This window comes from Podarcis pityusensis, assembly GCF_964106645.2.
Source record: "Podarcis pityusensis genome assembly, chromosome: 3".
Taxonomy (NCBI): Eukaryota; Metazoa; Chordata; class Lepidosauria; order Squamata; family Lacertidae; genus Podarcis; species Podarcis pityusensis.
Genome location: NC_138026.1, coordinates 13,538,988 through 13,611,076, shown reverse-complemented (window position 1 = coordinate 13,611,076; position 72,089 = coordinate 13,538,988). Strand labels below are relative to the sequence as shown.

The following is a 72,089-nucleotide window of genomic DNA, read 5'->3' as shown; positions in this document are numbered from 1 at the left end:
GTAAGAATGAATGAGGTCAATGAATCACCCCAAAGGAATTCTTGGCCCTTTATATGATGGCTCACAACTTTCTTCTTACACCTCCTTAAATGCTAAGATTTCTTTGTCATTTGTTTTGGACAATACTACCTCATAAAAAAAAAAAAACTTCAGCTTGAAAGCCTGCACGTATAAAACAACCCATTCATCACCTCAATAACCCGGTTCATACATTGCTTTTAGAATGGATAGCTCAGTTGGTTAGAACATGGGGATGCCAAGGTTGCAGGTTTGATCTCTGTATGGGACAGCTGAATATTCCTGCATTGCAGGAGTTTGGACTAGATGATCCTCAGGGTCCCTTCCAGCTCTACAGTTCTATAATTCTATGATTCTACAAACATTGCCTTTGATAATGTATTCTTTACGAAATATATGAGAGGTGTATGCTTGGTAAAGCTTTGCCTGCGATAGCTTCTTTCTGCAACTAACTAGCATCCAGCTAGGATAGCAGCATTTCTCCCCAATCCTAATTTAATTTGTTTTTTGTTGGACACAGACCTGAAGAGCCACATTATGTATGCCACATCCGCCTGCTGCTAATAAGTAGTTCCTTGCAAAAATGACCCGAGACTTAAGAGAACAGGCACCCAAGAGTTAAATAATAAACCTTCAAGCTAATGGGCAGATTTTGCCAGGATTAAAATGAAGGAACCACATATTCATTCTTTTCCCTGAAGATGAAACAATAAATCATAATATTGCTACAGGGATGGCAGAGTGGGAAATTAAGAAACAAGAAAGCTAGGTTTGCAGGTCCCAATCTGCCTTCTTGTGCTTGTGGGAACCAAATTTTGCTTCCTGGCCAATAGCTGGCTGAGATGGCAGTACATCCAGTGTGATTTTTGCGCTTTCAAGAAGGAACAAGAGGGGGAACAAAGGCGATCATTGTCATTGTTTTCATTTGCTCCAAAAGCACACCGCAAGATGAATATGTGTCTGATAACCTGCAAGTTATGGCAAAGAGGTGACAGCAGTTGTAAACAAAGAGTGAAGTGGCCAATCCCATGACAAGATCCAATGAGACGAGCAGTGGATCGCTGGCTCAATTGGCTGATTCTGGGATCAGCCAGGTTCAGCCAGATCCCCAACCCCAGCTCAACTGAACATTTGCTGGCGTAACCTCTCATCCCACAGCAAATCCCCCAAACGGGGCATTCTGAGGTTGTGGTGGACATAAAACAATAGAAGCAGGAACTGAATTCTAAGTCCATTTAGCCTGGTCATTTGACCTGGCAACCTGAAACAGGACACTATCTTAGAGGCTTGTTTTTCTCTCTGTCATGCTTAGGCAGAGCAGCAACAGTAGCCCCGCTGCCAAATGGGGTTTAGAGCTGGTTAACTTTATGCCAGCTTAACTCACGGTGGCTTGCTTCATGCCAGTTTCTTGTGCGTAGGCTTACACAGTTTTATTCTTGGGATGAGCCATGGCACGTTAATAGAATTAGGGATGGATAAGAAATTCAGTTCACATTTAATTGGGAACCAACCAATCAAATTTCCTTTTTCTCATATAACATGAGAACCAAAATACAGCCGTCCTTCGCACTTATTCAGATTTTGGGGTGCAGTTCTCCAGCCAAATAATGTTTATGGAAATGTATACACACAGGTTTTGCTATCTACCTGCTCACTATGCAAAAATCCACTTCTCTGAATTCAAAGAATTACAGTCGTACCTTGGTTTTCGAACAGAATGCATTCCGGGAGTCCGTTCGACTCCCAAAACCATTCGAAAACCAAGGTGCGGCTTCCAGTTGGCTGTCCTGCAGCCAATTGGAAGCCTTGGAAGAGGCACTGGATGTTGGGCTTCTGAAAATTGTTTGAAAACCGGAACACTCACTTCTGGGTTTGATTGTTTGGGAGCCGATTTGTTCAAGAGCCAAGGCATTTGAGATCCAAGTTATGACTGTATGCCCAAATTATTGGGGGGGGGGAGGGCAGAGGAGACTGTACTCAGTTAACTGAGGTTCTGCCCCCCTCCAGCAATCTCCTAAAACAACTTTCTACCCCCCTAACAAAAATCCTGGCTATGCCCATGGCCCAAACTTCACTATAAATGCCTCAGACCCAGGTATCCAAACATCCAGAGTTTGCTAATTTCTTTACTTCCTTGCTTGTTTGTGCTTTGCTGGCTGGCAGCAGGTATGGAGGGAGCAAGCAGGATAGGACAAACCAGTTTTCCCATTGTCTCTCTTTTGCTGGTTGTCTGCATCAATTTCAGGAAGAAACCCTGGGGAGGGGTGGGGAGAGATCAGACAAATCCCTAATTAGAAATGTTCCCATAGTAGCAATCAGTGGACATTGCGGACTCATTGTGCAAATGCTCACCTAGCGAACGATTTCCAAGGAGCGCTTTGTGTTCAGTGAGTGGGACCTGTGTATATATTTGGGGAAAGTGTGCAGAAAAAAATTATCAACCTGTGAGTTGATGTACAAAAATGCATTACTTTAGAGAAATCGCTTGAAAAACTGTGCACACTGCATGCAAAAATGTGTCAAATGTGTCAAAACTGCATGCAAAAATGTGTTTATTAGGAGAAAATCATACCAAAGTGCTGTTAAATTTGTGTGAGGATGAAAAAAAAGAAAGAAAGTGCATATCACTGCAGAAATGTGGAGAACTGAATTTAAGATTGCTGAAACAAGAAACTGAGAAAAGTGTAACTGACAGATCCTTCCAGAATCTTGGAATGTATGCTATCAGTCATCATAGACAATATTGAGCTATAGGGTCTGAATCCATTATAAGGTGGGCCAACAGTGTTTTTTTTAAAAAAACCCTTTCCTAGATCTGCTCAAAAACCCATCTCTTAGATGTTTTCCAACACACAGGTGTTGGTGTCCCTGAATTGGGAATGAAAGGAGGTTGGCAAAGTGAAGGGAACAAAAGAAAGGAAAGGTTTAAGCAGCTTCTCCACCCTCCTAAAGAACCAGTCCGCTCCTCAAACTGAAACCGCCTCCAACGGCTTGTTATAAAGAAAAGCAATAATGGGAGTGCGTGTAATGTGTAGTTTGGTCCTTGGGATCAAAAGGCTTACAGCTGGTCTGTACTAATGGATGCCCTGGTTGTGACATGAGTTTTTCACCCTTCACCCCATGCCCTTGGCACATCAATGTTATGATGCTACATCACATCGTGATTAGTATGTGCGTGTTCTAGTGCCAAAGTAGAAACTTGCCACGAAGAAAGTGAGAAGAGGCAGAGATGGCATCACCATGCGAAAACCAGCCCACAAAAGTTATTAATTTGGTCTAAACCAGGCTTCCTCAAACTCGGCCCTCCAGAAGTTTTGAGACTACAATTCCCATAATCCCTTACCACTGGTCCTGCTAGCTAGGGATCATGGGAATTGTAGGCCAAAAACATCTGGAGGGCCGAGTCTGAGGAAGCCTGGTCTAAATCTTACACTGACACTCAGAGATGAAAAAGGAAGAAAGAAATGCATTTGGACTGGTTGCCTGCCACAGCCTTCCAGTTGATTGCAAGCAAGTTGTTTTGATATACAGTGGTACCTCAGTTTATGAACCAAATCCAAGTCCGTTCTTAAACCAAAGCCTTTCTTAAACCGAGGAGCGCTTTCCCTAATGAGGCCTCCTGCCGCCAGTGCCCTTCCATAGTTCAACTTCCGTTCATAGACTGAGGTAAAGTTCTCTAACTGGAACACTACTTCCGGTTTTGCGGCGTTCTTATACTGAATAGTTCGTAAAACAGGGCTGTTCCTAAGGTACAGGTACCACTGTACAACTTTAGTGATCTCAATGTTTTCACTGGCATAATTATTCTGAGCGTAAGTGACCAGTGCCGATAGACTGTAAGTAAATATGCGGGGGGGGGGGGAAAGAAAAAGAAAAACTTCTTTGCAAGTTTTGCCTGGTGGGAATACAATCTCCTCCAGATTCACCTAATCTCCTGAATAATTAAGAAACAATTTCATTAAGTGATCCTATTATTGTAGTTAATAAAAAAGCATTTATGTGGAGCCAAGAATTTAGGCGGCGCTCGTACTGCATCCACAGAGGAAGGGCACTTCCCACTTCGGTTATGCCTTCAGGGAGGAATGTTTAATCAAATATGTGCACTTATTCAAAGTGAACTTTCTTTAAAAAAAATTAAAAATCTTGGAAAAGTCTTTCTTTTTTCTTTTTTAATCAGCAAGTAGGTAAAGTGCACATTAAGTAATGCTGCCTAAAAGGTAAAGGTAAAGGTACCCCTGACAGTTAAGTCCAGTTGCAGATGACTCTGGGATTGCGGTGCTAATCTCGCTTTACAGGCCCAGGGAGCTGGCGTACAGCTTCCGGGTCATGTGGTCAGCATGACTAAGCCGCTTCTGGCACAACAGAACACCGAAACCAGAGCAGTGCACAGAAATGCTGTTTACCTTCCCGCCGCAGCGGTACCTATTTATCTACTTGCACTGGCGTGCTTTCGAACTGCTAGGTTGGCAGGAGCTGGGACCAAGCAACAGGAGCTCACCCCGCACGGGGATTTGAACTGCCAACCTTCTGATCGGCAAGCCCAAGAGGCTCGGTGGTTTAGACCACAGCGCCACCCACATCCCTTTGAAATGCTGCCTAGTGGGCAATAAAAGCATCCTCATCCAGCGGATATGCACATTTTTGCAATTTGAGCCATGTACAGCAAGGGTTCTGATTCACCCCACCCTTCTGCCACAGCCTCATAGGCTTCTTATTCCACCCTTGGGCACCCAAGTCCCAGTCTCCTCCTCACGGTGGCAGTGTGGGATGTAAGCATCCAAAATGCATAGGTAAAAGGGTTAATTGCAAGGGCTGTAGAACACAATGGTGTCATGCACTCTGTGGCAGTTCTGGCGGTTGGTACAGTTATGGCAGGTGAATTGTCTTAACAGGTAGAGTAGCAGGAATGTTATGTTGTGCTTCTGTCCTCCTCATAGTTAGTTAGCCTGTAGCAGTTTAATCAAAGTAAGTGGTTTTAGCAACTTAAGTATCTGTATTGTATATTTTAATCTGAAAGTGCAAGTACAGTGATACCTTGGTTTTAGAACATAGTCCATTCTGGAAGACCGTTCGAGTTCTGAAACCTTAGAAAACCAAGGCACGAAGGGCAGCCTGTAAATTTGATAGAATTGCGAAAACCTCAGCGGAAGCCATTCAACTTCCGAGGCGTGTTTGAAAATGGAACCATTTACTTCCAGGTTTTTGGCATTCGGGTTCCAAAATGTTCGTCAATGGAAACGTTCAAAACCTGAGGCACCACTGTACACTAAGTTAAAGTTATGTGTTATTTAAACTAGGGCTGTCACACTTCCGGAAATTCCCGGACATAGTTGGGATTCAGCTGTCGGAAACAGTGCCCAGGCAAAAATTGTTTAAATGTCCGGGAAAATCTGGACGTATGGCAACCCATGTCAGAAGTGTAGATTTTGGTGAATGTCTTTAAAAATAGCTCAAAAACTTCTCTCTTTTTTGAGATTTTGCAACAACTTAGCCCCAAAAACTTTTCACTTTTTGAAATATGGCAACCCTAATTTAATCTTTAAAAGAGAGTGTGTAGTTTTTATAGGAGGAAAAAACAACAACCAATGAAAGGGTCAAATGACCTAGGGCTGTCTTTCGCATACTCTGCAAATGGGATATGGAGTCTAATTCCCACAGAAAGAGCACCAGAGATTCACCTTTTCAACAGTGGCTTTCCATGTCTCCCATCCCAGTTGTCCTTGTCTAACACAGGATCACCTTAGACTAGGCATGGCCAAACTTGGCTCTCCAGCTGTTTTTGGACTACAACTCCCATCACCCCTAGCTAACAGGACCAGTGGTCAGGGATGATGGGAATTGTAGTCCCAAAACAGCTGGAGGGCCAAGTTTGGCCATGCTTGCCTTAGACAGACAGGGTCTATAATTCTCCCTTGCCTCAACTTCCTCAAAAGCCCTCCTCCAGCCTTTGAAAACTTTTTGCAAGGCACTTTGTGTGTGCGCACATGTGTCTCAACTGGCCAGGCCCACCAGTAACTAGTCTCCAGTACAGGAAGTCAGAAAGACTAGGTCTTGGGGTGCACTTCCAGCTGCAAGAGAATCAGTTGACTTTCCAAGCCAGTCAGGACCCACCAAACTCCCTAAGACCCTTTGCAGCCCAGAAACTCCCCTCCTTTCTTTCCTCTGGCCTTGAATGGTTGGCCTGGAAAGCAGATGTGTGATTCAATTTGTGTGTCAAGAAGCAAAAACATTGTTTTGAAATGTCAGGTGTTTCATGGGTAAAGTAAGCACTTGGGTTCCAGCCTTTGACTACCTGCAGAGAGTTGCTACTAGTAAAGACACTGAGAAGCGAAAGTAGGTTTTGCCTTTAAGGAGGAAACATCTTGTCTTCGTTGCAGAGACTCCATCAAAGATAGAAGAATGGGAAAAGCCCCAGAGGAGAAATTTTATCACGGCCCCAAATCTTTGCAGCGTCAGCAACTCTTCATTGCGAACCTCAGGGAACTTGTTGATCATCTCAGAGACCCAGCGTGTGAAAAGAGCTTCGTATTTCATCCCAAGAAAAATCCAGCATTACTTAACAGTCTTCCGATTCACCAAGAAAGAGGGCATATTTTGTCAATGTGCTCCTCTGGACTTGATAAAGGTTAAAGCCTTCCCTGACCACAGAAATCACTGGGGGAAATCTTGGGCAAGTTGTGGGGGTTTAGGGCCTTGGTTTCACCTCTAGGAAATAAAGTTGATGCAATAAAATAAAATAAAATAAAATGCATTATTGCAAAGAAGATTTTGTTCATTCTTTGTTATGACCAAGCACAGAATTGAAGAGTTGTACAGGTTTCCAAAGGCCATCTATTCCTGCCAATGCAGGAAATCCAGGACCAGAGAATATGCCTGAATAAGTGGCCAATCAGCCTCTTTTTAAAACAGAAGTAAACCTTGAAAATTTATATGCAGGCTTTCCAAAATGTTGCTGGAGACACCGTGTGTGTGTGTGTGTGTGTGTGTGTGTGTGTGTGAGAGAGAGAGAGAGAGAGAGAGAGAGAGAGAGAGATTATAGTTGAATTTTGGCTTTTAAAAAAATCATAGATGATAATTCTCCACCGAAATTTCCCTAAGTCCCATTTGTGTTCTTTGTCACTAGATGTCACTGCACGCACAAGTGTGTTGCTGAAACCTGCGGAAAAAGAGAAAAAAAGTTGGGTGATCATTTGACAGTATTCCAGAAGAGTGGTCCTGTTAGTTGGATGTTATCAAAAATGACAAAGAGTGCCTTGGTACTTTAAAGACTAGCTATTTTAAAGATTTTGATTGGCAGCAAAATGCTCATCTAAACAAATACCCTGGATGTCATTTTAGAACAGGGATTACTAATTTACGACCTTCTAGATGTTGTTGGATCATAGCTCCCATCATCTTTGATCGTTCTCCATGCAGACTGGGATCAAAGGATATTACTGGGTCACATTCAGACCATACATACGAAGCACTATTATACCACTCTAACCGTCATCCCAAAGAATTCTGGGAACTGTCCTTTTTTAGGGTGCTTCAAGGAACCCGGGTTTCTTTGGGGGAAGCTGTGACTGCTAAAGTGGAAGGGTGCTTGAAGAGGATGGTGTGGATCATTTCCCAGTACGGGGTAATGATATACAATGAAATGAAAAGGATGATTAAAATAATGTTTGTAAAAAAAACTCTGGGTGACTGTCAGAGGGACAAGTACAGGTGAGCATTGCTACTCCTGTCCAAATTACCGTATTTTTCGCTCTATAACACGCACCCGACCATAACACGCACATAGTTTTTAGAGGAGGAAAATCCGTAGGCATGCCACCCGTAGGCATTCCCTCCATAACACGCACAGACATTTCCCCTTACTTTCTAGGAGGAAAAAAGTGAGTGTTATGGTGCAAAAAAATACGGTACCTTCTCTCTTCCTCTCCAAGTGCTTGGTGCTTCCTCCTATTCTTCCTCTCTTCTTCTGTAGTCTCCTCTCAGCTGTTCTACTGCTGCTTTGCCCATCAGTTGCTGCCTAGTCCAACTCTTCTCTCTACTCTGCCCTCATCCTGTGACGGCTACTGGACTATGAAGGCTCATCATTGAATTTGGGGTGCCAGGCTATACTTGCATCTACCATCTGCACACACAGCCTGCTGTGATCTGGTTTTTCCCTCTCCTCTCCTGGCCACTGTGATCTCATGAGGTTGCTGCCTCCCTGAAGGAGAGAGAGAGATTGGCCATTGTGACCTCATGTTGATAGTGGTCAATGAAGGAGAGAGACTGGTCTTTGTGTCCTCTTGCTGATGTTGTCCACTTGAAGGAGAGAGATTGGCCATTATGATCTCATTCTGGTGCTAATAACAATGTGAACGATGAATAATAATACAGGGGCATCATTTGGGAATTTTAGGGACAGAACTACCCAAACTGTACAGAAACTTATTCATATATGTGACTACAGTGGCAAGAATGTTAAGGTAAAGGTAAAGGGACCCCTGACCATTAGGTCCAGTCGTGACCGACTCTGGGGTTGCGGCGCTCATCTCGCTTTATTGGCCGAAGGAGCCGGCGTACAGCTTCCAGGTCATGTGGCCAGCATGACTAAGCCACTTCTGGCGAACCAGAGCAGCGCATGGAAACACCATTTACCTTCCTGCCGGAGTGGTACCTATTTATCTACTTGCACTTTGACGTGCTTTCGAACTGCTAGGTTGGCAGGAGCAGGGACCGAGCAACGGGAGCTCACCCCGTCATGGGGATTCAAACCGCTGACCTTCTGATCTGCAAGTCCTAGGCTCTGTGGTTTAACCCACAGCGCCACCCGCATCCCTCCCCAAAAAGAAAGAAGCAGAAGTCCTAGCAAAGGAAGAATGGATGCAAAAACTTATGGAATATGCACAATTTTGGCAAGATCTCACCTGAATTGGGTGCTGATGCTGATGCTGCTTTTCCACTGATGGTGGAGTTGGCAGGGCAGGTAAAGCATCCCTGGGGGCACGACTGCATGGCTGTGCTGGCACCTGGTTCAGGTGAACCAAAAAGCTTTGTACCAGGTACACATGCATAAGTCTTCTCTTTTTTTAATGGTAGCCTCTTAGACTTAATGAAAGTCCCATTGCCTGGTCAGGCCATCCAATAAATAATTCTGATTATTAAACCTAGTCAGTAACTTCTGTCCTGACTCAGGGGTGGGGAAGTCCCGGTTCCTCCAGATGTTGTTGGACTCCTACTCCAATATTATTATTATTAATAATAATAATAATAATAATAATAATAATAATAATAATAATTTATTATTTATACCCCGCCCATTTGGCTGGGCTTCCCCAGCCACTCTGGGCGGCTTCCCAAAAAATATTTAAATACTGTAATACATCAAACATTAAAAGCTTCCCTAAACAGGGCTGCCTTCAGATGTCTTCTAAAAGTCTGGTAGTTGTTGTTCTCTTTGACATCTGGTGGGAGGGCGTTCCACAGGGAGGGCGCCACCACCGAGAAGGCCCTCTGCCTGGTTCCCTGTAACTTGGCCTCTCGCCGTGAGGGAACTGCCAGAAGGCCCTCGGTGCTGGACCTCAGTGTCTGAGGCCGTTTAGGGCTTTAAAGGTCAGCACCAACACTTTGAATTGTGCTCGGAAACGTACTGGGAGCCATCAGCCCCAGCTTGCATGGCCGATTGTAAGGGACAATGGGAGTTGTAGATAGGCAATATTTAGAGGCTCGCAGGTTCATCCCACCCTAATTGGCTGCATATATGCATTCTGTAGTGGCCAAATCCTGTGAGTCCAATAAATGGTTGGAATAGAAGGAGAATAGGGATGGCAGACCTGTATGTTACTCTTGTGTGTATTTGGTGAGGACATCACCAGCTGTATTGGTGCAAACCTATGTATTTGACACAGGACAGCAGATGCCATTGATGTAATTAAGAGTACATAAACAACATTTGTTTGAGGCACATTTATTTCCTTGGGGGGAAATGGTGATGGAAGACCAAAGCTGGTGCTTGGGATGGATTAATCTGACAATTTATCACACCCAAACCTGCCAGTTTGCTGTGTTCCTAATCAAATTGTAATTTTATTTGTAAAAGTCAGCATGAAAAACTGCCTGCATTTTCAAGCACGTTTCTCCTAATGCACATTTGTGCCCTCGGTTTTGTCTCAAATAAGCACTTTTTGGAAGCAATTTATCCTAATACAGTGGTGCCCCGCAAGACGAATGCCTCGCAAGACGGAAAACTCGCTAGACGAAAGGGTTTTCCGTTTTTTGAGCTGCTTCGCAAGACAAATTTCCCTATGGGCTTGCTTCGCAAGACGAAAGACGAAAACGTCTTGCAAGTTTGTTTCCTTTTTCTTAACACCGTTAATACAGTTGCGACTTGACTTCGAGGAGCAACTCATAGAACGCGGTGTGGTAGCCTTTTTTGAGGTTTTTGAAGACTTTGGTGATTTTTGAAGCTTTTCCAAAACTTCTTTTAAACTTTTAAAACTTTTTGGGGGGGGTTTGGATTTTGGGTTGGGGTGTTTGGAATTCAAGGACTTGGTGTTGGGGAGGGGTTTGCAAGAATCTGGAAGCTTGTGTGGTTTTTTTCTGCATTTTTATGATTTTCTGTGACCATTGGGCCACTCTGCTGTTTTTTTAAAAAAATTCTGGATTTGAATTTCTGTGTGGTGGGTGGCTGGGGGAACAGTTGAGGAGGGGGTTCTTCAGCAAGAAGCAAAGAGTGGAAGAGGAACCTTCTTCGAGTTGTCCCCCAGAGTCTTAGAAAATGTACTGTACACTTTGTTGATTTTTAAATGTTTTTCTGTCATGTTTAGAAACTTAATTTATTGTTCCTTCAATTTTTGAAATGCTCTTTACAGTATGTGTGACTTTAAAGAGCACTTAATAAACTCTTGTTGTACCAAATTTGGCTTTGTTTGGACTTTTTTTGACCATAGGAACGCATTAATTGGATTTCAATGCATTCCTATGGGATTTCGTGCTTCGCAAGACGAAAAATTCGCTAGACGAAAAAACTCACGGAACGAATTAATTTCGTCTTGCGAGGCACCACTGTAGAATGCATTTAGTATACCCTTGTAACTAATGTGTGCATTGTGTACACATTTTCTCGTTATCCTAATACAGTGGTACCTCTACTTACATACACCTCTTGTTACGTATCCTTCAGGATGCGCACGCGGCAAACCCAGAAGTATATTTCCAGGTTTCACTGCATGCGCAGAAGTGCTCTACTGTGCCCTGTGCATGCACAGAAGCGCTCTATTGCATGTGTGCACAGAACAGGCACCTCCAGTTGTGGAAACCTTGGGATCCAACTGGAGCTCCGGAACGGATCCTGTCCGCAACTGGAGGTACCACTGTATATTCTAATACACATATTATTATTGTAGCTAATATTAATAATTTATTAGTCGCCTTTCACCCTAATACCCAAGGGCAGGTTACAGCAATGTAAAATACAACATTAAAAACCAATTAAAAACCTACAATTATATAAAATGCTTTGTGTGAGCGGGGAGGTACTGAATAACTTCATTACAAAATTCAAGGAAGTACAAATTCAAAGAATAACTGTTTTGGTTCACATATTTGTTTGGGAAGTTGTAATTAGGTAGATTCCTGAATAAATTTCTCCCCCATCACCGTGCTGATTTTGCTTAGACGCTTCCTCAATATGCAATGGCACACAGGCTGTGTTTTAGTACATGAGAATAACTGCCGAAGCGCCAGTGATACAACTTAACAGAAGGAGAAAAATGGAGCAAAAAGAAAAGAAAGGTGAACGCTCCAACAGTTTGATTTCTTCTGGTGTTAAACGGGAACTCTATCACAGTTACGTAAGGGAGGGGGTGACCCACTGTTGCTGGGAGCATTTCCCGAGCCTGTAAGTACACTGAAGAGCCCTGTTGGAGCCTTCACACAATAAGCCACAAGGACTTCAAAGGGCTGCCGTATTCTTTCCTGAGAACAATAAGCGCACAAAGCAACCTTGTTTATCCAAAGAGCTCAGGTAACACCCAAAAACCTTCTGATAAATAGAGTCCAGGATGAAGGAGCAAACTGACCACCTGGCTTTGAAAAGGCTGCCCTTGGAGGATTGCTAAGTCTTTTCACTTGTTGAAATCCCAAAGGGCATCACTTTTAAAGTCCTGTTACCAGCTGTCTTTCTCTCTTTCTCTCTGACTTTTGAATAGATGCATTCTCAACCCCTTCTGTGCTTCAAGGAATGTGCCATTACAGCTTGCAGGGCTGTCATGTCCTCCAGTCCATTCTCAAAGATGTTTCCACCAGCGAAACAACGTTACACAGGGTGGATATTTTTTAGTCACACTCTACAGTACTTAATATAACAGTTGCATATCCTCACTTGTAATAAAATCACAGTTTGCTTCTGGTAATGTCCCTTTCATTTACACCATATCGATTTAGGTCAACAAAAACAAAACACCGCCTGAATACATCTTATCTGAGCCGAAAACTTCTCCTTTGATTATTTGTTGGCTGGGTATGAAATGAAAGCCTCCTGAAAAAATCATGGAAGAAAAGGAATTTCTTTGAGTTTTTCAAGAAGGGATTAATACTTGCATTACACGGTGTTGTAATGAGCTTCCCGTATTTTCTTGATTTTTAAAAAACTTTTTTGCTCTTACACATAGCATTGAAAGGCTCTCTTTGCAGAGTCTTGATGGCTGCACAGTTGGATTTGTGGGGCTCCCATCTTGAGGGACAGGGTGCTAGAAAGGAAGGACCATGGCTTACTGATAGAGCACACACTTTGCAGACAGATGGTCCTATGTTCAACCCCTGATGTCTCCAGGTAGGGCTGGGGAAAATCACATCTGAAATCCTGGAGAATATGTAAGTCAGTGCAGACAATACCAAGCTAGATGAGCGAATGGTCTTACTTGTTATACAGAAGCTTCCTACATTCCCAATAAACTGCTGCTGTGTTTTGATGATGCTCTCTTGAGCATGAGTTCAGGAGGAATTAATCCTATCCTGTTCCTCTTAAGGCAGTACTTATAAACACCATCTCCAACTATGTGGCATTTGCCCTCCTAGGTGACATCATGCTGGGTCCTAAGGAAAGGGTTAAATGAGTGTGAAGTGATTGGCCAGTGGGAACCCAAGGGGAGGAGTTAGAGTTAGAGTTAGAGTTAGTGTTGTTAAGGTGTCAGTGGGGTGTTAGAGAAGAGAGAGGGAGGATAAGTCTGTGGGTTGGGATAGTTTGATGTGAGAGAGTGAGAGAATCTGTTAAGAGGAGTCAGATAGACAGTTGGTATAATCAGTTAGAAGTTATTAGGAAGGTATAGGACGGTAAAGAAACTAAGATTAAGAAACTGACAAGAAAAATTATCTGAAACCGTAAACTTGTTAATGCTTATAAAATAAACTTGTTTATTTGGATTAATGTTAACAATTGTCTGGACTCCGTGTGTATCTGAGAGAAACGGGTTCGTGGCAGCGGGGAAGCAATCACAGTGGTGGCACAGGGATCAATAGACCATCAAACGTCCGGGGACCCTGTGTGATCGCCACAAACTCCTCGAAAGATTCCATCTACGGTGTCTCCGAAAAAATTAATGCATCACTTGGGAAGACAGGCGAACTGATGCCAGTGTACTGGAAGAAGCAAATATTACCAGTGTCGAAGCAATGATTCTTCAACATCAGCTTCGTTGGCCTGGTCATGTTGTGCGGATGCCTGATTATCTTCCAAAGAAACTACTCTATTCCGAACTTAAAAATGGAAAGTGTAATGCTGGTGGTCAACAAAAGAGGTTTAAAGGCTAATCTAAAAAAAAAATGTGGCATTAACACCAACAACTGGGAAACACTGAACTGCGAGCGCTCCAATTGGAGAACAGCCTTTACCAAAGGTGTCATGGGCTTTGAAGACGCTCGAACTCAGGACGAAAGGGAGAAACGTGCTAGGAGAAAGGCACGCTTGGCAAGCCCTCACTGTGATCAACTCCTGCCCGGAAACCAATGTCCCCACTGAGGAAGGACGTATGGACCCATAATTGGCCTCCACGGTCCCTTGTGGACCCACTGTTAAAACCGTGTTCATGTAAGGCAATTGTACTCAGCTACGAGTGATTGCCAAAGAGAAGAGAGACTGATATTAGTTTCTCCATAGCACAGATATTTGTATGCCAACAACTTTCTGCTCATGACTCCATGCAAGCCCCGTTGGGGAGGAACTTCATGTGTAATAGTCCCATGTTTAATCCCTGGCATTGCCAGTTAAAAAAGGAACAGGATGAAGGTGATATGAAACATATCTGATTGGAGATCCCAGAAAATCACTGCCTCTCAGAGATATTGGGCAAGATGGGCCAATAATTTAATCCAATATAAAGCAGCTCTTATGCTCCTCTTTCTGCATACTCACCTGTGGAACACATGATTTTGTCCAGGAAGAAAAGCATAAAAATAGTGTAGATTTACTTAGGCAGGCTGAACTCAAAAAGTTTCAGCAATGCTGCATTAAGAAGGATGGACTGGGGGCAATAACATCAGCCTCTGCGATATTTCTTTACTACTCCCTGCTCAGTTTCTGTTTGGGGTTGGCAAAACTGTGGGCTTTAAACATGATGCAGCCTCTTCACTTCACACATCAAGATATTGCGTGTGGGGCATGGTGCCCTGAACTTGTCCAACCCAGCAAGAATCTGCAGGAAAAATTAGCTCATCCTTGACTGCATACCATCACATCGACTTAACAAGGCATGGCAGCAGGAGGAGAAAACTGCAAACGTCCAACAGTTTCCTCATGCATCTTTCCTCATGTATATTCCCACGGCAACAATCTAAACAGTGAATAAACCTTCTTTTTGTAAAAAAGCAAAAATAGGAAGCAACCTGTGAGTTAGTGAAACAGAGGCCATGCAACAGAGGGGGCAACACATTGTTGTACAATCAAAGAGAGCTGAGCTCTTCTGGCCTCTTTTCTTCTTTGGCGATAACTCGTAGCCGAGTAAGATTATCTTCCATAAACATGGTTTTAACAGTGAATCTGTAAGTGATTGTGGTGGCCAATTCTGGATCCACGTGTCCTTCCACAGTGGGAACATAAGTTTCTGGGTGGGAGTTGATCATGGTGATGGTTTGCCAAGCGTGCCTTCCTCTTAGCACATTTCTCCCTTTCACCCTGAGTTCGAGGGTCTTCAAAACCCATGAAATCTTTGCAAAGGCTGTTCTCCAATTGGAGCACTCACAGGCCAGTTTTTCCCAGTTGTCAGTGTTTATGCTACATTTTTTTATATTTGCCATGAGAGAGTCTTTAAACCTCTTTTGTTGACCGCCAGCGTTATGCTTACCATTCTTAAGTACAGAATAGAGTATTTGATTTGGCAGACGATAATCAGGCATCTGCACAACATGACCAGTCCAACGAAATTGATGTTGAAGAATCATTGCTTTCACACTGGTGATCTTTTCTTCCAGTACACTGGCATTCGCTCACAAGGGTCATAGGAACGTGCAAGCCCACTCACAACGACAAGGTGAAGATCCATTGAGTGAGCTGGCCTCTTTTACCAGATCATCAGCAAAGGAACTCTGTACCACAGAGTTGGTATATATCAGGGTTGCCTAATCTGTGACCTTTTAGATGTTATTGGACTACACCTCCCATCCAGGACAGCCAGTGGGGAGGGATGCTCCTCTGTCTCTGGCCTCCCATCAGCCACGTCACTGTGCTTACCAAGAGGAGCAAGAGGAGCAAGGCAGTGAGCAGACTGCTGCGGTGCAATCACAGTGGCAGGATTGCTGGATTTGCTCTGCTGCAGCACTTGCACTGTGCTGACCTCCCAGCTGCCTTGCTCTCTCTTTCCCAGAAAGCACAGCAACACAACTGATGGGAGACCAGGTGCGTGGTAGCCTCTCTCCCTTGCCAGTCAGCCATGCTCCCACTATCCTTCTTAATTGGCCATGCTGGCTGAGACTGATGGGAGCTGTAGTCCAGCAATGTCTAGAGGGCACCAGATTCCATCCTGTTGCTTTAAATCCACATGACCCCCAAATATATGTGGGGTGGGGGGGTGGGGGAAGGAGAAGGAGAAGGAGAAGGAGAAGGAGAAGGAGAAGGAGAAGGAGAAGGAGAAGGAGAAGGAGAAGGAGAAGGAGAAGGAGAAGGAGAAGGTAGGGGGAGATAATATTTAACTGAGCATCAAGCATAAGCAACAGCAAAGACCTATGCCTATATTTATTTTAGGATTCCATGGGAATAGGCAAGATATTAGAATCTGAGCAGATTACAGCCACTCTCGTGTCATGACACCAGGACATGACATCATTAAACATTTTAGTTAGTTTTGACTGAAAGGGACTAGAAAGCAAGCATATTATCCCATGGTGCTTTTTAAAAGTATACTGTATCTCTTGTCTTTATCTCAGCCTGGTGCACTATGGGAATCTCCTAATACAGGATGATATCACAGTTTACATAAGAAAGCACCGGAAAGTGAAATTCCAAGAATCAGGGAGTCCCACTCTTAACTGTGGAAGTTGCTCCTCCTGTGGCTTCGAGTCAGCCTCTTAGTGTTAATGTAACCTATTTTTTTGTGGTTTAATAAATCACATACTTCTGCTTATGTAATGACTCAGAGTGAGTGATTGTGTTCTCTGTTGGCTCAGAGGTGGTGTGATCACATCCCGGCACAGCGCAGCAATGGAAAGCAATGGTTGCAACTGGAACCCTTTCAGACAGGCCGGGGCGTGCAGAGGTGGCAAGGGCCTGGTTTGGCTCGGAAAAGTTTAGTAGTTCCAGATGGATTTGTTTACAAAATATAAAACTTTCTTTTCTTTTTAAAATCAGCTTATGGCAACCTTTCCCTTTCCTCCCCCGCACCCCACAACAGAGGTACGAGGACCCATCTGCAGATTTCTGACGACCGAACCTGAGTAATAAAGCCATGTTTTCTCCTTCTTAATAAACTTTTCCAAGGACAATTACCTGCCGGAATTCTAATATCCATTAAAACTCAGCGCTGAATCGTGAAGTCACTCACTGCCGGGTGCCAAAGTTTATTCCCTTACACTAGTAGTGAAATCTGAAGCGGCTGGCTACAGTGTACACCCCCTTCAATTAAACAGCTTACCCATTGCAGTAAAAGTCCCTCCAGTCCGTTTCTGTTGGCGGCACCCAGCCTGACAGAATAATTTTTTAAAAATTCACTGTGTTGTAAGCTGCGTAATTATCTGTGGTGCTACCCACCCCCCAGCATATTCATGCTGTTCTCTCCCATGCTGCTCTCAGAAGTAGGAGCTGAGGAAAGCCTAAATTCCCACTGCTAGGATCAAGTGAAATCTGGAGACAGTCCTGGATTACCTCAACTTGTAACGTGGACAAGGCCTATGAAATTCAGATGTGGGCCAGAACACAAGGAGCATATCGTGGGCAAGTTTCCAGAAGGCGAACTATAGGAAACAAGAGATGTTTTAAAGGCTGGACACATGCGACGTATTATTCTGTGCCAACCAGTGGCATTTTAGCCTAGCTCTTCATCACACATGTGAACAGAAGGGCGGTTTTCTCTGTAACAGGGGCAGCTAAACCTTGTTGGCCTGGAGGCAACATCCATACTTGGCTGTCATACCCACCACACACATGAAATGATCACCGGGGGGGCGGTTATTTGCATTGTTAAAAAATAACAATACAAAAACTTGTTGCCGACAACCTGCTTGCAATATCTCAGTGACCCTTTGGCAAATTCAATCCCCGCCTGGAAGCAAACCGTATTTCTAGGACTAGGACTCAAAATTAGTGTAGGGCAACAACTTTTCCTTTAGCAAATGTCCAGAGTTCATTGATTGCTCGTAAACCTGATTAATGAAAAAAGGTGACCACATTTCCTGCATCAGTGGGACCATAAAACAGCCTGCAGTGACAATAGAGTTTTGACCCATTTACACAACGAGTAACGGAAATGGATAAGATCTATACATCACATGCCTGGACATTCTGTTTATATTTTGAGGGCATTTTTACTAGCAGGAGGCAAAGGGGGGGGGGGAGAGAAAGATTTGTTTCCATACAGTCTTCCCACTGTGACCCACAGAAAAGAAAATTATATCCTTGGGATATAGGTGGGGCAAGGAAGTCTATTGTGTAGGGAATAGAATGTCTCCCCTGCTCATGCAATGAAATTATCCTCCATCAAAAATCACTTTGATGGTGTTGCATTCAGAATGTTTACCAAACATTTTTCAAAAGGGCTCCTGAGGGGTTTTTCCCAGTTATGGAAAAGTTGGTTTTCTTCTTCAGCAAGCTACCGACCAGTGCAGGCTAGTTTATTAGGACAACTGGGGCATGGCCTTCTCCTTAACAGGGTGTCCTAAGGAATAGTGGGACATTCTGGGGTCAAATCAGAAACTGGGACACCTTCTCTAAATCTGGAATGCCCCTGGAAAATAGGGACACTTGGAGGGTCTGCAGTCCCAAGCTGCACCCACTTTCCACGCCCCTTTCCTTGCACATGAGTAGCCACAGCTTCTCAGGAAACTGTCAAGACACCCCCATCTCTTTTGTAATAAGGCCATATGAACCTACCCGGACCCTGAAATCATCTTCTGAGGCCCTTCTTCGTGTGCCTCCTCCTCAAGAGGTCCTGAGGGTGGCAACATGAGAATGGGCCTTCTCTGCAGTGGCTCCCCGTCTGTAGAATGCTCTCCCCAGGGAAGTTCACCTGGCACCTTCATTATATACCTTTAGGCACCTTTATGTTGATCTTTTCTGTGAACTGCCCTGAGACCTCCAGGTATAGGGTGGTAAAGTAAAGGTAAAGGTACCCCTGACCATTAGGTCCAGTTGTGACCGACTCTGGGGTTACGGCGTTCATCTCGCTTTATCGGCCGAGGGAGCCGGCGTACAGCTTCCGGGCCATGTGGCCAGCATGACTAAGCTGCTTCTGGCGAACCAGAGCAGCACATGGAAACGCCGTTTACCTTCTCGCCGGAGCGGTACCTATTTATCTACTTGCACTTTGACGTGCTTTCAAACTGCTAGGTTGGCAGGAGCAGGGACCAAGCAACGGGAGCTCACTCCGTCACGGGGATTCGAATCGCCGACCTTCTAATCAGCAAGTCCCAGGCTCTGTGGTTTAAACCACCGCGCCACCCACATCCTATAGGGTGCTATATAAGTGCAATAAAGAAGAAGAAGAAGAAGAAGAAAAGAAGAAGAAGAAGAAGAAGAAGAGGAAGAAGAAGACCGCCTCCTGCCATTTAACTCTGCTTGCTTGTGTGAGTAGTACAGACATTTGCCTTCTGTCAGCCTATTAGTTCCTGTCATTTTCCCAGCTTGATTGTCTTCAGAGCATCAGTGCTACCACAGAGAAGTCCCTGCAGTTCCAAACATAAAGTCCCCTTTTTGGGGAGCGGCACATCTGGAATGTTGAGAAAATGCACAAGCTTAGAGAAAACAATGGTTGCCATGTGGAGGTGTGCTCATTCACAAAATGGCTGCTGTGATGGGAGTGGCCAAGCATGAAACACCCTTTTCACAGAAGGATGAGGGTTAAATAATATTTCCTAAGAACCTGAGTGCACATCCAAGATGGCCGAGTCTCTCAAAAACAGCGCCAAAGACCTGCAAATTGCCCCCTGCAATGTTTGGTGGTGGAAACTCTGCATTTCCAGGTAGGCAAAAAATGAGCCCTCCCACTGAAGTTAGTGGGACATGTTTCTGTGTAGACCTAAACAGGATTGTTCTGTCTGTCTTATTTTTGCTCACTCGCATCTACACATCCTCTCACTATTCTTCAGGGACAGCAAAACCAGCTCACTCAAGGATACACTTTTAAGGGATTCCCAGGTTGAATAATGCATGTGCTGCAAATCTTACATTCTAGGAAAGTATCAGTCAATCTTTCGGAACATTGGTAGATTAACGAAGACTTTGAAATGAATATTTCAAATGAATATTTCAAAGTGAGCACAATACTCTTTCCCCTTATTTGAAAAGTGAAATGTAATTGAAAGATTCAATTAAAAGGAAGTTATTTTTTTTAATTTTTATTATGCCAGGGGTGTGTGAGTGAGAAATTGTATATAAATGTGTGTGTGAGAGAGAGAATGGAAGAGATACGAGCAGTGTTACTAAATTGCCTCTTCTCCTATGTCCTGATTCTAATGAACATTTTGATACTGTCTTATTAATTCTTTTGCGATCAAATTGCAGTAAGGAGATGATCCAAGAAGACCCACAATAACAAAATGCAGAAAGATTTATAAATTATGAGTCCTGGCACTTCACATGGAGGCCTGTCGAAAATGCAATTAGGCTTGAATTGAGAATCAAAAGTATTTTCACATGTTAACACAGCTGTGAAGACTGTTTGCAGTGAAACAGCTGGTTTCAAGTTTCATCCTGATCTTGAAACAACCCTCTTTTCTTCATATTGAGAGCAGGAGTTTCAGTATCTTGGATTGATGGATTTGTATTTGTTAAACCAGACTAATTTCTTTTGACAATGATACTCATCACCCAAGTTGTGTGTGGGTGTTTTCTAAACACACTTACTTCAGTCTTACCCAAGTTATGTGTGGGTGTTTTTTAAACACACTTACCACTTTACCACCTTCTCTCTTATGTGATGCATCCCACTGATTCATGTTGATAACTAGGCTTATGATAATAGCTTTTATTGTACTTTACAGTTAATCCAATTTCCTGATCCAATTCACTAACCCTTCCCCAACCTGGTGCCCTACAGACGATGTTGGATAACAATTCCCTTTATTCCTGACCATTGACCATACTGGCTGGGGCTGATGGGAACCTCTAACAGGACCCAGAGTGTACCCAGTTGGAGGAAACTGAGTAATCAGAATAGCAGAAGCCTGCGGAAGTGGCACTCCAGATTTACCCTAAAATTCCAAACTTCAGAAAGAACCATCTGCCAACTACAGATAATACAAATCTAATAAATACATAATAAATAAATACATAAATACATAAATACATAAATTAGGAATGCCTATTGAATTCTTCCCACCCTAATTCCTTCCAGGATTTTGAAGTATGGAAGCCTTGTTTCCAGAACCACAGTGCTGCAATACTGAGTCATTAGGCGCTCAGTTTAATTTCCTAGACTTCATTCAAACTACCATGCTCATTCAGCATGAAAAAGATCACTTTGCACCTTTTTGTTTCTTATAGGAGGCCAAATGTATGCCAGCACAGGATATCAGGGACTGGCTGGACACTGAAGAGAAGGCAGGTTGGAGACTGAAATGCATGCCTCTTCCTAACTTGTAAATGTACTACTTTTGACAATAAAGTATGTTTCCAAGCACAATTCCAAGTATTTGTGCTGATCTTAAAGCCCTAAACGGCCTCGGTCCAGTATACCTGAAGGAGCATCTCCACCCCCATCATTCAGCCCGGACACTTCAAGGGCCTTCTGGTGGTTCTCTCACTGCAAGAAGTGAGGTTGCAGGGAACCAGGCAGAGGGCCTTCTGGGTAGTGGCGCCCACCCTGTGGAACCCCCTCCAATCAGATGTCAAGGAAATAAACAACAATCTGTCTTTTAGAAGACATCTGAAGGCAGCCCTGTTTAGGGAAGTTTTTAATGACTGATGTTTTAATGTATTTTTAATCTCCTGTTGGAAGCCACCCAGAGTAGCTGAGGAAACTCTGTCAGATGGGTGGGGTATAATAAATTGTTGTTGTTGTTGTTGTTGTTGTTGTTGTTGTTGTTGTTGTTATAAAGTAGGGTTGCCATTTGTCTAGACATAGCCAGGATTCGTTTGTTGAAAAAAGCTTAACAACTTTGGCCCAAAGGAAAGGAATCTTAATGTGGTTGCATGATGGCACAAATATTCCTTTGGTGCAGAACTAATAATAAAATAATTTTATTTTTTATACCCTGCCCATCTGGCTGGGTCTCCCCAGCCACTCTACATAGAACTACTCCAGACTTAAGGCCTCAGACCTTACTCCCAGATAAGTGGCTAGAGGACTACAGCCTTAATCAAAATGCACATGTGCTGGACATGCACTGGCAGCCCATTCAAAGATCAAGAAGCAAACTGAAAACCAGGGATGGAGCATCCGTTTTGTTGCTTGAGCAAAATGGGAATGTGCCACCCTGCTACTGGCAACACCCCAGTCCCCTTGCATTGCATGGCAGTGCCCATGAAACATGGGCAGTGGTGCCATCTTCCAGTGAGAGCCTGCAAAATTTTGATGAAAACTGGTGCTGTTGCCACCACGGCTTCTCCAGATGCAGCAGGGTGGGCGAGATGCTTGAGGTGGTCGCCTTACCTAGCCTCATGGGCAGGCCAGACCTGCTGAAAACTGTGGCACACTCACATGTGCCAATTCCAAAATTCAAGGCAGGGACATCTGGAAGTCCAAGCCCACAGAGTAATGGGAATGGAATGAAGAAAACCCCTGCACTCCTATATTGGCATTCCTACTCCCCCATCTTACTCCAGTCATTGTTTCATGCTAAATAACAACAACATATCCTCCAACATTTCCCTGATGAAAATAGGGACATCCTATTCCACAACAACAACAACAACAATTTTATTTATACTCTGCCCATCTGACTGGGTTGCTCCAGGCACTCTGGGTGGCTTACAACATATATAAAAACATAATAAAACATTAAATTTTTTAAAAAAACTTCCCTAAAAAAGGTTGCCTTCAGATGTCTTCTAAAGGTTGTATAGTTACAAATCTCCTTGGCTTGGGAGTTGCATAACTCCATACCCTCTCTGATGAAAATAGGGATGTCCTAAAGAAAAGTGGGGCATTCTGGGATAAAATCAGAAACTGGGACGGCTTCTGTAAATCTTGGACTGTCCCTGGAAAGTAGGGACACTTGGAGGGTTTGTTGTTGTTGTTGTTGTTGTTGTTGTTGTTGTATTTGTACCCTGCCTATCTGACTGGGTTGCCCCAGCTACTCTGGGTGGATTCCAACAGATATAAAAACATAATAAAATGTCACACATTAAAACTTTCCCTATACAGGGCTGCCTTCAGATGTCTTGTATAGTTGTTGTCTAGTTGCTTATCTCTATGACATCTGATGGGAAGGTATTCCACAGGGTGGGCACCACTACCAAGAAAGCCCTCTGCCTGGTTCCCTGTAACCTCACTACTTGCGATGTGGAAACTGCCTGAGGCCCTCAGAGCTGGATCTCAGTGTCCAGGCTGAACAGCAGGGGTGGAGACACTCCTTCAGGTATGCAAGGCCGAGGCTGTTTAGGGCTCTAAAGGTCAGCACCAACACTTTGAATTGTGCTTGGAAACGTATATAACATGTCGGTATCCCCGATCCCCAGCCTGCCTCCAGCTATTGCTTCATGCTACAGATGCAGAAAGGAAGTGTTAATCTGATCCATCACAGTTAGCAGCCCTAAAAATGCACCTCTCCTGAAAGCCATGCTAATCTCAGAGGAACATTAGATGTTTCTGTTACAGTCCGACACTGAAAAGGGCCTGTTTTTCTCCTTTCAAAGGACTCAGAGCGACAGTAGGTTTGTTGTGTCCTGCAATGCACAGGAGAATAGATATGAATTACCAGGAATCCAGGAGGGCAACTTCTTGCGCACAGTGATTTATTTACTTATTTGTGCAGTGGATTTCCATCAGTCCACAAAACTAAAAGATATATCCCCAGCATTTCAGGGGCCAGTGGAAACAATAGCGGCCATAAAAATCTTCGGTGACTTCCCCTCGCTCGCTCGCTCATTCAACCCTTTCTTTTGGAAGAAGTTGCCCCCCACGTAAGCAGAAGCGAGAGAAGGGAAATTCACAAGAGAAAGCGGCAAGTGACAGCTTACGCAAAAGAACTGAAAATGAGCAGAAGGGGAGATAAAAGGGACGGCGAGAGAATGAGATTGCACAATGACATATTCTCCTATAAAACCACCTAATTCTCCTATTTGGTATTCATCACTGTCAGGAGCCATTGTGGGACCTGAATGAGGGCTTTATATTTAGCCTCATTATCAGCTCAATGATAGAGGGCAGACCATGCAAATGAAGTTCAGGACCATAGATATGTTGTTAAAATGATGCAATTTGTCAGCATTTAGATAAACAAATGAGGGGCAAGCTGTGTCTGTGAAATGACCCATGGAGCACTCGTGGAATATTTTCTTTCCACTTGTTCACCAAAATATCTTCAGGGCTTCTGGCTTCTTAGGGATGTTTTTGTTTGGGCAAGTAAAACAACAACAGGAACACCTTTCTCCTTAAAAGAAAAACACCAAACTCCAAAACTAGCATTTTAAATTATGTTCGTGGGTGGGATCCAGAGCACCACTGGTGGTGTATTGCCTGTGCATTTGAATTTTTCAATTATCCCTTCCGGGGGCAGCCCCCTAAAGCTTCCCAGATCCTATACATAGTTGGAGCCATTTAGAACTTCATCCCACAAGATGTGAGGGTCTATCACGGGAAATGAATATTGCCCCTCCTGCTTTCTACTTGTGTGTGGGAGAATCTGGGTGCCACCTCCCTCAAACAAGATGGCGGCAGCTCTCACTTTCTCTCTCCATTATTTTGTTGTAATTGAGCTTCATATGAGAAGTTCTTCTCTCCAGGTTCTTATGGGGTTCCTCCCTCCAATACTTATCCCATATTCCAGACCTTTGTAGGTTCTGAGAAGACCTTTTTAGGTTCTAAGAAGAAGTCTGATTTCAGAATCCTGATTCTCGGTTGAGCAAATTTCATTGCACCATAAGGACTGTATTCCTTTTTCTGCCTCCCAATACCTCCATGTTGTTGTGGTGGTGCTGGTTGTCATCTCCTTCTCAAAGCTATTTTTCCAGTAATTTTTGTTTTATGGCTTACATTCACCTGATCTCTTTAACATACCCTCCAACTGTATTGTCTAACTGACACATTATGTATTTATTCCATTACTTGTGCTATTTGTATGAATTGGTATATATCTTCTGCATTCACCAGTAGAAAAACGTCTTAGCTAAGTCCTACTGAAATTAATGGGCTATGGCTTAGCATCTCAGTGATCTTCCATCCAGATTTCCAAACAGTTCTATACTGACTCAAGCACCAGTAATTCTGCAATGTTTGGTGTGTCAGGCCACTGACTGTATCCTACTTGTAAGCAAGGTTTCCTCAATTGTGCAAAAAATACTTTTAAATAATATTACCAATAACAACAATAATATGTTTTATATGTATGGATTTGACTGGTACTATTTTGATATTAGATCTAAACATGTGCTAATCTGAAATTCAGACAACGGTAGCACTGGGGAGCTAGATTTGGAAAATGTAAAAAAGAGGAGGGGGGCAGAGCAAATTGCCCTTTGGGTGTTAGAGAAAAATGGATTTTGAAGTTATAGATTCCTAAACTTGTCTTGGGAACTGCCCCAGGCCACCGGACCCCCCAGAAGTGACAAGCTCACGATGTCTGTCTATCTTTCCATAAGGATCTATTGTTTTGTTACAAGGAAAAATAAATGTACCTATCTTTATCTGGCAAATTTTGGAAGGTCTGCTATTAACGTCTCCAGCTCCTTTGCCTCACGCACAGCTGAAGTGACTTGAACATGCTTAAAGACATGAACAAAGACCATTGAGTCAATTCTCTAGTTTCTTAAAGGGCTTTTAATGATGCCTTGAAAACCCGAACACCTTAGAAATCTAACTGAATGAATTGTAACACTCTCTGAAAAGCAAGATTAGGCTACAATAGGGTCTCAGTCAACTCTAGAAGCAGGCCTGCCTGAAAGCAGGCCTTCCTAGGATTATAAACAGCTGTTGAGCTACCTAATTCTTTCACAGCTCCCCCCCGCGTAGCTGGAAACTATGGCGGCATGGGATGGCCATCCATCTCAATCATTTTGTACAAAGCAGAGTCACTAAAGTCTCATTTGCAAGCCCTTTCTGTTTCTTGGCCAGCGTGCAGTCTTTTCTGCTCATTTGAGGAGAATTATGTGGGCTTAATTAAGTGTAGTAGCTTATTGGTAGCACAGCACCCGATCAAAGAGAGGTGCAGATGCGGGTGTCAAATGATGGGGCATCGCTGCTGTGAGGGAGACAAACCCGGGTGAGAAAACTATTCTGCGTCACCCAAAAGGAGTTATTTGGGACTCAATTATCCCATTCATTGTGACTGTGGAGCACCAGATGGTTACAATGCAAAAGAGCTTTCCATGACCATAACATTACTCCGAACACTTTTTCTTCTTCTCCAGTTCACCATACAACAATTAGTTCCTTATTGGGTGTTTTGTTGAAATGAAGAAGCGGGGGCAAGGGAGGGGTAGGTTTGGGCTTCATGAACAGATTTAGTGCATCTAGGGACAAAAAAAAGGAAGGCAGGGCGACGAATCAAAAGAAGAGATTGCAGCATGCCTCTGTTGTTTCGAAGGGGCCTTGGAGTAAGTGGCCTCACAGCTTATCTGGAATCAGACCCCCTCCACAATGTGGGAGATGCAAAGTGTTTCTAATCTGACCGGCTGCTGTGCCGTCTGCCAAGACGTTTCCACCCAGCTGAGCAAGGTTCCTTCCCCCTATTTAATTCATTGAGTTGTCCTCAATAAAAATTAATTCCTTCTCATCAGCAGCATTCAAGCACACAGTGGGAACAAAACCAAATGAGCTCGTGAATATAGTGCTGGTCATTAAGCGGAGGCACCCAACTCCATCATGTTTTTTTGTTCTTCTTGTCCCCCTTGGGACTTGCGAAGACCTCACCATCCAACGAAAAGGGAAAATGCTCATTGATATCCACAAGAAGGGCAGAGTTTCAACGGGGAAAAATGAGCAGCAGGTTTTTTTAAATAAAAAAAATATGAATGGGAGTAAATCCTTCTATACAGATCCTGTCCACAAAGTACAAGCTGTGAACTCCTGCCATGCTTGTGACCTGGGGCCTCCGGCTTATCCCATCCTGTCCGAAGCGTTCTGTGAAGCTTAAGACTAGTTTGCGCTCATCCGCCAAAGTTATCCCCATTTGGAGTATATTCTAAACATTTTGTTACTTCAGCCTCTGGTGTATTCCCAATTGGTGTTTGCACTTATGCATTTCTTTTGGAAGCCAGAAACAATCTGTTTGCTTTAAGATTCCCACATTGTGCCCATATGGCACCCCATTTTCATATTTGTATCATCCTTCCCTCACCTCTTTTCTTTTCTCTTCTCTTCTCTTCTCTTCTCTTCTCTTCTCTTCTCTTCTCTTCTCTTCTTTTTATACCATATTCAGCTGAACTGATGAGAAATGCCCATGATATGAGACTCAGGACAACTACTTTATCAATTCTGTCCTGTGTTGTGCTGTCCTCTCACAGCCAAAGGTAAAGTTATATGCTATCACTTTATAACTGATCAATTCATCTTGTGACTCCTACGATGCAATGGCCAGCTATATTAATAGTCCTAAAGTTAGAAATGGAAGCATTTCTAATTCTAGTTTCACTGGGTCCAAAACCAAAGCCAGAATGGAAATACAGTGGTACCTCGGGTTACATACATTTCAGGTTACATATGTTTCAGGTTACAGACTCCGCTAACCCAGAAATAGTACCTCAGGTTAAGAACTTTGCTTCAGGATGAGAACAGAAATTATGCTCTGGCGGCGCGGTGGCAGCAGGAGGCCCCATTAGCTAAAGTGGTGCTTCAGGTTAAGAACAGTTTCAGGTTAAGAATGGACCTCCGGAACGAATTAAGTACTTAACCTGAGGTACCACTGTATGGGGAACCGCCCCACCTGGAGCATAGATTCTCTGCAGCTTTTGAAAACAGTCCTTTTAACTTGTTTCACAAAGCCTTCCTTTAAGAGAATGGGATTTTTAGAATAGGAAAAAATATGATTGAAAGAATGATGGCTACCACCGACCAAAGCAATAGTTGAGTTATAGATTATACTCATCTGACATACCCAGTTCTGCCTATCTTGGATTTCCCCTGATTCAGAGTGTTTTTAAAATATCATTACGATTCTCAAGTCATTGGGCAGATGGGGGCTTCTCCCTTTGACTACTATAACCATGAGCAAGGCATGGTGCTTACAGAGGTAAGGAGAAGTAATTCTTATTTCATTTTAAAAAGCTATTCATTAAAAGTAGATGAGGCTTTGAACTTAAAAAGAAGCAAATACGATAAAGTGAAGGAAAAGGAACCCTGATCTCTGTCAGCTTTTATGTTTGATGTTGACTAGAACAAAAAACAATGGAATAATAGAATTGTAGAGTCATGTAGTCCAAACCCCTGCAACAAAGAAATCTTTGCCCAACGTGGGGTTCAAACCCATGACCCTGACATTAAGAGCCTCATACTGTACCGGCTGAGCTATCCCAGAACACGAGCTCATATGCACTAAAATTCAGGCACTAAATTTCTGCTGGCTACCAAGAAATCACTGATGGTTCATTCATTTCTTTGAAACTCCACCTGGAAATTTGCTGACCACTCTTGCAATGAAGGCTGGCTGAAAGCCAAACCATACCTGTTGTTATGGTGAAAATTGTTTGTTGAACATACTGATGGTATAGATAATAATATATTTATGACTTTCCCATTCAAAACAACAGTACAGCTCTGATGGCGTCTGCTTGAAACCTGATTGTGTGGTTCCAAAGGCTGGCAGCCACATCCTATATTGGGGTTAGCCAAATAAAACTATATTTTGGTTTAAGTGCAGCTAGCTTTGAGGAAATGATGGTTAGGCTATTTGGGCCAGAGTTTATGTTGACTTTAAAACTGCAGCAGCCATGAGACAGAGCTCCTACCCCCAGCTTCAAAACAAAACAAAACAAAAGCTTTTCCAAGCAACATCTGCAGTAAGTTTTCAAGAAGTTAAGAAATGCAGAACACAATTCTGATTGTGACACTTGGGCTCTTATTGATCTCTCTGGGGCATTTAGCTTTCAAGTTCCTACTGCTTCTGCTATTTCTGTTACTTAACATTGATATTAAATACTCCTGCAGCCACTAACATCTTTTGCTAGTTACAACATGTTGAGCTGCCTAACACCAAGTAAGAACTTTGGCCCATAGGGATGGGTGAATATGTCAATTTTTGTTTATCTCTGTTTCTCATTTCTCCACTCTTAAGTTCAGTTCTTCAAATTTCCATATAAGTTTGTGATATATCTATACAGCTATATCTATCCTCATGAAAATTCATTTTACTGCAAATTTCTCCTAATTTTTTGTATGCCTAACATTCACATTTTTGCAAAAGCAATTGCAAAGCCATTTCCCTTAACACAAATGCATGCTTTTCTAATATAAGCTTTTCTTTATTGATTTTATCCTACTATATGTAATCTGCTACACATTATTTGGCTGGAAAACTTCATTGCAAAATTCAGAGAAATACAATTTTTTAAAGGTTAGCTGTGCATCTGTTCAATCAATCCGTTTCTTACGATCATAGACCAGCATCTGTTTTCGTCTTCTTTTGGAAAGTATAAGTTAGATAAGTTTGCCTTTAAATGCAAATCAATTCAAATTTCTCCTCCATTCTGATTGCTCCATCAGCTTGAGCATCATTTTCTCAAGGAGGAAGTAGCTCTCCAATACTTCAGTGACGGAGATGTCAGCATATGGTTGTGAAGCAGTGTTGTACCACTGAGCTACAGGTCCACAGGAACAGATTGGGATCTACTGGCTCTCAACAACAAAATAACTCCCTTTGCCAATAGCAGAAATGAAGAAAGTTGTGTGGGTTACCAGGAGCAGATTGCTGAGTTGAAAGATTGCGAGTTCCATTCAGTTCTGGTGTACACATAAAATAAAGATTTCCGGTGTCAGAATTCTTAATTCTTTTGTGTATTTCTTCTGCATCTCGCTCCAGTTCATGGTTCTTGGAGTTCTAACAAAAACCAAAGTAGATCTGGAAGTCTTCCCTCTCGGACAACACAATCACTACCTTAAGCCACTCACTTAGTCCTTCACTCCCTGTCCCTTCTTAGTTAGAGAACATATTTGGAACTGAGTAGTAATGTCAGCAGTTCTCTATAAAGTAGCAGTGCATTGTAAAGTACATCATAGGGGAGCTCAATTGCTCATAACTCACTCACACTCCCCCCCCCCCAAAAATCTTGTAGCCATTTTTTAACTGTGGTTGTTCTTTTTGGGGGAAGGGTTTTGTTATTGTTGCCAGATTTAGAGAATGGGATAGAAGTGATTTTAAGAAGGAATCTTTGGGAGGAATGCAAGTCACACACTTTGCTCCAAATTTTCTCACTTTGCTTCTTTGTAGGGATTTGGTGGCAAGTCTGATTCGGCACATAGCTCCTTTTTGTCCTAAGAAGAAGAATGTAGGACAGAAAGGTCAGATGACAGTGAGTAGTGGGAAAGAAGAAGTCAATAATACCTACACATGTGCACACTGCATACCACAAATGTTTGCATCAAAGAAATTTAAATTCCATGCCAATAAAAGCTGCACATGGTGGCCTCTGTCAGTTACGCAGATCAAAGGCATTGACTTATATCTGTTCTCTAGGTATAATATATTCTGTTTTCTATGCATAATATGCCTGTTGTCTTTGTCCATGGAGTTTTCTTGGCAGGGATAATGGAGTGGCTTGCCGGTTCCTGCTCCAGGTGGATCACGTTTGGTCAAAACTCTCCACTATGACCTGTCCATCTTGGGTGGCCCTGCACGGCATAGCTCATAGCTTCTCTGAGTTATTCAAGCCCCTTTGCCATGGCAAGGCAGTGATCCATGGAGGGGATCACCTTGCCAACAAAGGTCCATATAGTTAAAGCTATGGTTTTCCCAGTAGTGATGTATGGAAGTGAGAGCTGGACCATAAAGAAGGCTGACCGCCGAAGAATTGATGCTTTTAAATTATGGTGCTGGAGGAGACTCTTGAGAGTCCCATGGACTGCAAGAAGATCAAACCTATCCATTCTTAAGGAAATCAGCCCTGAGTGCTCACTGGAAGGACAGATCGTGAAGCTGAGGCTCCAATACTTTGGCCACCTCATGAGAAGAGAAGACTCCCTGGAAAAGACCCTGATGTTGGGAAAGATGGAGGGCACAAGGAGAAGGGGACAACAGAGGATGAGATGGTTGTACAGTGTTCTCAAAGCTACCAGCATGAGTTTGACCAAACTGTGGGAGGCAGTGGAAGACAGGAGTGCCTGGCGTGCTCTGGTCCATGGGGTCACGAAGAGTCGGACACGACTAAACGACTAAACAACAACATGCATAATATATTCCGTAGTCGGATTCTGTAGATGCTGCATACACGCTACCCCAAAAATGGCGTGCTGCAGATGTTTTGGATTAAAACTCCCATCATTAGTCATCACTGGCCATGCTGCCTGGGACTCATGAGGTTTAGACTCTAAAATGTTTGGAAGGCACCATGTTGGGGAAAGCTGCTGTATATTGTGCATAAAAAGGTAAAGGTAAAGGGACCGCTGACCATTAGGTCCAGTCGTGGCCGACTCTGGGGTTGCGGCACTCATCTCGCTTTATTGGCCAAGGGAGCCAGCTTAGAGCTTCTGGGTCATGTGGCCAGCATGACTAAGCCGCTTCTGGCGAACCAGAGCAGCACATGGAAACACCATTTACCTTCCCACTTTGACGTGCTTTCGAACTGCTTAGTTGGCAGGAGCAGGAACCGAGCAACGGGAGCTCACCCCGTCGCAGGGATTCGAACCGCCAACCTTCTGATCAGCAAGTCCTAGGCTCTGCGGTTTAACCCACAGCGCCACCCGTGTCCATATTGTGCATAGTACATAGTATGCTATAATTACAAAGCTACAATGTGAAAGGGCTGTGGCTCAGTAGTAGGCCCCTAGTTGAATCCCTGTCATCTTCAGGTAGGACTGGGAAAGACGGCCTCTCTGAAATTTCAGAAATGCACTGTCAATCGCTGTAGGTGATGCTGAGCTGGATGAACCAATGGTCTGATTCAGCGTGATGCAGCTTCCTTTGTAGGGCTGTAAGAGAGATGGCTTTCTCCGCTTCACAATTGTTGCTGAGAGATGAGCTAAGGAGCAGGGCTGTGCCTACAGTAGCTACAGGCTTTGCACCAACTTTGCTGAAGGCATATCCCAAGGGAACATGCAAATGGTTTCTTTTTGAAGGACACTTTTGCTCTCCATTTAACAAGCACAACAATTTTGATAGGCTTCTTTTGCTTTTTGCAGTTTAATTCATTGATGAGAAGGCCTACCATGGTCCCCTGATCATTATGTTTTGGCTTCACTAGTGACGGAGAAGGGTGCAGCTCTGGGTTTCTTCTGTTTGGGAGAAAGAGGGAGATCATGAAAGCTAATAAAATATCAATTTAATATATCTTTGTTCCCTTCTAGAGACGTTATTTTGAAGGTGTTTATGTTTCACCACAACTCAAAACCCAAAAAGTGCCTTCTTCCTTGTCTGGAAATACATTTTAAGTCCATTGCTTGAATTACAGGGCACTTAGCACTTCCCAAGGCAGGAGCAACACCAATTAAAATCCAGTTACCATTTTACGCTCAACATCTGCGATTAATGCATGAATTTAATTGAACCAATTCATTTCTAAATGTGTTTTTTTTTTCCTTTGGGGGAGGGGGATTTCTGCCTTATTATTTTCAAATCCTCTGCATTTCCTGGAACACCGAGGAAGTCGGGGTGGGGGGAGAATCACACACAAAGACACACAAACTTTCCTGATGTACAATTATTTTTGACGTGGCTTGTAAACTTGGCTGTTGGAGGGGAAGGCCTTGTTATTCTGCTGGTCCCTGAAGGTTTCCCTTGCTCCCTAAGGCCCCCTTTGGGGACCAGTTTCTGCTCCCAATCACTGTCTCTTGCTTGCCCTGACCTGTTGACAACAACGCTTGATTTTATTTTATTTTTTTAAATTTACCCCGTTAAAGCTGGGGATATGCATTTCCTGATACACTGCAGATGCTGAGCTTTAGCTGGGCTTTCACAGGGAATTCAGACTGTTTAAATAGGTTTAACCTTGTACTGAATTTCAAGGCCCACAAGGCTTGCTTCTCCCACCTCGACCCCCCAAAAACAAATTAATGAGAGAAAGCCCTTCCACCGCCGTTCACAGGGCACATGAAAAGAAACCTAACACAGCTCCCCTCCAGCACACACACATTCTCAATGCTAATTAAGCAATAACGATCAAGGCACCAAGTGTTTCCTGAGGATTAATAACTAACTGGGAGGAGATGATGACCCCCAGACTGTCATTAATCCCAGGAAAAGCCCTGTGTGAAGGTTGTTATTGCTAAGTAATCTCTAGTATGAGAGAAAAGCAGACTAAATGTGCAATTGGCTGATTATATAGAACACTACTCAGAAGCGGGGAAATCCAAAGTCTGTATGAATTGTACACCTTCTTCCCTCCTATGGATTTGACATGAGCTCACCCACAAGAGATATTTGAGGCCCTAAGATCACCTTGTGGAAACGCCAGGAAAGGAAATGTAATGAAATCTTGCCAGCAATGCATTGGATCTGTTGAGAACTAGGATGCCTATTATTTTAAGAGGACTCAAACATTGAAACCTGATGACACTGACTCTAGTCCGTGAATGCTTACGTCATAGTCTACTGTTCTACTTTATTTCAATGAAAGTGACAGTCAATGAAGTATTAAGGATCAGGAAGAAATTACTACCAAAAAGGGGGGGGACGTGGTGGTTTCTGGACAGGTGGAATTATCAAAAGGGACTTGGAGGGAAGTTAAGACAGTTTCAGTATGTTTGACCACATTTCTTAAGGTAGCTTTGCAGTGTATCTGTAGATCAGAGTTGTTAGGCTATAATCTTGTTCTGGATTTGAAGTGGGGGTTGACTTTGTAGGGACTTCTCTGTACAGATGTTTGTGTGATGACAGAGAGAGAGAGAGAGGGGAGAGATGGGTTAATCTGCCAATTTTGGTTACTTTTAGGTTCTCATTTTTCCAGTTTTAAGTTCATTTCTCCAAATTTGCACATCAATTTGCATTTTTCAAAGTTCTTGAAAAATTGGCATTTTAGTGTAAATTGATTGATTGATTTCTATACTGCTGAATATGTTTTTTTAAAATATCTCTAGGAGATGTACAAAAAACTGAAGCAGCAACAAACTATTGCAAAAATACAGAGTTACATATACAGTGGTATCTCGGGTTAAGTACTTAATTCGTTCCGGAGGTCCGTTCTTAACCTGAAACTGTGCTTAACCTGAAGCACCACTTTAACTAATGGGGCCTCCTGCTGCTGCCGCACCGCCGGAGCACGATTTCTGTTCTCATCCTGAAGCAAAGTTCTTAACCTGAAGCACTATTTCTGGGTTAGTTGAGTCTGTAACCTGAAGCGTATGTAACCTGAAGCGTATGTAACCCAAGGTACCACTGTAAAAATGTTACATTAATTCAAAGTTGCTAATATATATAAATCAATGTCAGTTTATTTTCCTTCTAACACACCCTCCCTCACAGCTTCTGGGTTCTCACCCAGTGTCCAAAGAAATTCACAGCTCACACAGAAAAGCCTTGTAAGGAGAAGAACGCCTAGAAACAGCAGACATCACTCTAGTCTCCCACTCTAGACTTGCTTTACCCTAATGTACACGTTTGTTTGCTGTTTTCCCTAATACGCATATTTATTTGCAAAGCAATTTTGCCCAGGATTGTACATTTGTTCTTTTCACTAATATGCGTACTTCACCCTAGTATATGTATTTTTGTACACATTACTTGGCGGGGAAACTGCCTTGCAAAATTCAGGAAAGTGCAACTTTAGATGGATTGCTGTGTTTCAGTTCATAATTGTTTCAGAACGTGTGAATTAAGTAGGTTCACCTACTTAATGCAAATTGAATCAAACTTTCCCCCTCATCCCTAGCTGAGAGAGACGCGTACAAACTTGGTTTGCCTTGGTTACAGAACTGCCAACATTATTTGAAATTACTTGGTATCTTGTGTCTTGGAATACAGTCAAACCTCGGTTTTCAAAAGTTTTGGCTGCTGAACGTTTTGAAAGCCGAATGCTGAAAACCCGGAAGTGAATGCTTCCGATTTTGAACATGCCTCAGAAGTTGAACAGCTTCCGAGGCACGTTTTTCACTCCTCCTCCCCCATTAAACTTGCTGACAGCCTTTTGATCCTCGGTTTTTGAATGTTTTGGAAGTCAAACAGACTTCCAGAACGGATTACATTCAAAAACCGAGGTTTCACTGTACACGACAAATATTCTCTCTGTTATGCAACCATGGTTATACTTGTGGCTATCCTGCTAACATCCCCCTGGCACCACCGCTGCCACAACTGCTGAGAATACAGCGCAGCAGAAAAGAACTGCTCCCCCCCCCCACATCTACACATCTGCGCATGCAATACTTTTCTTCTAGGATAAAGTGAGTATTGTCTTTGCATGCGGAAGAAACAAAAGTGGGATGGTTGGTTTAGCAAAATGTAATGATCGTTCAGAATCAATCCCCCACTCCCCACCCACCTCAGCTCCATTCTGCAAGAGCACCTCCTTGGTCTAAAGTTTCGTGCTGGCCTATTTCTTATTAGCAATGCTAAGCTGGCATCAAGGGGCTATCATCTGTCGAAACATCAGCAGGCGGAACAATTGACAAAGCAACCACTTGAGAATGTTGAGTAAACTGGGTAAAATGAAGTGAAAGAGGTTAATGTGCAACCTGGCACACAGTGCCAACCCAAGCCGTGAGAACCACTTATGTGATAATTGGTCCCTCACAATATCTTCTGCTCTGTAAAACATTGTCTTGGGCTTGTCTTTCAGCACAGGAACTGATCTCTTTGAGACACGCTGAAATGAAAACCAGCTACCCCAAGCTCCCGCCCTCTCCCAGGTAGGAATTCAGGTGGGAAAACCTGCGCCTTTTGAGCATCTACAAGCTGTTTCGGGTAATTTCAGGTTAGTGCAGCATCAATGTGTGTGATAAAGAAGCATATACATGAATGAGAAACCATTCCGGATTTAGGTCAGAAACAAACGTTGCACTTTTGGTGCCTTTTAGACCTTCTCATTCAAAGGGCAAAAATAAATTTTATGATAGATGCAACCCAACTTTTCTTCTATGCATACACACACACACACACACACACACACACAGAGAGAGAGAGAGAGAGAGAGAGAGAGAGAGAGAGGTATTACAGTTAGAAAAGCATTTTACAAAACTGACTAATGAATCAAGGATTTACAAACTGCTTCCCAAGAAATGCTTCTGAAGCAATGCCCAACAAAAATAGCAAAAGAACAACATATATAGTAAAACACACACACACACACACACACACACACACACACACTACATTGCAGTATAAAAACCATATCTTAAAGCATCAATCTAAAAGATTCCAGATCATAGATATAAAAATGGTGAGCGGATTTCAGGTATATGTTTATTTATGGATCATCCCTATTATAATTCTGCTTTCAAAAATAAATAGAGGACGTTGTTCTACAATACCTGTTTTCGTTATGCTACGTTCCTTGAACCTTTGTCTTAATTTGGAGAATTGTTGTACTCTGCCAATCCATTAATTTACATGTAGGTATTTATAAATTTCTCCTTTTTTGCTATTTTAAGTTTGGCAGCAGTTAGACGGTTTGATATGAAGGAGCCATGCACTTTTGGTCAAAAAAGTACTGTTGCATTGGTATGTACTGGTATACCTTGATTATTCTAAGCACCACCTTCTTAACCTGGCTCATGTCTGCATGGCAAGACATGCCCACCACATAGGTAAGCAATTTGTTTTATTTTCACTTTGTAGATCTTGTTCACTGTGTTTGGTCTGAGATGCCAACAGTATAATATCTTGCAATAGTTTCCCCTTAAATTTAAACCATACACTTCATTGCTTCACCTGAGAAATCTGCATCACATTCTTATTTTGTAATTATTGATCCTTGCATCACTTCCACCTTATTTGAATTCAAAGTCTGGCTACCCTTAATGTGTTAAAAGCAGCTATGCGTAAGCCAAGAATTTACCACCGTCAGAATACCAACCAGATAAATTGGAGGAGAGGAGGAACATTCTTTTCCAGTCTGGATAAAACTTTCAGCTGAAGAAGAATGCACGGGTCATAATGCCCACCTCACATTTGAGGTGTGCATTGCAAGTGCTTAATTCCTAAGGGTCTTATTTCCAAAACCAGAAGCACAAACCTCAGCACATCACTATTCGAAAAGCACATTATCCATGACATTCATAGATTAGTCTTTTAGTGACTCAATTCCCCCCCGAAACTAACTTGTAAGTATGTGTAGCTGAACTTCAACACATATACTTTCTGTGTTACCCTTGCCTCTGTATTTCACCCACCCCTCTATTGCTGTCTCTTAGTTTAATTTTAGTGTCCCACTCAATACACGCAGATAGAAGCTCTTACTTGGAAATAGGAAAGAGATATTTATTTAGGCAAGTAACAGTACATGTTCCGTAGCAGACACAGTGCTCAGGACTCGTGATTCATGAGTCAAGTAGCAAGGCAAGAAGTTCAGAACTGGAAGGAGGCAACAAAGATATCCCAACAAGTTCCTCCAACCTTCCCACTCTCTTGCCTTGCAGGAATATCAAGATTGCAAGCACGCACTCAGTCGAGGCAGGTGGGTTTGCTCCCACTGACAGATCTAGGTAACAAGACTGCACTCTCCTGTTGATTTGCTGCCACCTCCTCTTCAGCCTCCCCACTGGCTGATCAAAGACCTCCCAAGAGGCTCTCCACACTGCAGGAGTGTTGTGGGAGGAGAGAGCCAGCATCCCTGCTCACCCTTCTAAACTGACTAGGGATGGAATGAGGAGATACCTCCCAACCAAGGTTCCCACAATTCAGTCCACTATCGACTTCCTCCTCCTCCCCCCATCCGAGCCTGCCAGCTCAAGCCCAGTCACAACAGTGCCGCTGGGCTCCTGGCATTTAGATTGTAAATTCTGCTTCAGGGCAGGGGTTGGTTTATGAACGATAGCACAATATCTGTCTGTGACAGAGAGGCCATGTGCTTGGACTACACCACCAATCAGGCCCTGTCAGCATAGCCCATAGTCAGGGATGATGGTAAAGGTAAAGGGTAAAGGGACCCCTGACCATTAGGTCCAGTCGTGATCAACTCTGGGGTTGCGGTGCTCATCTTGCTTTATTGGCCGAGGAGCCAGTGTACAGCTTCCGGGTCATGTGGCCAGCATGACTAAGCCACTTCTGGTGAACCAGAGCAGCGCATGAAAACGCCGTTTACCTTCCTGCCGGAGTGGTACCTATTTATCTACTTGCACTTTGACATGCTTTCAAACTGCTAGGTTGGCAGGAGCAAGGACCGAGCAACGGGAGCTCACCCCGTTGCGGGGATTCGAACTGCCGACCTTCTGATCGGCAAGTCCTAGGCTCAGTGGTTTAACCCACAGCGCCACCCGCATCCCTAGGGATGATGGTAGTTGTAGGCTAACAACATCTGGGAGGCACCACATGAGCTGCCCCTGATTGGTTAGATGTAAATGCCTTGTGACAGTCTTCTATTCTACCCTAATTGTGAAATTGGGCTGAACAGCCGCCCCCTACAAATGCAGATCACTTGGAGTCTGGGAATTGACCTCAGACGCTGTTGGAATAGGGGATATTTTTCTCAAGTGAGAGGCTCTGGTTTGCCGATACTGGAAAGTATGAAGAACATGTATGCTTTGGCACACCTGCAGACCCTCAAGAACCAAGAAACAGACTTCAAATTTATTTTTGATGATTCACATTGCTGCTACTTGTCCTTAAAAGTGTGAGAACTAACCGTTGCTCGAGTCATTACCATTTCCTTTGCAATTGGAAATTTCCTACTGTATATGTCGTCGTATTTCCAAAGGCTTAAGACTCACTCCTCAAAGCTGCTGCCAAAACTGTGTGATTGCACGATGGGATTTTGCTTTAGCTGTAGCTAATGACTACACTCCCTGACCCTTGTAAATGGAACTTGATCTTGTCACATCAGATTTAGGAAAGCATCATAAACGAGCTGTGGCAGATTCTTCCTTGATTGTGGGAAGACTAGGAAGGATGGGTTCTGAACCAGGAAATGGTAGGAAGGGTTCCGAGCCAGGAAGAGATTCAGTGAGGTTTCCCAAAGTCCGCCAAGAGCATTAAAAATATTATATTCAAATGAAACTCTAGCCTCTGGCCTATTTTGTTCTCACTGAGAACGGCTGAGTTGGGGATTTCCAAAATGGCACAACTCCAGTTCGGTCTCTCTGAGATAGGGAAAATAAAGACAGTCGTAAGAACTGTACTGTGGCAGCAAAGGGGTCAGGAAAAGAGCAGCGGGGGGCAGAGAAGGGGCAGGGATGACAGAGCAAGGGCAGTTTGCTGAATGGCACAGAAATGGTGGGTTGGCATCAGCACCGTGGGAGCTGGACAGTGCAATCCTACACATCAGCTCAAAAGTAAGGCCCACTGAGTGCATTGTTGCTTACTCCCAGGTGAGTGGTTTCTTTACACCAGGATTGAGGAACCCTTTTCAGCCCAGGGATCACATGTCAGTGGTGGGTGGGGCCAGTGGCAAAAATGGTTTTAATAAGGCATTTGAAACTCAGCAGGGATAGTGCCTGTCTGACTTATTGTAGGAGATCTTTCACAGAGCTGGGTCCACAACACCGAAGCATGACTTCTCATTGACCTGAGGTGTGCTTCCAGTCCATGGGAGACAACTAACAGTGCTCCTCTGGGTGATCTCAGTGATCAGTTTTGGATATACAAGTGGTACTTAAGATATCCACCCCCATTGTTCTACCCGGACACTGAGGTCCAGTGCCGAGGGCCTTCTGGTGGTTCCCTCACTGTGAGAAGCCAAGTTACAGGGAACCAGGCAGAAGGCCTTCTCGGTAGTGGTGCCCGCCCTGTGGAACGCCCTCCCACCAGATGTCAAAGAGAACGACAACTACCAAACTTTTAGAAGACATCTGAAGGAAGGCTTTTAATGTTTGATGTATTGCTGTATTTTAATATTTGCTTGGAAGCCGCCCAGAGTGGCTGGGGAAGCCCAGCCAGATGGGCAGGGTATTAATAATAATAATAATAATAATAATAATAATAATAATAATAATCCTGGGCTAAATAATGAAGAACACAAGGAAATGGGCATCTGCAGGGATTTTCCCGAGGCTGAGAGTGAATATTCCAAATCAACAACCATAACTAGCATCAGATAACAAATCTGGCAACTGGAAAGCAGCAAGGCCTAGATAGACCTGGCCTCTGAGAAAGTTGTGTTTCACGTCTACCCTTTTGTTTTTTTCTCAATTGATAGGTCTGCTAGCCAACTAAAGGTAGCCTTGACGTTCAGATTATGTTTTCCCACCCATACCTGAAACCTTCAATTGCTTCCCTAGCTCCCTTCACCTCCTGCAGATCTTGTACCAGGAATATACTTCAGGGTTGTCACACTTTTCTCTAACTCCCCCAGCAAAAAGGATGTTACAATACTGGGCTACTTTGCAATGCAGGTGTGCAACCCATGCTGCCTCAACTACCTCTCTTATAATATGGCTGTAATAATGGTGGACATGGTCTCCATTGGCAATGCTTACAAATAAGGCTGCCTCAGCTCCTGGCAACCACCACCCCTGGCCAGCCCCCAGAGGCACTATTCACATGGTGAGCTTGTAGCCAGGGTTGCTGCAACAAACAGCCACACAAGCCTTTGGGAGGCAGAGACGCAAGAGGGCATCAGAGGAGCAATGGAAGGAAAGAGGGACAGAGGCTACTGTGATGGTCCCATGGGTTACCTGAGAGGTGAGGTCGAAGTCCAGTCCGTGGTCAAAGGTGCAACGTGGAGGCAGTCCGTAGTAGCTGAAGCTGGGTGCAGGGCAGGGAGTTGGGTGAAGTCAGGAACAGTCAAGCAAGCAGGGAGCCAGGGCGGGTCAGGAGCTCAGGCAGGAAAGCTGGAGAGGGTTCAAGCAGGAACTAACAACCAACAATGTTGCTCCCGCAACTTGGGACTGGGGCTGGCCAACTTTTATCTGTCCCGAGGCATAGGGCGGCCCCAATCTTCTGGAGACTCGCCTCTCCTGGCCTGGAGGCGAGCACTCCTTCTGTGGGAACTTAGTTCCCTCTGCCTCTCTGCCCTGAGCCTCTGCAGTTCAGGAGAGGCTGGAGGTTTACCAGACCCAGAGGCAACTTCAGCTTCCTCTGACGGGGCTGAGAGTGGAGAACCTGCAGGCAATGGGTCCTCCATTATCTCAGGAGCCAGAGCAGACTCAGCTGATGCCTGTACCTGAGGATCCAGCACAGGTGAGGACCCTTCAGGCTCAAGCCCCAGCCCCGGCTCAGCTGGTTCTGGAGGCGGGGAATCCTGTGCTGGCTGGGATCCCTCAGGTTCAGCATCCAAGTCCAAATCCCAGGCCATCACGGCTACTGTTGCTTGCGGCATGCCTAGCCATCATTCAAGCCCCCCCCCCCCCAAGGTGCCACAGCACACTGGTTGGAAACCACTGATGTGAAAAATAAAATCATACCAAACAGAAATAATTTTGTCCTTACTTACTTGACTTCTAGAGGCTCTCAGGTTATATGTCACTTTTTTCCTAGTAGGGCTGATTCCTGTACATTTGTGAACCAGTAAGAAATATCTGCTCTAGCTAGATCCTTCCAAAATGGGGCTATTGTGGCTCTGGCTGCAGTAAGCATATGGATAATTGAGACCTTACAACATAATCCTTTATCACTCTCTTCAAAGATGTTTAGATGAGCCAGTTGTGGAGTGCATGCTACACTGCAATTTGGACTTGCACTAATCCCCTAAAACACAGAGAGCCAGAACCTTTGTACTTTTCCACAATCCCACCAGAGATGTCTACAAGTACCCACCAGCTGGTATCTTGTGCAACAGCATGGTGATAGTGTAGAATTTATATAGGATAACATCATGGTGCTAATAGCACTTACGTAGCCTTTTAATTGCTGCCTCTTTGTCTGTAGCTGAGATGGACCTAAATGGGGGTTTCTTCCACTTTGTCTGGCATTCCCGTTCCTCCAGTTTCAAACCCAAATTCTTGCTCCCACATTATTTTAGGGCCTTCTGTACCATTCATTTATTTTCTGTTTTGCATGAAAACTGGGAATTGGTGGGTTATGGCCCTTTTTGGGGGTTGGTGAAACACCCTCTCCCAGCAGATGCCCATGTCCAACAAAAATATTTGTTTTGTTGTAATCAAATGTTGCTTTTGAGCCATAGTGAGTGGTTTCAGTCGCCCCGTGAAGCCACCCATTCAAGCTTTCCTCATCTGACTTTGCCCAAATAGTGCCAGCTGAAAGAGTGGGTAAGGGCAAGCATTTCTGCTACTGAGCATTTGCCTTTTCTATACAGTGGTACCTCAGGTTAAGTACTTAATTCGTTCCGGAGGTCCGTACTTAACCTGAAACTGTTCTTAACCTGAAGCACCACTTTAGCTAATGGGGCTTCCCGCTGCTGCCGTGCGATTTCTGTTCTCATCCTGAAGCAAAGTACTTAACCCGAGGTACTATTTCTGGGTTAGCGGAGTCTGTAACCTGAAGCGTATGTAACCTGAAGCGTATGTAACCTGAGGTACCACTGTACTTGTTTTCACAGTGTGGAAGAAGCACAGCTACTATTTAGGATTCCCCCAAAACCTCAAAACTGTCCACAGAGAGCAGGTGCACACCCATAAGATTTGGGAGAAAGAAATATTTTATGTCTTATCTTGGGCCAAACGGTTTAGAAGCAATTGATATCAACGTTGTTGAGAATACTGGCCTGTGAAAAAGGCCAGGCAGGAAGCCTGTGGAAAACCATGAACCGACCTTCTAATTGGCAGTCCTGAAATCTGTTCCTCAATGGACAATTAATATCATTAAGTATCAACATTGTAAAAACTTGAAATAGTTCCATTACAATCACTGATGGGAATGAAGATTCATTTTGCTCAGATAACCTGCCTTCCTTTCTGGGTTTGAAAAGACTGAACTGGTCCTTTATAAACCCCGTCTCCAAAATGTAAGGGGCTAATTGTTTTAAATGATCTTTATTGTAGGCATCATCTGGAAAAGATCTTGTGAATTTTGAACACATGCTGTAAGTGAACCTTAGATATATGTGCTTTGGCAGTTCCACAGAACTCCTCCACAGAAAATTAAATTGATTCTTTGCATATGGAAGATCCACATCCCCCTCCCTCTCTCTCTCTCTCCAGTCAAACTGCACCCTATGCCTTTACAGGGAGGTAGTTTTATTGGACAAAGACTATATCCACTTGTTATCAGTGGTTATACTGCTTTGGGTAGCTCTGCTTGTTGGGTAATTTAGGAATCAGCTGCTCTCATGCAACTTATGTATGTCAAATCATTCAAATGCACTCATGGTACCTCGGGTTACAGACGCTTCAGGTTACAGACTCCGCTAACCCAGAAATAGTACCTCGGATTAAGAACTTTGCTTCAGGATGAGAACATAAATTGGGCAGCGGCGGGAGGCCCATTAGCTAAAGTGGTACCTCAGGTCAAGAACAGTTTCAGGTTAAGAACGGACCTCCAGAACGAATTAAGTTCTTAACCCGAGGTACCACTGTATTCACATGCATGACTTAATGAAGCAATTGCAGACCCAATGTGGGGTATACAGTCTGCAATGCAGGACCTAGCATTAACATGGATTGTCCTAGGAAGATGGTATCTGTCTTTTCTCTCTATGTGCTTATAAGGTGCTGAAGTGCCTCAAAGAGAATATGGGAAGTAGCTTTATAATAGGGATAAATAAACAAACTTCCTCTGTTCCATCCTGCCCCCATTTTTGGGTTCCATCCACCCTGCATTCTGCTTCTCTTCTTCTATGAGTAAGAGAATGTCCAAAATCAAAGCACATGCACTTGATTGCACCTTTCCATTCATTTGTATCTCTCCCTACTCCAGATTGCCAAGGCACATGCTGTGCACATTGATAATACACAGGAAAAGAAAAGGAAAGAAAAAGAGCAATCTTGATGTGATTGGGAGAAAGGCAGCCTTGATTTGATTCCACCAAAACTCTGTGGGGTGTTTTACTGATGCACCTTGTATGCATTGATGAAACACCTCAAAAAGCAACTTTGATGAGATGGTGCACAAGGGTTAAGATTATTTGGTGTCTGGGATTTCATCAATGCACACAAGTACATATGTGTACTCGTAAAACACAGAGTAAAAAATAATCTTGATTCAATCATATTAACATCTATTCCAGTTACATTTAGTTTCCTTAGAATGTAGGAATAAAAATATGGATAACATTTTCTGTGATGCAAGGTTTATTTATACATTAACAGGGAGTGTCCAGCAGTGCCTGGATATTTTTAGAAACCAAAAATTATTCAGATTTTTGAATGGGTTGTGAGTTTGAACCTGTCATGACCAAAATAAGGTAAAGTCAATCCAATGTCACATTTTGGTCCACCAGCTTAATTCAAAATGGCACATACAAACATAAATGGAACTTTTGCGCCATGTTTGGTGACAATATCTCAAGAGGCAGCCATACTTATGTAAAAAAATGGGCAAAGTCACACCAAATTGATATATTGCTCTGTCATCTTGATTCAAAATGGTGTTTGGTATCCAAATGGTGTCAAAACCTGCCACCTTGCCCCAGGAACCCTCGTGGCAGCCAGAGACAACTTCCAGCTCAGTTTCAATCCTATATGTAAAGGTAAAAGGTAGAAGACCCCTGGACAGTTGTCCAGTCAAAGGCGACTATGGGGTTGCGGCGCTCATCTTGCTTTCAGGCCAAGGGAGTCAGCGTTTGTCCACAGACAGCTTTCCAGGTCATGTGGCCAGCATGGCTAAACTGCTTCTGGCACAATGGGACACCGGGACGGAGCCCCCAGAAATGCCATTTACAATATGTATGACCACACCTAGGGTTGCCATACATCCGGGATTTCCCAGACATAGCCGGTATCCAGCTGTTGGAAACAGTGTCTGGGCAGAAATCTCTGCAATGTCCAGGGAAACCCATGTCAGAAGTGTAGTTTTTGGCGAAGCAAAACACAGTTTTGGGCAACACTGAAAAAAGGTCAACATCTTGTGTGTCTGGATTTTAACTTTATGAAATATGGCAACCTACACCAATACTTCTTTTTCCTTTCCCTTTTTTGCAGTGCTTTGTCAGTGTAGACATGCACATTGGAAGACATGCATGAACCAAAGGAATTGAAAACTGCACATGAAACACACTGCATATGAAATAATACTGTATACCTCAAGAAATAGCTGTGCCTTGCTAGTCAACTGTCGCTATTCATAAGATGTAACACTGGCCAGCCATTAGAGATGGATGAACAACCCTTGCTTTCCTCAGAAAACATCTGGGTTTTATGTCTGTTCCTTGCAAAGCCTTGAGGAGTTGTGTCGCTGCTTGCAATGATCACAAAATAAAGATAGGAACACCCACCCCACCCCCCACTCCCTCAGAAGCAATACTCCTGTGCCAGTGATCTTGTCTCTGAAGGCGACAAGATCATTATTATTTTTTTACAAAAAAATATTTATTTACTTATTATCATGCATTGGTGCACAGCAAAGGTAGCAGTAAAAACTATGCAGGCAAAGTACTTATATTTACAGTATAAGTGCCTAAAGCTGAAACAAGCAGAGACATGTCTGCATCCAACGCTAATCAAAGGAAGGGAGTAGCAGAAAATACTACATGCTCCTTCCTTTCCAGGAGAGGACAGGAGAGGAAATGACATCACACAGGACCCTCTCTACCAACTGTATTTCTATGGTCTAAGTACCTGCCTGTCAGCGATACAGCTCTGTGGAATTAGTGCCTTCTTGTGCTAACTAGCAAAAATATGCCTTTGTTAGGTTTGGCTGCTAATCTCCCACAGTATGAAGGAGCATTGGACTCTCTTTTCCCGTCCCTGACATTAAAGCATCCTGACTTGCCTCTAATCAGAAGAAGAGATTCAATTGTAAGTCACCTTGTGTCTTCCCAATGAACTTGATTACTCAACCTTGGGAACTGTACTTGTCAGCAGAATCCTCAGATATATATATTTTATTGAAACCCCAGAGCCTTGTTTAGTGCCTGGAGTTGCCTCTTTCCAGTAGACATATATGTGGAAGTTCAGTGGCTTGTATCTTATTATCTGCCTCAGGCAGACTCATTGCCCAGTTCCCAGTCTGGACAGTGGTTTTGTACATCTTCCAGAGTACAACTTTTGTTTCCTTTTGGAATTGCAAGTTTTGCAGAAGTTTGAATCACTTCTTTCCTGGTTCGTTTGGCTGCTGAATCTGTTTTGGGAAATAAGTACTGAAATGGTGCTGAACATATAAGTCTCTTTCAGCGGCATAGCGTGGGTTGTCAGGACCCAGGGCAAGGCAAGTAATTTGCGCCCCCTAACCCCTAACCTGCCGCCGCTGCCAGCTTCTTCTTGCTGCTGCCTGGGCTGGTCTGGTGTGGTTCTCTCCCGCGCTCAGCGCTGCGCTGGGAGGCCGCTGCACTGTCCCTCCCCCAGATAGTCCCTCGCTCTCTCTCCGCACCGCACGCCTGGCACCCACCCCCTCCACAGTGGGCGGCGACCCAGCGGCTTGGATCGGATTCGCACAGCCAGCACTGCAGTGAGAGAGAGAGAGTGAGCCAGGTAGGGGCAGAGAGCTGCGAGTGCGAGCGTGCCCCCCCCGATGTTGCGCCCGGTGCGGCCGGCCCCCCCTGCACCCCCCACGCTACGCCACTGGTCTCTTTTCCTCTTTGTCAAATAACCTTTGAAATTCTTTAATGTTAAGACAGGAAACCTGTGGTTTTATGGATGCTGTTGTTATTACGATATACATTTAGGACTCACCTTACTTTTGTGATTTTGTGATTTCTTTCATAATGTGCCTTAATGTAACTCACCCGGGGACCTTAGGGTGAAGGGTGAGTAATTTATGTATTATTACTGTTGTTGTTGCCACTGGTTAGAGATGATGGAAGCTGTACTGCAGCACATCTGGAGAATGGCAGGTTCTCCCTTCTGCTTTAATGGACACATGCAGTACCTTTACTCAGAGAAGTTAGTTCCACTAAGTTGAATGGGACTTACTCCCTAGTACAGGCATAGGCAAACTCGGCCCTCCAGATATTTTGGGACTACAACTCCCATCATCCCTAGCTAACAGGACCAGTGGTCAGGGATAATGGGAATTGTAGTCCCAAAACATCTGGAGGACCGAGTTTGCCTAAGCCTGCCCTAGTATTTTGGTTTAGGTTTGCATTCAATCCCTCACAAATTCTCTTCAATTTCATTTTTTTTTAAAGCATGGCGTGAAGGCACATGATGCAGCAGAAACTAAACACGTCTATAATAATAATAATAATAATAATAATAATAATAATAATAATAATTTATTTATACCCCGCCCATCTGGCTGAGTTTCCCCAGCCACTCTGGGCAGCTCCCAATCAAGTGTTAAAAACAGTACAGCGTTAAATATTAAAAACTTCCCTGAACAGGGCTGCCTTCAGATGTCTTTTAAAGATAGGATAGCTGCTTATTTCCTTCACATCTGAAGGGAGGGTGTTCCACGGGGTGGGCACCACTACCGAGAAGGCCCTCTGTCTGGTTCCCTGTAACCTTACTTCTCGCAATGAGGGAACTGCCAGAAGGCCCTCGGCGCTGGATCTCAGTGTCTGGGCTGAACGATGGGGGTGGAGACACTCCTTCAGGTATACAGGACCGAGGCCATTTAGGGCTTTAAAGGTCAGCACCAACACTTTGAATTGTGCTCGGAAAGTCTAGAGACTTTCGGTGTCTGCCTCAATGGAAAACTACCTGGAAACACTTCACCTCTGTGGGAAAAAATGTGGGATATGAATGAAATAATTAAGCACATTTCTATCCAAAACTGAGCATGAAACTACATGACCTGATTCCTTAATAATATACCACTACATCAGATTCAGTCTCTTCCTCTGAATGATTCAGCCCGTGGTAGAAGATTGCATAGGCATCCACTGGCCAATATCTGCTGTAATCGTTAAAGTGACTAATTGTTATGGCATCTCCCTTCCAAGGTCAAAATCAGGATCCTGTCCTGAGAGGTTCTGGATCAATATCTATGAAGACTGTAGCTTAATCTGTTATATTTGGACTAGATGATTAAAGAAAAACACTTCAGCAGCACCCAATTTTGTTGTTCGAAAATATTCCACAAAAACGTTGCTAGCCATTCTGCATGCGCGTACTACTGATTATGGTGCAGTCCTTTCTGCTTGTAATAAAAGTCAGTGCAGCTGTTTCAGGGGCAGCTGTATAAATGCAACTAAATCACAAGAAAAACTATTTATTCATTAAAATATGGCTGGGGGCAAAAGAAGGCTGAAGTTATTAAAGCAGGACTAAAAGCTAGTGCCAATAAAACTCAGAGAAGTTAAAGATTAAGAGCGGATACCTTGAGTATATTAGTGGTATGAACTTCTAATATCGGAACAGAAACCCCAACCCCACAGACCCCCTTGTTTTGGGTAAGGAAGAGAGAGAAAGGCATTTACAACTTGAAATTCATTAAAAGTATGTTGCTGTGCATGCATGTGACCTTGGCGATTTTAGATTGTCAAGAGGTATATCTTCTGGTTTCAGAAAAGGAAAGTGAAATTGAACCACAGTCGCACAGCGGAGAAGAAATGCTCACTAGACCCCTGGAGTCAATGGCTAAACTCTCGCTCCCTTCAAGGGAACTAGATTGTGCTCATTGCACATTCTTTAGTTGTCGTTGTGGGGCGGGAGGGAGGACGGCCGACAGTGACAACCTTGTGAAAAGCTTCAACCGGCACCCTTTATCAAGTCCCACTCTTTCCACTAGAGGGATTATAGAATTATAGAACTCTTTAGAAAATACATCAGGAGTTGGCCGGGGCAAACTTTTATCAGTGTTCGGCCATTGTTACTTGTATTTGTGTAGCCTTATGGTAGCAAGAGGTCACATTTCCATAAAGATAAATTCCTTATTAGACTCAACTGTGATCTGAGGTCATTGCATATCTGTGCCAGGACAGACTTAAAAGTGATGGCGAATAGGAAGTTTTTTGTGCTGCATTGTCCTGGTTTACTGAGTCTGGAGCCAGACAGCATTTGGACCAATATCAGCATGGACTAAAGCCGGCATATCTTTCTATTTGCTCATCACGCAACAATGAGTAAATAAACACTGTCCGCCATTGCAGACTGAGCTGTCAGTCCAATTAGGCGTGAGAGTGTCCCAGCGCACCCTGTTCCCTATATCTTTACCTACTGCTTCCCCTGCTCAGATGCCTGGGGGGTGATTTCAGGCAGACACAGCTGTATTCAGGCACAGTTACATGGCTGGAAGGGGTCAGGTCTGCTGTGTCAACACTAATCCTTCCTGTCTATTATCAGCCAGTTGGGCATTTGATTCGTGTCAAGTTTCTGTGTCCACTGGAAGCCAAATATCACAGTCGTAAGATAACTTTTTGCCCTGCTTTCCTCCAATCACAGAAAGGCTTCTGTGTTTTCCTTTACTCAGTTGCCCAATCCAGTAAACTGAGGTTGAGGTCAGTGGCTGTTGATATGTGTGTGTTCTTTGACTGTTGCTATTTTTTCCATGCATGCAAATCTTGCAAGACTTAAAACAGCTCTTTTAAGGACAGCCAGCCACAAGCTATGGATTGGATGTCCATAATACAACAGCATTTTGCTTGATGTTTGGCTGTCCAGCTCGGAAGCATACTCACCAGAGTATGTTTAATGTTGTGTGGCACCAGAGACAGAGGTTTCTGTCTCTTGCTAAATAAAAATGATCCTTCCTAAATGAAGATTTTTCACATCCCTATCTGTGCTGCGAAGTATGACTGCCTGCTCAAGATTGCTCTCTATTACGTGATCATCTGAAACCACCACAGCCTTGGGTCTTCAAAGCATACTGAATGCCAGTGTAAAAGCATCTTTCTGTCCATGGAAGATGCCAGGAGTTGCAAGGAGGCAGGTCGTCTTCTGTGCTGTTGTGAGATGAGATTTTTCCATGCCAGGTAGCGCTGAGTTTCTTGGGATTTATTAGTGTGGTACACAGTCTAGACAGGCAAGGAGAGCTGGCTACTCAGTTGTAAGTTATTGACCTGACAGTAATTATGAGTAAAGTCATACCTTGGTTTTCAAACAGCTTAGTTCTCGAACGTTTTGGCTCTCGAACGCCGCAAACCCGGAAGTGACTGTTCCGGTTTGCAAATTATTTTTGGAAGCCGAACATCTGACAGGACTTCCGTGGCTTCCGATTGGGCCTAAGCACACATTCATATTGTATAAAGGTGCAAAGCCCTTCTCTCACACCCTGTGAAACATAAATGCTCTGAGTTTTTAAAAAACTGGGCAACGGCGCACTGTCTGCCCATGACTCCTGAGCCTCCCCCGATCTCCTGCCCCCTTTCTCCTTTGTTTTGACTGATCGGGGGAGGCTTGGGAGTCACGGGTGGGTGGCCGTTGCCCAGTTTTTTAAAAACTCTGCGCATTTATGTTTCACAGGGTGCGAAAGAAGGGCTTTGCCCCTTGCCTGGCAGAGAAACCACACACCTAGCGCCCCTCCTGGGCAATGGCCGCCCGCCCACAACTCCCGAGCCTCCCTGATCTGTCAAAAGAAAGGGAGTAGGGGGCAGGAGATCTGTACCGCTGGATGCCCCTGGTTCTTCCTTGGCAGTGGCGGCGGCAGTGGGCAGCAAGCAGCTCCTGAAGCCAGCCAGAGCCAACTGTGCTACCAGGCTGGCTCCAGGCTGCTGAGGCTGCCACTGCCACGTTTCCCAGGGACAGATTTGCAAATCTGGGGACATTCCCAGGACGGAATTTGTCTGGGGACAGATTTGCAAATCCGGGGACTATCCCCAGGAACCGGGGAAGACTGGTAATCCTAGGCTGCATGGGTTGGGGCGGTGGTGAGGATTGATGAAAGCAGGAATTGGTATCTGAATGGTATAGCAAGACTTTTCTAAATGGCCCTAGCAAGGGAGTTGAACCATTTGGTCATTGCTTCAGGCCTCAAAATAGCTTGGGCTGTTGCTTGATTTCTTACGACCGTTGTTTAACCATGGCAGCAAAGCTTGAACCTTGGTTTTTGGAAGCACCTTATGGCCACATTTACTTTGGCTTCAGTGTAGTTCCATGAAAACAAATTATTGCTTTAAAATCCCTTGAGTATCTAATAAACCGGGTTGTGCTTTATAATTGATGGTGTATTGTTATCAACAATCTCTTTGCTATCAGATTTAGGCCACAAACTTAGGCATGCATATTTTAGACTAGCTCCTCTTGCCATCAGTGAAACACGCATGTTGAGATGGGCCAATCTATAATTAGCCAGTATGCTCCAGAAAATAAATATCTGGACTAGATTGGCTGAGCTGAAGTCTCCACCATGCCACTGGCCTATTGTGTGGTCCGGAAACCCCATTTTCCCAATTGTAAAATGGAAACATTAGCAATTTAGCTAAAAGAATTATTCTGTGGGGGTGAAACATTGTGCATGTACATAAAACTATGCATGAATGATAAACTATAGGAATAAGTATAGTTTATTTAACCATATCTGCCCACTTACTTGCTATAGCTATAGATTTTTCTCATGATAATCCAAAAACCACGTTCTTAATAACCCTGATTTGTTTTGGCCACAACACTCCCAGGCTCTTCCAAGAACAAACACCTGGGGAATAAAAAAGGAATAAAATCTATTATGTTAAGAAAATCATTCTGGCCTGAGTCATGCTATCAGTCAAAGTCCCAACGCTGGAATGATGTAACCCAAATCAACAGAAATGAATATCAAAATTCATTATATATCGTTTTTTCACAGTGTATGTATTCATATTCTCAATAGAGTGGTAGTCCAATTCCTGTGTGGATTGGAGCAGATTTTGGCATCCAAAAGGTTAGCATTGAAATATCCATATCTAAACATGTATAATATAAAGAAAATAGAGAATAACTTCTAAAATATACATGGGAATTTGTTTTCACTGATGAAAAAGATAGTAATAGCAATGATAAACTTTGTTAAAACCGTACTAAAAAGGCTTCTTTCTTACAGCCTCATCAACTTGTATATAATATACTAGCAGGGCTTTTTGTCAGCAGGAACTCACCAGAACTCAGTTCCAGCACCTCTCAGGTGGGCACCATTGCCATTATAAGAGAATAAGGGAGGTGTTCATTGTGATTTCCAGCACTTTTCCCCCTAGAAAAATAGCACTTTCTACTAGTATATGATATTGGGATTGATTATTTCCTCTGGGGTGAAGACAGTTGAATCAGGGCTTTATTCAGTATAAGTTTGCTGAAAAATTGGTTTGGAAGAGAAAGTGACCATTGGACAAAATACGTTGGGGAGAGGGTAAGAAGAAAGCAAAAAAATCCAGTTTCCCATCAATATGATATTGGAATGTGAAGGGGGTAATATCTTAGTTTACATTTAGTTTTGATTTTGGTTTTAGGAATGTTCCATTTTTGTTTTTGTTTTTCATGGCTCTTTGTGAGAATATTGACAACACTTCTCAAGTTGGCACTTTGATGCTTTCTCTCAGTCTCAGCAGCGGCAGTCTTCAATGGCTCCCATTCATCACAGGAATGACTGACAGGCGACAGGCAGACACAACAGAGAGAGCTGGACCTCAGTGTCCGGGTAGAACGATGGGGTTGGAGACGCTTCTTCAGGTATACTGGGCCGAGGCTGTTTAGGGCTTTAAAGGTCTGCACCAACACTTTGAATTGTGCTTGGAAATGTACTGGGAGGCAATGTAGGTCTTTCAGGACCGGTGTTATAACTAGGGCTTTTTTTGCCAGCTGGAAATTGCCATTATAAGAGAACAAGGGAAACGTTTGTGGTGGGTTTTGGCATCTCTTTTTCTAGAAAGCTAGCACTGGTGCTAACATCACCAGTTTACAGAGTCTATCAGGATTGGGCATTGTGATGAAGGCAAACCTGCTGGTTTCAACCTGGCAGAAGGAGAGCAGACACTGTCAGATGCAGCAGGGCTTCAACTTTCCGTGTCTTCCCAACAGGGCACTTAGGAGAGAGGTAGGAGATGGGGATGGATGGGGACAGAAGCAGTAGACTATTGAGAGAGGAAGATGAAGGGAGAAGTGATGGAGACTGACAGGATAGGAGGAGTTGAGAACAGAAAGGAACGGGCATGTAAGCAGGCACAGAAATGCTCATTCTCAAGAAGGCAGTTTGTCACTTAAAAGGTAAAGGTAAAGGGACCCCTGACCTTAGGTCCAGTCATGGCCGACTCTGGGGTTTCGGCACTCATCTCTCTTTATTGGCCGAGGGAGCCAGCGTACAGCTTCTGGGTCATGTGGCCAGCATGACTAAGCCGCTTCTGGCGAACCAGAGCAGCACACGGAAACGCCGTTTACCTTCCCGCCGGACTGGTACCTATTTATCTACTTGCACTTTGGCATGCTTTCAAACTGCTAGGTTGGCAGGAGCAGGGACCGAGCAATGGGAGCTCACCCCATCGTGGGGATTCGAACCGCCGACCTTCTGATCGGCAAGTCCTAGGCTCTGTGGTTTTACCCACAGTGCCACCTGTGTCCCTTAGTTTGTCACTTACCTGAAACAAAAGCCAAAAAAGAAAAATGGCATACAGAAGGGAAAAAAGTTTATTGATCTTATGTGTCTTGGACCCCAATGGTCCTTCTTCGAGGAGATTCAGAGGCCAGTAATTCAAAATTCAGGTGTGCAACCTCTTTTATTTCCTATACTATACACAGCCAATTAACCAGAAACAGAAGAGGTAGGACCTTCTGAAATCTGAATTGCTGTTCAGTGAATTTCCCTGAAGAAAGGCTTGAAAAACAATGATTAGAGGAGAGTGCAGGGTCACATCCACACTGTATATTTAAAGCACATGGGTTCCTCTCAATGAATCCTGGAAACAGTAGTTTGTTAAGCACACTGGGAAATTTAGTTCTGCGAGAGGTAAAATATAGTTGGCAAGGTTATTCGAGGGAAGCCATGTGCTTGTATGGTGTTGATGTGACCATCGGATTGGTAAAACCATGTTTTCTACAGACATTTAGAACTGCTGAAAGGAAGCACACATGTGACCATTCTCTATATAAAGTACACGTTTAGGAAATAAAATGTATTATCAAAAAAGGGGGGAGTCATATAAGGGGCATTATGCTGGCATCAGAGTACCTGTAAAATGTTTAATATGCACACGGGAATTCTTACAATTCAGGAAATGAAAAGCAAAATGTAAAAAAAGGGGCAGAACTGTCTCTCCCTGTTTGAATGGAAACGAGAATGTTACTTTTATACGGAACTGTAAAATCAAGATAGCAAGGCTGCATCCCTAACCCAGCTTACCTTAGTGTAAGCCTATTTACCTTAGTGCAAGCCTATAAACTTAGCTTTATATTTAAAGATCTAAAAGCAGTTTACATCTCAATAAAAACTCCAAATACAGTATATAATATTAAATATAAATTCTGCATTCAATATGGCGGCTATTACTACTAAAATTCCACATTTTAAGCAATAACCATCTGTACTCCACCAACCACACACTCTGACTTTAAACATGATGGGAGAAAACCTGAATTTGAATACCAGATTTTGCTAACACTAGCAACTTTTGTTTGGGCTTGTGACTTGATTTGAACCAGGACCTCCTGGCTCACAGCTTCCACCATTAACTGCTCTGCTGTTCCTGCTCTCTCAACTGTACTTAGTTCTGTTTATATTTTCTCCATCCTCAGAGACTAAAAGAGAGAGAGGGCTCCCATTTTAGAGTCCTCTGGCTTGTTGTCATCTCCAAGCACTTGCCTTCACTTTTGTAGCTGCCGTTTTCTGGCTTGCCATTCACCCTCTCTTTGGAACTAATTTCACTCTTGATTAGCAGGAGTCAAGCGCCAATGATTGAGAAGGAAGGCTCAAGTATCCTCTGTCAACCATGTTTATTTGCCCTTGTTTCAGTCTTTCTGTTTGATGTGAAGTGGACTTTCAGCAAGTCCTTTGGAACAGAGAGAGGGGGAAGGGTCAATGGCCTGGAAGAATAATGGCAAGAAAGGAGAACTTCTGTGTGCTCCTTTAGTAACCTCTAATGAGAGGATGGAAGGAGTGAAGCTGAAACAGCTGGCAAAGCATGTTCCCAAAGGCCATTTACTTGAAACATTTTCCGTGACCCCCAAATATTGGCCTATTCTGGAAGCAACATGCCTTGGATGTCCCTTCTACCTCTTTGTCTAAGGATTTTGCAAACCGATTGCCTACCTATGCTTCTTTGCCGCTGTGTCACGTGCATCATAGAAACCCACTGTGCAAATTTGGCCCTGGAAAGGCCCTAGGGATGGAATTAGCTGCATGGGTAGGCAAACTAAGGCCCAGGGGCTGGATCCAGCCCAATCGCCTTTTAAATCCGGCCCGCGGACGGTCCGGGAATCAGCGTGTTTTTACATGAGTAGAATATGTCCTTTTATTTAAGACGCATCTCTGGGTTATTTGTGGGGCATAGGAATTTGTTCATCCCCCCAAAAAAAATAGTCCGGCCCCCCACAAGGTCCAAGGGACAGTGGACCAGCCCCCTGCTGAAAAAGTTTGTTGACCCCTACCTAGGAGTCTGACTGTGAGAAAGTACCTGAGACAACAATCTTGTCTGAGAGAGAGAGAGAGAGAGAGAGAGAGAGAGAGAGAGAGAGAGAGGAGGGCAATCATATCCAGCCAAGGACACTTACTGAGAAGTTCTGTTAGTGGGAGATACATTTGCTGCTGAGTCATTATTTGGCCCTCCAGTCATGGAACTGGACTGTTTCAGGGGTAAAATTCATTTTGTGTCTCATAGCTTTTCTGTGTTAGCATCTTTGCTGCCAGCAATAAAGAGAGATTAGCACCATGTTGTCTGAGTCATCAACCACTGTTTCTCAGGCTTTTAACATCACAGGGCCATTGACGCAGGCCTTTCCATCTGCATTCAGCTCCTTGTTCTGAGATACCTTGTTGAACTTTATCCTGATAGTTCCTCAGGCTTCTTCTTCTTCTTCTTCTTCTTCTTCTTCTTCTTCTTCTTCTTCATTTGGCCACCCAGAGCAACTCAAAATAAGAGCAGTCTTCATAGAATTCCCAAGGTTCCATCTCTCTCCCTTTTTACAATACAAAAGCTAACAATTTTTTAAATGGAGCCCCTTTTCTAAGTGGCATGTCCTTCACTTGCTCATTGATCATTCATTGGCACATCTCACTCTGCCCTTCAGTGAAAATGAAGCTCTCAAGAATTGCTATTCGAAATGCAGGAGCTGAGCTGACCAGAAAATGAAAATGATTCCAAACGCACAAATCTAATATGGATGTTGGCATGATCAGAATTAGTTCGGTAAAATTACTGGGCATTCTTGAACTAGGCCAAGGGTCCAAACACAAAGGTTTTGGATCTATATACAACACGAACCTGTATTAGAAGGAGAAGGCTGAATTATTTGTGACAGTATTCTGCCCGTATTTCACTAAGAGGAAGAATTGAGGTCTGTGTCTAAAATCTTTACTCTAGATCTCATTCTTGTGGCTTCTGGAAATATATGTTATTTCCATCCTTCTTTGCTTCCAACCAGCTTTACTAGCATGGGAGCAGTTTAAGGCTCAAATGGAGACACTGGCAACAATGGCAATTGTGGCAACCATTACGAACCAGTTTGAGAAATCCCAGTGGTTTAAGAATTTGGGGCCTCTCTCAGACACGGCACTTTCAGTGGGGAGGCCTAGCCTAGAAGAGGTGTACTATGCAGCCTGAGAATTCTTGTAAGCGGTATCTAATTGTCTTAGATTTCCTGGGTACGGTGGAAAGGATAGCAGTGGCAGGGAAGTTGACATTTCTTTGGAGCCCTGGGAAATCGTCAGTCTTTGCTTCCCTCTGGAGCCAGTCCTGAAGCCAGCCCAAATCCTGTAATACATTCATCCCAACCTTAGTACTGCACCATGGGCTTCAGTTCCACCATTGTGCTAACTAATACGCCCCATGGGTAAGACATCTCTTCTTTTTCACTTTGTCAGAAAGGTATTCATATATCCTCTAACACGTCAAGGAGAAAAACTGGGATGCCGCCTTCTGGGGCTATGCTCCTGTACGAGTCACGTGACCTTCAAAAGTTCATGCCCACAGGAAAAGCATTCCCCTCCCCCCCCGCGTGTGATTGCAGTGTCCAAAATGGCCGCCATGCTCTCGTGAAAAATTGGGATGTCCCAGTTTTGCCAGGACAGCTGAGGGGTTTGTATTTGTAAACAAAGCAAAATAAATGAAAGCAAATTGCACCAGTTGAAGACTTTACCACCTACATGGCAAGAAGAAAGATGCTTAAGCTTTCCTTGCGTTAACAGTCATTATTATAAAAGATATGCATGTTAAGCGAAAAGCAAACCTTTGTTTTCCTGGTCAGCTTAAACAATATATCTGCCAGCATCTTTTCTGTTCTGCTGACAGTTCTTATCTTATCGCATTAATGCTGGCATAAATTGTCCATCAATATTCAAAATGATGGGCTCACTAGCGCATGACTGGAATTTTCATTGCAGCTGTGGTCGTCCCCCCTCCCGAGCTCAGATGTGCATTGTATGAAGCGAGCCTTTCCCAGTCTCTTGAGAGCTACAGAAACAGTAAAGGAAAAGACCAGTTGGGGAAGAACTGTTCACCATTGTAGATAAATGCTAAGTATTGTCAGAAGCACAGAGCAAAAGAACTTATACCTATTTATCCCAAAGTCTCGGCATGGGTATCTGTGCACAATAAGTGCATGTGTGTGCCTTTACTCAAGGTTCAGCTTCTCTTGTCAGAAACTGCTAATGTTGAACTGAGAATTATCCATAGAGAACTTTCAACTTGAAATTAAGGTGGAATGAAATTAAGGTGGCGGGGGATCCCAAAATGGATTTCAGGGGGCGGGTGGGCATTTCTGAAAGTTTATGGGACTGAACCAAAGAATTGTGGCAGCATTCTTTTTTTTGTGTGTGGGAAAAAAGCCCCCAAAACTAACAAGCAAAAAGCTTAATTTAGCAGCATTAACACTGGAGCCATGGACGATGGATTAGAAGAGAGATGAAATATGACCAGCCTGGAAGAGCAAGGTATGTGTCCATTTGGCAGCATCGGGAACAGGAGACTACTGAGGATGGCAAAAAGGATGCAAAGTGAATTTCTGAGGAGGGGTGAGATTTGTCCCACATATGACCCCCCCTTCTGGGGGGTGGGGTTTCAGTTCCTGGCTGTCACACAAGTCCATCCAGCCCCCTTTCAGCACCGAACATGTTGTGCATATCAGTGGCTGCACACATGCTGATCGTGGGCATGTGGGCAGGTCCCTGTATTCAATTTTAGAAAGAGAAATAACAATATATTTCATATTAATGCTCCTTTGCTAAATACGTGGGACTCTAGTTTCCCAGCAGGTGAGTCGCTGTTGCTTACCAGGAGGGGCTGGGCAAATTGGTTTCCTGCAAACACACCAGCAGGAATGCCAGATTGAAGGGCATTTGCACCGTGCCTGCTTCCCGCTGTTTATTGAACATTCATCTTGATTTGTTAATGTGGACATTATATGACATTGCCTGCAATCGGTTTTTATTTTGCATGTTTGAGTGCAATTTTACTGAACTTTTTTAGTGAAGAAAGTGACAGGATTTTTAATGCTTTCAGATTTTCACCTGGGCCTTCGTGAAAAACCTTAAAACAGCGCTCCACTAATGCATTGTTGATAATGGGATTTCTCTTCTTTCTTTCTTTCTTTCTTTCTTTCTTTCTTTCTTTCTTTCTTTCTTTCTTTCTTTGTACAGTGGTACCTCGGGTTACATACGCTTCAGGTTACATACGCTTCAGGTTACAGACTCCGCTAACCCAGAAATAATACAGTGGTGCCTTGCAAGACGAAATTAATCTGTTCCGCGAGTCTCTTCGTCTTGCGGTTTTTTCATCTTGCGAAGCACGGCTATTAGCGGCTTAGCGGCTTTAAGAAAAAGGAAACAAACTCGCAAGAACTCGCAAGAACTCGCAAGACGTTTCATCTTGCGAAGTAAGCCCATAGGGAAATTCGTCTTGCGGAACGACTCAAAAAATGCAAAACCCTTTCATCTAGTGAGTTTTTCGTCTTGCGAGGCATTCGTCTTGCGGGGCACCACTGTACCTCGGGTTAAGAACTTTGCTTCAGGATGAGAACAGAAATCGTGCTCCGGTGGTGCGGCAGCAGCGGGAGGCCCCATTAGCTAAAGTGGTGCTTCAGGTTAAGAACATTTTCAGGTTAAGTACGGACCTCCGGAACGAATTAAGTACTTAACCCGAGGTACCACTCTATATAATTTTTATTAAATTTTCTGTTTTACAATTTAAAGTGCTGGAGATGCAAAGAGGTGGAGAGAACGTTCTTTCACATGGGGTGGACTTGTAAAAGGGTAAAAGAGTGTATTGGGAAATGATTCATAATGAATTGAAAAAAATGTTTAAAAGTACTTTCCCAAAACAAACCAGAGTCCTTTCTGTTGGGGATAATTCAGACTGAAATTCCCAGGTGTCAAAAAATGTTATTTATGTATGCCACTACTGCGGCCTGTGTTTTGTTAGCCCAGAAATGGAAAACGAGTGAGGTCCCAACTAAAGAAGAATGGCAACTTAAGTTGACAGAATATGCGCAGCTTGCAGAGTTGACATACGGAATAAGAGAACAAGAAGAACATATGTTTAGAGAAGATTGGAAAACGTTTATTGAATATATAGGAAATAATTGTGTGCAATTGAAATCACTGGCAGCATTAAGATAAATTCAACAGTGTTTTGATGGATGCAATAATGGAATACTGAATGGTATAGTTTTTTTGTAAAATATGCAGGGATTTATGATATGTAAAATGTACCATGGAAAGAGAAGAAAGGAAGTCATTGATATCTTTCATTTAAAGCATCAACATAAAGCAAATCCCTATTTACTGTCAGGCTGTTCCCAAGTCCTTTCCTGCTTATCCACTTGAATTTTAGTTAAAAACAGCAATAAAGGAGCAGCCAACATTTTTGACGCTTGGCTCTTCCAACTGGGCACCGATCCGAAAGTTTACAGGTGCATACAGAGAAGCAGGATATTTTGTGGAAGGGTTGGGTGGGATTGCTGGAGGCATCAACAAGACAAATTTAGGTAGTTGGAAACTGTACAGCACAGTCTTGAAACATACTGGGGTGTTTTTTTTAAATGAATATTTATACTGTCTTGGTTTGTCTGCCCCTTCGCTTTTGTCGATGGCTAATCGGCCTGTTCTGCTAATGAATCCCTTACACCAAGTAATAGGCAAAGACATCACTATGTTGTTTCACATATTTATAGCCAGTCCCAAATGCTGCCCTTGCTCTGCTCACTTTGATTCATTCAGGGAAGCTCTGTAAAGTGTGGGCATCCCAATTAAGCAGCAAAAGTGGTGGCAGAAGAATTTCACAGACCCAAGTGACAAAGCTGCCATTTTGCACTTCCTTTCCCCTCTGTTACTTTTAAAGCATCACCTGAAACTCATTAACCAAATCATTTTATAGTGCCAAAACCTCAGTATCACATAAAAATGCATTATAAAGTATGTTAGGGTTGAGTCAGGGTGTGTGTGTGTGTGTGTGTGTGTGTGTGTGTGTGTTGGGAGAGAGAAGTCTTGCATGATTAATGCAAGATTTTTAATGACTCTCTCCAAACTCTTGATTATTCTCTGTGGCCAGAACCACAGAGCTTGGTACGTACAGAGCAGTTTCGCTGCTATAGGACTAAATTAATGAAGGCCAAGTGAGATACAAAGAATGAATGGTATTTAAAAGGCAGATCCGGGTCTGCATCTGGCATCAACTGGACAACTCTACTGAACATATTTGCAGCTGGTCCAAATAAGCACTGCACAGCACCTTCAGCTGCTGTCAGATGGGATTACGCAAGAGTAAGAGCCAGTCTGCACTAATGTTCTGCAAAGAAAATTATGTGAACGTTGAGTCTGATTCAAAGGTGCTCTTCCATTTGTGGAAAGAGTATTTCTGTCAACACAAGGGCCTCTGATCTAGTGGAGGGCTCCACTAATGTATGTAGGGTGATGAGGACACAAGACAATTTTTATTAATTCCCACCCCCTTCACTGCATCCTCTGGTCCACTTCCCATGCTATTCTAGAGAGTCCTCCAAGCATCCAAAGCAGATTTGCAGGGACACAGTGAAAGGAGGAATCAGCGAGGGGGAAAATTCACCTCCCCACATCTCTTAGTGGAGTGCTCTTGCTGTGAGAGGCTTGGCTCCAGCCCAGGATAAATAATGAAAGGAGCGAGTCAAGAAGGCGCAGGCTTGTGGTTTCACAACTGGCCTTGTCGTGTGCTCAGTCTGTGTCCAATGTGAACCTTACCTAGACCTTTCCTGGTTAGAAGCCTACAGCAGAGACTTGCCACACAGCACACAGGTTCTGGGTTCATCTTGGCCACAAACACAATGGCCTGAGCTGTTGTAAACTATTCTGCTTATGCACAGAATTATAGTGTCAATTCTAAGCACTCTCTCTCTCTGTATCTATGTCTGTGTATAACCATATCACAGAATTGTAGCATTGGAAGGGAGCACAAGGTGCAACCCCTCTGCAATTCAGGGATCTTTTGCCTAATGTGGGGCTTAAACCCACATATCAATATTTTAGCTCTTTAGGTTGTAGAAAAAATGTCTTGAGCTCAGAAATTAGAGGATGGCAGATTCTGCTTAGGGACAGGTGAATCTGTCGCGTTGGGTTTTCCTTCATTTCTCAGTTTCACCCCACCTCAGTCTTAAGCTCATTTCTGCGTATCTCCACATCAGTTTGATACCCTTGTGAAAATTCACAAGGAGTTGTATATATGAATTCTGGTACACATTTACTTGGCTGCATTGCAAAATTTGGGGAAAGTGTGAATTTCAAAGGACGGTTGTGTTTCAGATTGCACATTATATTTAGAAAGCTGCAAATTAGGTAGCAGTTTTAAATGTGAACAGAATCTCGTTTCTCCCTCCCTAAGTCCTCTAATTTCACCACTTAGGGGTTTTGTTACAATCAAGCAGTATGCAAAAGTTGTGAGTTCTCATCAGTGCAAGCAAGATTTCCTCTCCTTTTTATTTTTTATGAATAAGGAATTAAAATTAGCATTTTTGCTGCCTTTTCTGTTCAAAAGAATATGCAGAAGGGCCAGAATTGGAATCCTGGCAATAAAAGAATCAATGGACATGAAAGCATGGGCTGCTAATTAAAAACCTTAAAATCATATCACTATGACTTTAAAATGAGAATGATCTCAGTCTAATCACATAATACTTTCCTTTGTCCTCTGGGTCATGCAGTCACTCAGATGCAATATTCAGGAAGCACATTTCATTAGACTAAATAAAGCTTCAATCATGTGTAAAATTTCCAAGTTGAATAGGCAGCCATCATATCATTCATCAGTCCCCACGTATTTAAGGGTTTAATTTCTTCCTCATATTTCTGTGTTTATTGTTTCATTTTTCTCTATAGGAATCCAGCCACCTTATCGAGATTGCTTGTTGTCAAGGCCAGGCTTGAGTAAATAATGCAGCTGAGGGTGGACTCGCTAATATGTTTCCTCTAGATTGTCAAGGAATGGGGGGAAATTTGATTGAATGTAGCCTGACATTCAAAGTGTTTGGATGCAGGGAGACTGCGCAGAGGGAGCACCGAGGAGAGGGAGGGCTTCCTAGCAAAACCTGCTCGCTGTGAAATCTCAGCACTTTATTAGAAGCTAAACGTGTAGCCTTGTCGGATCATTATCTGTCACTAAATACTAGCTGCGGGGAATCACAAGTGGGCACTCAGATCATGCTCTCAGGCTTCTCAGATGTGTCTGGTTCGCATGATAACCACACAGCCCCCACTGCACATGTGAATCCCTTGGATCTATCATAAATTATTATTATTATTGAGTTTATATACCGCCCTACACCTGGAGGTCTCAGGGCGGTTCACAGAAAATATCACAACATATATAGTCAAAATAAAAACAACAACCCAAGGACAACCCCCCCAAAAGAGCCACATTTTAAAAGGGTACAGTGGTACCTCGGGTTACATATGCTTCAGGTTACATACGCTTCAGGTTACAGACTCCGCTAACCCAGAAATAGTACTTCGGGTTAAGAATTTTGCTTCAGGATGAGAACAGAAATCGTGCTCTGGCAGTGTGCAGCAACGGGAGGCCCCATTAGCTAAAGTGGTGCTTCAGGATGAGAACAGTCTCAGGTTAAGAACGGATCTCCAGAGCGAATTAAGTACTTAACCTGAGGTACCACTGTACAGGATGTCAAACAGATCAACCAAAGGCATGGTTAAAAAGGAATATTTTTGCCTAGGCGCCTAAAGTTGTATAATGAAGGCACCAGGCGAACTTCCCTGAGGAGAGCATTCCTCAGATGGGGGCCACTACAGAGAAGGCCCGTTCTCATTTTTCTACCCTCTGGATCTCTCAAGGAGGAGGCACATGAAGAAGGGCCTCAGAAGATGATCCCAGGGTCCAGGGAGGTTCATATGGAAAGAGGCAGTCCTTAAGGTATTGTGGTCCTGAGTCATTTAAGGCACTATACGTCAAAACCAGCACTTTGAATTGGCCCCAAAAACTAATTGGCAGCCAGCGCAGTCGGACCAGGATCGGTATAATATGCTCAAACCGTCTTTTGAGAGGCTACTGAATTCAGCTACTGAATTCGGCACTAGCTGAAGCTTCCTTGGCACAGCAATAAAAATGTGACCTCCATGCTCAGAGACAATATAGTACTTTTCACACGGTCAGAGATATGTATAAGCCATGGTCCCACCACCACATGCCCAAGCCTATGTGTAAAGAGTTTGTATGCATGATGCAGACATAGAAATGAGCACCTATGCATTGGGGATGGGTGAGATTTGCTGCTGTATTCCTGAACCCTCCAGAGCCCCCTTCCTGGATTAAGCATGTGAAGGGAGCAGTGCCAAGTAAAATTCAACCTTTCAAAAATTCCTGCTCACAGTGGTTAAAGTATGATTCAAGTTTATGCAACATTCTTAAACGGGTGAGGGGACCTCACAGTATTGCTGATTCTCTCTCTCTCTCTCTCTCTCTCTCTCTCTCTCTCTCTCTCTCTCTCTCTCTTTCTTTTTGTTGTTTATATGGCTTGAGCAGGAGGAAACATATTTTTTTGAAATATATGTAGGGTGGGCCCTTCCCTGGAAAGAAAAATTCCCAGTGGTCTGACTTCAAGGCTAATAAAAATGCTTTATTGTTTCTTTTGTTGATCCTACTAACCAGACAGCAAGCCTCTTGGGCATAGTTAGGCCAACAAATTCAAGCTTGTGTATCCAGTGTCTCATACTGCTTTGGTTAAAAATCAGGTTCCCAGTGAAGGAAAAAGCAGCTCTTGGGCTCCTTGTGATTCCTCATTTGCCTTCTATCCAAGTTTGTGATGCAGACAGTTCTGCAATGGAAGTGATTCTTTAGCAGAGTCTAGATTTAGACTTTAATCCTATACACTTTTACCAGGGAATAAATAAGTAAGTCCTATTGAAAGTTTTGGAAAAAGATGAGTAGTGGGAGGACAGGATATAGATATGTAAAATGATACATGGTGTACACAATGTGGAGAAAGAGAAGTTTGGAGGAGAAATCTAAATATATAAAAAAATTACATTTCTGTATTATCCTTCATCCATAATAACAAATAAAACAATACCCCCACAAAAAAAGGCAGAAGAAGAATCTGAATGAAGTCGTCCTTTGGACGCATCCATATTTCTGCAGCAGACACTGTAAAGTCTGCCCTGGGTGGAGCAGACAGAGAGGTCATAAGTGTCAGAATAATTACATCTGAAAGGAAGCAGGAACAATGAGCATAGAGCAGGCATAACAACCACAGGCTTGGTACTCTTTAGCATTACAGAATGCTTGGCATTTGTCAAGAAGCTGTCTCTGCGCTTCTGAAATATCACTGTGACAGCACTGATACAAGTGAAATGTGTTCATGAAACGATTGGGAAGCTCACTTGCCTTAGATTCACCATCTTTGCAACTAAAGTTCATATAATACAGGAGTGGGATACAGTGGTACCTCAGGTTAAGTACTTAATTCGTTCTGGAGGTCTGTACTTAACCTGAAACTGTTCTTAACCTGAAGCACTACTTTAGCTAATGGGGGCCTCCTGCTGCCGCTGCGCCGCCGGAGCACGATTTCTGTTCTCATCCTGAAGCAAAGTTCTTAACCTGAAGCAATATTTCTGGGTTAGCAGAGTCTGTAACCTGAAGCGTATGTAACCTGATGCATATGTAATCCGAGGTATCACTGTAATAATAATAATAATAATAATTTATTTATACCCTGCCCATCTGGCTGGGTTTCCCCAGCCACTCTGGGTGGCTTCCAACTGAATATTAAAAACAATACAGCATCAGATATTAACTTCTCTAAACAGGGCCGCCTTCAGTTGTCTTTTAAAAGTAAAATAGTTGTTTATTGCCTTGACATCTGCTGGGAGGGTGTTCCACAGGGCAGGTGCCACTACCAGGAAGGCCGTCTGCTTGGTTCCCTGTAACCTCACTTTTTGCAGTGAGGGAACTGCCAGAAGGCCCTCGGCGCTGGACCTCAGTGTCCGGGCTGGATGATGGGGGTAGAGACACTCCTTCAGGTATACAGGACCAATCACAGTGAGTGCTGTGATGACAGAGACCTGTAACTCATGATGGCTGCCTCCCACATTGTTTTTGCTGTGTACACAGCACAGAAGGGACCTCACTGAGGTGCAAGGCTGGGCAGTGTGTATGGAGGTCCTGGGCAGCCCAGATGACAAGACCCAACTCTTGGCCTTGATGATGTGGTCCAAAGGAAAGCAGAGGAAGACATTTGGCACCAGCTTGGCTGCAAGAGTTGCCAGAAGGAGGCATACAAGGTGCTGTCCGACTGTCTTAAGGGACCCCACTCTGGATTTGTTTGCAGAGTTTAGTCCTTAGCTCTTTCTTCTCCCAAAGACGTCCTGCAAGGCAGCAGGGAAGTATTCTTCCCTCTATAGCACATGCAGAAACCACCTTATTGAGTGTTGGACACACCATTGGTCTCGTCCTCTCAATCTGCCAGAGCCTGTCTTCCCTAAGTCCCTAAGTCCCTAACTCAGCAAAGGTTTGAGACCCTTCAGCTACCCATATCTTGTTTAGCCAGCCAGTTGAAGTCGTTTCCCACGGTTGTGGGAGCTTCTAGGAGCCACAGGTGAGAGCTGAGTGCAGGTGGGGACCAAAGGTGGACAAACTAACCCAGAATAAGCACTACATGTTCCCCACAAGAGGTACTACCCCTCCCCATACACCTCATAAACCCTCACCACTGATATATGGTATAATATGTGGAGCCTTGTAAGAAACTAATGTCCTTTCCTAAGCCAAGGAAAAATATTTTGGGCATCCTCAAGTAGAAAAAGATTCCTCAACTTTTTCTTTTTCCCAACAAGTTTTTGACTGATAGTGTTGCAATTTTGTATGTTGTATGCAACCTTTTTGTATTTTTATGAAAAGCGTGGCCTGTTGTTTAGTCGTTTAGTTGTGTCCGACTCTTCGTGACCCCATGGACCAGAGCACACCAGGCACTCCTGTCTTCCACTGCCTCCCACAGTTTGGTCAGACTCATGTTTGTAAGTTATAAGCGTGGCCTATAACTACTTAAATAAATAAGGAATTCAGGCACCCTTAAATGCCTAGAAGGCTCAAGGGTAGCCTGTCTGAAGTGGTGCCAAGGGTTACCTACCATATGGGGACCCTGATTGCTCATACTTACTCTATGGCTAAGGGATGCGGGTGGCGCTGTGGTCTAAACCACTAAGCCTCTTGGGCTTGCCAATCGGAAGGTCAGCGGTTTGAATCCTTGAAATGGGGTCAGCTCCCGTTGCTCTGTCCCAGCTCCTGCCAACCTAGCAGTTTGAAAGCACACCAGTGCAAGTAGATAAATAGGTACCACTGCGGCGGGAAGGTAAACAGCGTTTCCGTGTGCTCTGGCTTCCATCCCAGTGTTCCATTGTGGCAGAAGCGGTTTAGTCATGCTGGTCACATGACCTGGAAAGCTGTCTGTGGACAAATGCTATCTCCCTCTGCCTAAAGTGAAAATAAAAAAAATCCTTCCAGTAGCACCTTTAAGACCAACTAAGTTAGTTCTTGGTATGAGCTTTCGTGTGCAAGCACACTTCTTCAGATACACTGAAACAGAAGTTGCCAGATCCTTCTATATAGTGAGAAGGTGGGGAGGGGTATTACTCAGAAGGGTGGTGGGAATGGGAGATAGGCAGATAGCTGGGATGAGCCTGCTGACGACTCTTAACGACTGTAATGGGTCTTACAGGAAAAGGCAAGGGGTGAGAAGGTGAGAAATGGCTTAGTCATGTATAATGGGATAAGAATCCAATGTCTTTGTTCAAACCAGGTTTCTCCATGGTTTTAAGTTTGGTAATGAGTTGCAATTCAGCAGCTTCTCTTTCCAGTCTATTTCTGAAATTCCTTTGTAGTAAAACAGCTACTTTGAGATCTTGTATAGAATGTCCTGGGAGATTAAAGTGTTCTCCTACTGGTTTCTCTGTTTTGTGATTCTTGATGTCAGATTTATGTCCATTTATTCTTTGGCGTAAGGTTTGGCCTGTTTGTCCAATATAGAGAGCTGAAGGACACTGTTGGCATTTGATGCCATACACAATGTTAGATGATGAGCAATTGAATAGTCCCGAGATGGTATGTGTGATGTTGTTGGGGCCAGTAATGGTGTTGTCCGGGTGTATGTGGCAGCAAAGTTGGCATCTGGGTTTATTGCAGGTTCTGGTGCCAGTGTCCGTGTTAAGTCTGGTTGTAGTATTATTGTGGGTTAGGAGTTGTTTAAGATTGGGTGGCTGTCTGTGGGCAATGAAAGGTCTTCCTCCCAGAGCTTGAGAAAGAGAACTGTCATTGTCCAGGAGAGGTTGTAGATCTCTGATGATGCGTTGTACTGTTTTAACTTGGGAGCTGTATGTGATGACTAGAGGTGTTCTGTTATTTTCTTTTGGGGGTCTGTCTTGCAGCAAGTTCTCTCTGGGTATAAGTCTAGCTCTGTTGATCTCTTGTCTAACTTCATCTGCTGGGTATTTTAGTTCTGAAAAGGTTTGCTGTAGCTCTCTTAGGTGAGAGTCTCTGTCTGTAGAATTGGAACAGATGCGGCTGTAACGTAGTGCCTGGCTATATACAATGGACTGTTTGGTATGTTTGGGATGGTAGCTAGAGGCATGTAGATATGTTTGTCGGTCAGTTGGTTTACGGTATAAGGTGGTATCCATGCGCCCATCCTGTATTTTTATAGTAGTGTCCAAAAAATGTATTTCTTGCATAGATTGATTCATTGTAAGGTTGATTGTGGGGTGAAAATCATTAAATTTCTGGTGAAAGGTGTCCAGGGTCTGTTGACCATGTGTCCGGATGATAAAAATATCGTCAATGTATCGCAGATACAAGAGAGGTTTGAGTGGGTAGGAGTTTAGGAAACGTTGTTCTAAATCTGCCATGAAGATGTTGGCATACTGTGGGGCCATGCGGGTGCCCATTGCTGTGCCGCTGATCTGAAGGAACAGGTCATCACCGAATTTGAAGTTGTTCAAATTCGGTGATGACCTGTTCCTTCAGATCAGCGGCACAGCAATGGGCACCCGCATGGCCCCACAGTATGCCAACATCTTCATGGCAGATTTAGAACAACGTTTCCTAAACTCCTACCCACTCAAACCTCTCTTGTATCTGCGATACATTGACGATATTTTTATCATCTGGACACATGGTCAACAGACCCTGGACACCTTTCACCAGAAATTTAATGATTTTCACCCCACAATCAACCTTACAATGAATCAATCTATGCAAGAAATACATTTTTTGGACACTACTATAAAAATACAGGATGGGCGCATGGATACCACCTTATACCGTAAACCAACTGACCGACAAACATATCTACATGCCTCTAGCTACCATCCCAAACATACCAAACAGTCCATTGTATATAGCCAGGCACTACGTTACAGCCGCATCTGTTCCAATTCTACAGACAGAGACTCTCACCTAAGAGAGCTACAGCAAACCTTTTCAGAACTAAAATACCCAGCAGATGAAGTTAGACAAGAGATCAACAGAGCTAGACTTATACCCAGAGAGAACTTGCTGCAAGACAGACCCCCAAAAGAAAATAACAGAACACCTCTAGTCATCACATACAGCTCCCAAGTTAAAACAGTACAACGCATCATCAGAGATCTACAACCTCTCCTGGACAATGACAGTTCTCTTTCTCAAGCTCTGGGAGGAAGACCTTTCATTGCCCACAGACAGCCACCCAATCTTAAACAACTCCTAACCCACAATAATACTACAACCAGACTTAACACGGACACTGGCACCAGAACCTGCAATAAACCCAGATGCCAACTTTGCTGCCACATACACCCGGACAACACCATTACTGGCCCCAACAACATCACACATACCATCTCGGGACTATTCAATTGCTCATCATCTAACATTGTGTATGGCATCAAATGCCAACAGTGTCCTTCAGCTCTCTATATTGGACAAACAGGCCAAACCTTACGCCAAAGAATAAATGGACATAAATCTGACATCAAGAATCACAAAACAGAGAAACCAGTAGGAGAACACTTTAATCTCCCAGGACATTCTATACAAGATCTCAAAGTAGCTGTTTTACTACAAAGGAATTTCAGAAATAGACTGGAAAGAGAAGCTGCTGAATTGCAACTCATTACCAAACTTAAAACCATGGAGAAACCTGGTTTGAACAAAGACATTGGATTCTTATCCCATTATACATGACTAAGCCATTTCTCACCTTCTCACCCCTTGCCTTTTCCTGTAAGACCCATTACAGTCGTTAAGAGTCGTCAGCAGGCTCATCCCAGCTATCTGCCTATCTCCCATTCCCACCACCCTTCTGAGTAATACCCCTCCCCACCTTCTCACTATATAGAAGGATCTGGCAACTTCTGTTTCAGTGTATCTGAAGAAGTGTGCTTGCACACGAAAGCTCATACCAAGAACTAACTTAGTTGGTCTTAAAGGTGCTACTGGAAGGATTTTTTTTATTTTGACTATGGCAGACCAACACGGCTACCTATCTGTAACTGCCTAAAGTGAGATGAGCACCACACCCCATAGTTGCCTTTGACTGGACTTAACTGTCTAGGGGTCCTTTGCCTTTACCTTTTATCTTAGCCAGTCATCTACCTGTGGAAGATCCCTGCTTATGGGTCATTTGCCGTGAATGAAGCCGACAGCATACCACTGTAAACCTCCTCAGTGAGAAGAGAGTAACAGCATTCAAAAGGGTAGGTTCAGGTGAGATGATCCATTTGCACTAGGAAAAAGGAAAGAAAACTCCCATTATAAAGAGGGAGGTCACATGTGCCAGTCCTTAGGTTGAACAGGTGCTATGCTCATTCTGACTTTGTCTAAATAAATCAGCAACCAGTTCAGTAGTATATTTTAGACTAACAGCTTTGTTGTATCCTATTAAGCAGCTGTGGCCTACAGCAGCCCATGTTGCCTGATGCACAAAGTGGTCACCCTGTGGCGAGCAGCTAAAGGTGACTCGCACATCTCTTTTCATAGATAACTCTTGAGGGCAGGATTGACATGGTCCGTGAAAATTAGTGCAGAAACTTCCAATACAAAAGGAAGATCTAATCTTTGCAACCATGGGGACTATATTTGGCGCATGGGAAGCAAACAGGACTTTGGGAATTGCCCTTTCCATTTCAGCAGGACATTCACCAGGTGTGGCATTACCGAACAGGGAAATAGAGAATTTTGCTAACCTAGTATCTCCAGACTGCAACGATAGCAGTTGAAAAGGCATAGGCCCATATGCTTAACAGGACAAATAAGCAGGACTTTATATGAGCCAGCTTGCTCTGTGCAACCTATATGGGGAGCAGATGGTCTTTGTTGTGGGCCCCAACTCTGGCTCAGAGGTTTCTCCAATTAGGTGGTCTGTGGTGTGTGTTAGCTCTTTCTACATATTACTTGTTTGGGATACTTGTTTAGGATGTTGAAGTTGCAAGTACACTTCCTGAGTGCAAACCTCAGGTTATTAACATGCCCTCAGACTCCCACAGTTTCCTTGTTTGAAAACGTCTCTCCTTGTCAAAATATAATGTTTACCAGTTCTTCTTTCAGGCTCACTTTTCCTCTCCCAATAGGATGTTGCTTATGCATCCTCTAAGAGGAAGTTAAAAGGAAAAATTAACCTGTCAGAGAGGAATGATAAAGCTTCTATCTTTTTTTAATCAGTTTCTTTTTTTGAAAGGCAGAGACTGGTGTGCTTTCCCGCCTCTTCATCAGCTCAGCAATCAATTCCATCATGACCTTAGCAGCAGCAGCATTCAATGTGCCTCTTTGCCACTGAAAAGGGGGAAACAGAGACTCAAGCTGTGTCTCAGAGTGTGTGTTTAACATTCTTGCCTTGTGTTGAAGTTGTTTAGTCATTTAGTCGTGTCTGACTCTTTGTGACCCCATGGACCAGAGCACACCAGGCACTCCTGTCTTCCATGGCCTCCCACAGTTTGGTCAAACTCATGTTGGTAGCTTTGAGAACACTGTCCAACCATCTCATCCTCTGTCGTCCCCTTCTTCTTGTGCCCTGAATCTTTTCCAACATCAAGGTCTTTTCCAGGTAGTCTTCTCTTCTCATGAAGTGGCCAAAGTATTGGAGTCTAAGCTTCAGGATCTTTTAATTTCGTGACTGCTGTCACCATCTGCAGTGATCATGGAGTCTTGCCTTGTAGCACATGGGTAAAAAGGTAAAGGTAAAGGACCCATGGATGGTTAAGTCCAGTCAGAGGTGACTATGAGGTTGCGGTGCTTATCTCGCTTTTCAGACTGAGGGAATCAGTGTTTATCCACAGACAGCTTTCCGGGTCATGTGGCCAGCATGACTAAACCACTTCTGGCCGTGACGGAAACCAGCGGATTCGAACTGCCGACCTTCTGATCGGCAAGCCCAAGAAGCTTGGTGGTTTAGATCACAGTGCCACCTGTGTCCCTGACTAGGGGACTGGCTATCGGAAAGGAGCAAAGCAGTTGGCTTATAACAATTTTTAAATAAAAAAATTCCTTTGCCAAGGACATCATAGGGGCA

The 72,089-nt window shown here is 43.6% G+C and overlaps 4 long non-coding RNA genes across 5 annotated transcripts in view; 2 read left to right on the top strand and 2 right to left on the bottom strand.

Moving 5' to 3' along the window:
- The first annotated feature begins 4,576 nt into the window (after positions 1 to 4,576).
- Positions 4,577 to 6,782, top strand: LOC308472549. Its single transcript, XR_013983576.1, has 2 exons — positions 4,577 to 4,983; positions 6,396 to 6,782. It is a non-coding gene; the product is annotated as an uncharacterized lncRNA (long non-coding RNA).
- Positions 6,781 to 8,236, bottom strand: LOC308472550. Its single transcript, XR_013983577.1, has 2 exons — positions 7,927 to 8,236; positions 6,781 to 7,174 (listed from the first exon to the last, which is right to left on the bottom strand). It is a non-coding gene; the product is annotated as an uncharacterized lncRNA (long non-coding RNA).
- A 32,339-nt stretch (positions 8,237 to 40,575) lies between these two features.
- Positions 40,576 to 45,266, top strand: LOC308473696. 2 transcript variants are annotated; one of them, XR_013984212.1, is made up of 3 exons: positions 40,576 to 40,707; positions 42,966 to 43,006; positions 45,063 to 45,266. It is a non-coding gene; the product is annotated as an uncharacterized lncRNA (long non-coding RNA). The 2 variants fall into 2 exon arrangements; XR_013984213.1 differs by having other exon boundaries at positions 40,576 to 40,737.
- An 18,859-nt stretch (positions 45,267 to 64,125) lies between these two features.
- LOC308473724 overlaps positions 64,126 to 72,089 on the bottom strand; it is a 9,239-nt gene continuing 1,275 nt past the window's right edge. Inside the window, exons 2-3 of the long non-coding RNA XR_013984248.1 lie at positions 70,154 to 70,307; positions 64,126 to 64,367 (exon numbers count right to left, since the gene is read on the bottom strand). This is a non-coding gene — a long non-coding RNA (uncharacterized lncRNA). The remainder of the gene's footprint in view (positions 64,368 to 70,153; positions 70,308 to 72,089) is intronic.